Source organism: Anastrepha obliqua, chromosome 6 (assembly GCF_027943255.1).
Source record: "Anastrepha obliqua isolate idAnaObli1 chromosome 6, idAnaObli1_1.0, whole genome shotgun sequence".
Taxonomy (NCBI): Eukaryota; Metazoa; Arthropoda; class Insecta; order Diptera; family Tephritidae; genus Anastrepha; species Anastrepha obliqua.
The window spans coordinates 60,990,287-61,062,375 of NC_072897.1; the positions used below are offsets into that span (position 1 = coordinate 60,990,287).

Sequence of the window (72,089 nt, forward strand, 5' to 3'; positions counted from 1 at the left end):
ACCATTTGCTTGGAAGTGCTTCGTGCGCGAACAACTTTTGTTGGATTTGGCTCATCTTGAAACACCCATACAGTCGAATGCTGTTTACTTTCGGTCTCATACGCGTAAATCCATGATTCATCACTTGTCACGATGTCATAGACGTGTTTCGAAGCCCCGCGATCGTATTTTTTGAGCATTTCCTTCGACCAATCGACACGATCCTTTTTTTGAGCGATTGACAAATTGTGTGGGATCCAACGCGAACAAATTTTTTTGACAGTCAAATGTTTATGCAATATTGAATGTATGCTGGTCCCACTAATGCCTAAGATTGTCTCAATCTCACGATAGGTCACATGACGATCTTGCAATATCAGTTCGCGTACAGCATCAAATGGTTTTCGGAACAACAACTGATTTTGGACGACCTTAACGAAATTCGTCTTGGAGTGAACTACGACCACGATTGAATTCACCATACCATCGATAAACACTGGTCCTCGATGGAGCTTCATCGCCAAAAAATGAATTAAGTTCATCCATACAATGTTCCTGAGTTAATCCACCTCGAAAGTTGTAAAAAATAATGGCACGAAAATGTTCACGATTTAATTCCATTTTTGGACCGAGATGAATCTTTTAAGTTACTGTAAATACCACAAATAGCGCTGGTATTTCAAAACGTTCTGAGAACGTAAAAGCCAAAAAATGTCAAACTTTGCGATACAGCTGTCAGTTGCCAGATTGCAACACCAGGGTTGCCAAATCCCGAAACATAAAAGGCACCCCTCGTATTATATTTGGTAGGGTGTTGAAACGTTAATTCCGGGTAAAATGGTCCGTTATAATTTTGCGTGTTCAAGTTACGCGTTGAAGGAAGTGGTGGTTGTTGACGATGTTTGTGGTTTTGGTGTTTATCCGCGTATTCTGACCTATAATGTTGGTTTTCTAACTTCAAGCAAAGATGTAGAGCTTGTAGAAGATCTGAAGGTTCACGAATGCCTAGAAGTCTCGGTAGGTCTCTGTTTAAGCCTCTTATAAAAGTATCGAGAGCTTTGTCTCGATATGTTTGAGTCAAAAGTCGCAAAGACTCTTGTCCCATTTCCATGCAACCAATTTTGTTTAGGATCAAGGATAGATGCGAGTAGACTTGTTGATAAAAAATTTCAATACTATTTCTTCCCTGGATAAGTGAGGTCCAGTGTGCCTAAGTCACGTTTATCGGCGTAATGTAGGGTCAAACATCTTACTATACTATTCCAGTCCAGAGGTGTATTGTACGACTCTAATGCAATATCTGCATTCCCTACTATTTTGTTTCTAATTACGCTTAGGATTCCATAGAATTTTGGAGTTCCCCTAATTGAGTTGTAGATTTGTAATACCCTATCGACACTTTTCTTCCAGGAGTTAAATCGGATGGGTTTCCAGAAAATTCTCTCAAACTTCTTACTATGTCTGGAATTTTGTCCAAGTCGTTTAAGTTTTCCCTATATCTTTCCTCTATGGTTTGGTCATTTCCGCAATTTATGTCCGCGTTGGGGTTTATTATAGCCTGCACAATACTCCTACACTGTTGTGCACAAATGCAAGCTATCCTATTTTCTAATTCGGCATTTATTTGAAAATTTTGTGGCCGTACTGATGGGTTTGGTATTGGGTCGGGGCTAGGATTATTAAGGATAGGTGGTCTTATTATGTTGTTTTTTACTAAGGTAAGATTATTTTTCCTTATAATATTTCTTAAAAATATAAATTAATATATTTTAACTTAACCAATAATTAGAACTGCCGATGACATTATTGATGTTGTGCTGCTGCTGGTTGTTGGTGTTGTTGGTTTTGTTGTCCTTGGTGTTGTTGTTGGTATTGTTTTTTTTTTTTTTAAGTTGATTTTTCAATTGTTTATTTAGATCTTCTGTCACATACACTCCTACGGTAGTCTTTTTTCAGTTTTTCATTTATAAGCACGCACTGCGTTTATATTGAATAGTTCTATTCTTCACACCAAATAACGCGTTTTATTTAAAAGGTTATGATTTTTTTTTTATTTTTTATTATCACTAAATTTACTTGGTTTAAAACCGTTCCGACTGCATGAATTTTTTCCGTTTTGTTTGGTACTACTAAGGATTCATTTGCAATACACTAAACGAACGGGTGCCTGCGGACGGACGGTACAGGCTTAGGTTCCATGGTATTTTTTTTATACCAGGCTGCTCGGGCGCCATTTAATAAAATACTTGTTTTATTTTTGTTTATTTTAAAAAGAGAGAACTATGTCCTCTATATCTTTATTTATCTTAAAAAGAGTGGACTATGTCCACTATATCTTTTATTAATAATTTATTGAATTATTTGCCGGAAGACTACGTCTTCTTAATCGGAATTTTTCATTAATACTAATTTTCATCTGTTTGCCGGAAGACTATGTCTTCTTAGTCAGACTGTTGATTTATTAATAAATTATTGAATTATTTGTCGGAAGACTACGTCTTCTTAATCGGACTTTTTCATTAATACTAATTATTACATTGTTATTTACTATCTACTTTATATTAACTTATTGAGCAGCAATCATCACGTTGAATGCAACGTGAGCTTATTTGAGGTCGTCAGCACTTTGAGTTAATAAAATAATTAAATTTGGAGCGAGCGGAACTGTGTCAGCAATTGTTGTGTCAGCAATTGAATTGCGACCAGGGGTATTGAACTTTATTAAAGTGAATATTTTAATTATTAATTTTATATTATATATATGGTTGTTATTTTGGTGTCTCGTTCCCTGGTTTAGACGGTGTAATGTTTTCTCCGATGTGTCTTTTAATTTTTTTACTATGTCTTCTTTGCTGTGTGTTATTAGCTTAAAATGTACTATATCCTTTGGTTTTTTTCTGTGACGGCATGGGTTGTGTTGTTCAATTCCTTTATAGCTACAAATAGCTCCTATATGTATATATATTTATATATTGGTGTCTGCACTTCGTTGATATTGTATTTTATACAGATTTGTTTTAATATTGGTGTATTCAAACAACTTTCGTTATCTGTCATGAGTCGTTTTAAGTTCGGAAAATTGTTGGTAAGAATTTCTTCTACTCTTGTGTCCATTTCTGTTTTTGAGTCTAATTGTCTGATAGTTATGTATTCTGAGAATTTATCTACTACTACTAAATATGTTTTGTGTTCATTAAAATAAATATCTAAATGTATGTATTCCCCTGGTTGTGTTGGTACGTATGATTCTTTTAATGGTTCTCTTGTGGGATTCCGTTCGTATTTGCCGTAAAGACAAGCTGTGCACATTTTGTTGTATGCCTTACATTATTGTTTTATGTTCGGCCAATAGTATTGTTCTAATAGTTCTTTTACACTATTTTTGTATCCCCTGTGTGCTCGCTCGTGCGTGTTTAACTAGTTCTAACTGTCCATATAGTTGTGTTAGTCTTCGAGTTTATTTAGTGTATATACGAATTTCATATCTGTGAACGAGGATGGTTCCATATGTAGAAGTCCACGCAAGTGGGGAAAGTTACTGATCGCCATTCACCTGGGAGTGGCCAGGACGATTCTTTTGCATATGGTTTAAAATCTTCGTTAAAATATAAACGTTACTTTTAATTATGTTATTAAATTATTTATTAAAATATACGCATTTATGTAGATCAAATACAAATACATATGTACGTGCATATACAGGGTGGGCCAAATAAGACCTACTAATGTTAAGCACAAATAACTTTTTTATTTTTTGACATATTTATTTCTCTCTTTTTGTAGGTTATAATTGAATTGTTGGAAATTTATTATGGAACCCTACAGTTCAACACAACTCGTTAAAATTATCGAGTTTTTCTATTCTTGTCAACGATCAATTGTTTTAACGCAGCGTAAATATTGGCATCATTTTAATCCAAGATCAGCTCCCACAGCCTTCATGATTAGGAGTTTGGTCGGTCGTTTTGAGGAACTGGTTTCAGTGGCCGACCGTCCTGGACCAGGTGCCCATCGAAATATTCGCACTGAGGACAACATCGTCTCAACTTGCCGTCGTTTCAGCCAATTGGGCATTTCCAGAGCGACATTGCGTAGAATTTTAAAGTTGGATCTTAAGGTGTACCCATACGAAATTCAAATTGTGCAAGCACTGCTACCGCAAGACCACCAACAACGACTACAATACGCTATTCGTTTTACACAATTAGCCACACAAATTGATTTTTTAAATAATGTTTTGATGTCGGATTTTTTTTTTTTATTATTGCAACTAGTTCATAAATATTTACAAATGACTAACAAGCAACTTAATTATGATAACATTACACAATTTTCACTCTACATGACATAAAGCATTTCTATGGAGGTATGAGATCGCTAGGTTTAGTGCGTCTGAGCCTTCGTATTAATCCGTAGGTTTCAATTAAATTAACTGCTTCTTCATTGATGTGGTTTAATGGTCTTTCTTTGTGGGCAACTGCAATCTTTGCGATTTCAGTGTTAACGGAGTTTATTTTAAGGTCGCGCTCAATGTCGGAACTTCTGCAGTACCATGGTGCTTTGACAATGCACCTAAGGACCTTATTTTGGAAGTGTTGGATTTCGTTTTTCGTACTTTGACTGGCGCACCCCCATAGCTGCGCACCATAACTCCATACTGGCCTTAGTATCTGCTTGTAAATTAACAGCTTGTTTTCTATCGTGAGAACTGATCTGCTACCCATGAGCCATTGCATGTTTTTGAGTTTGATGTCCAATTCTTGCCTCTTTTTCTTGACATGCTCTTTCCATCGAAGTTTGCAGTCAAGTGTCATACCTAGGTACTTCGCATAGTTTGAGTATGGGACTTGGTGATCATCTATGTATAGTGGTATATGTTGTATTTTAGTGTTTGTGAAAACTACGTGTACAGATTTTGTTTGGTTAAGTTTAATTTTCCATGTATTAGTCCACTGGCAGATTTTATTTAACGCGGTTTGTAATGTGGCTGTCGATTCGTTTACAGTTTTACCAACTGCAATCAAGGCGGTGTCATCTGCAAACGTTGCTGTGACGTAATTAGGATCAGACGGTAGGTCATGTGTAAAGATAAGGTACAGCAGAGGCCCAAGAACGCTGCCTTGAGGTACTCCTGCATTTATTTGTCGAAGACTTGAATAAGCATCATCTTGCTTGACTCGATCACTCATCATAGCGATCTGATAAGTACGACTCCAAGATTTCGTAGTATTGCTAAGGAAGTATTAATTTTAGTTTAAAAAGCAAACCTGTGTGACAAACTTTATCGAATGCCTTTGCCACATCGAGGAATACGCCAGAACATACTTTTTTATTTTCGAGTGCTTTTTCTATTTCGTGCGTGGTCCTGTGTACCTGGTCGATTGTAGAATGTTTACTTCGAAAACCAAACTGATGTGTTGGTGTATTTTTTTTCGTTCTATTATTTTATTGAGTCTTTTAATCAACAGCTTTTCAAACAGCTTTGAGATCACTGGTAGGAGTGATATAGGTCTATACGATGAAACTTCGTGTCCAGGTTTGCCTGGTTTTTGGAGCATAATAACCTCCGCAGTTTTCCAGAGAATAGGAACGTAATGAAACTTAAAAGATGCATTCATTATGCTAGTGAGAATTTGGATGCTTTTAGGGGGAAGCTGCTTGAGTATTTCTGCAGTGATTATATCGAAACCAGGGGATTTTTTATTTTTAGCATTTTAATTTCTCTTTTTAGTTCGGCGCTCGTGACTCGTGGAATTTCTTCAAACTCTTGGAGCACGGATGTAGACAGGCTTTCGGATGCTGCCTCATGAGGTGTAAAAATATCAGCTAGATAATCTGCATGTAGTTCTGCTTTCTGGAAATTGTTATTAGCCCATTTTCCTTCTTTTATCTTGAGTGGAGGACAGTGCATTTGTGGCCTTTTTAAGTACTTTGTGCATTTCCATAAAGAGTAATCCACACGACGATCGTTGGACAATGAATGCAAGTAACGAGAAAACCCATCATTTTTAAACTTCTTTATTTTCCGACTGAGGTCTTTCGTCATTTTGTTTAGCCTAGTTTTATCTATTGGTGCTCGTGTTTGATGCCACTTACTGCGAAGTTTTCTCTTTAGTGAAATCTGATGTCCTTTGGGTATTGAGTAATGACTGCGGTTTTTTTTAATAGTTGGAGTACTTTTCCATGCGGCAAGTTGCACGTTGGACGTAAAATTTTGAACTTCACTATCTAATCGTTCCTCATTAACTATTTGTGCTGCATTATTTTATCAATTTTGTAGAATTTTCTTGAAGTAATGCCAATCTGTGAATCGGTTACTCAATTTGTCCATATGTTCTTTAAAAATAATATGCTCGCTGAGAGAGAAAAATATTGATGAGTGATCCGAGTTTAGATAATCACTATCGTCAATTTCTAGAAAGTTTCGAGATATTTTGTTAAATATGAAGAAATCGATTAGGTCAGGCATTTTTTTGGAATCAGTTGGCCAGTACGTTGGTTTGCATGTTGTGACAGCATCACATCCAGCAAGTTGCACTGCCTTATGTAATTCTCTTCCTTTCGTTGTAGTTAGTCTTGAACCCCAGTATACGTTTTTAGCGTTAACGTCTCCACCCATGATGAATCTATTTTTATATCTTTTTAATAGTTTATAATATTGTTCACATTTGATCTGGTATCTTCGGGGGCTGTATAGTGCGATAAGCGAAAGGGGGTTTTGATCTTCATTAATGGTTACTGCTGTAACTTGGAACTCATCATCAGAAACTTTTTCTTCTTCGAAGTGCTTGATGCAGCTTTTTATTATTATTGCACTACCACCTCGGGCACAATTGCTTGGATGAATCACATGATAGGTTTCATAGTTTTTAATTTTTATGTATGATTGCGTTTCAGATATCATACAGACATCAACATTTTCCGAATTGAGTACAATCTCCAATTCATTTTTGTGCTTTAGTAGTCCATTCGAGTTCCATAAAAGTATTTTTAGGGTTTTAGACATGGTTAGATTCGGATAAGAATATCTCAAGTTTAGATAAGCGTATTTCCAGTGCTTTATTGAAATCCATTTGCTCATTTAGTTTCTATAGTATCTGTGCTAGTGCATCTCCAGAGCAAGCAGTATTAATAGCGTTTTGTTTTAGAACATGTGCGTAAGTAAGTTGTTGTGGGGTCCGTTTTTTTAACGTATATTTGCAAGCCATTGATTTCTCAGAATTTTCTTCATTAATTTGGTTGGATTTCGTTGTATAGGGAGCTGAAAGTTCTTTTGTTTTTTCCTGTCCAACTTTTTAACTGCGTATTTTTTGTAGTTTTTCCAACTTTTTGACTGCGCATTTTTTGTAGTCGGATGAAGCGCAATTCTATTTAAATGGTTATGTCAACAAACAAAACTGTAGATTGAGGGGCTCTGAAATTCAACACACCACACCAACACCAGTTGCACCCATCTAAATGTACTGTTTGGTGCGGTGTTATGGCCACTAGAGTTATCGGCCCATATTTCTTCGAAAATGAGGATGAAACGTCGGAATCGATTTCAGGAGCTTCTTACAGAACATTGATTGAAATCTAATTGCGGCCAATGGCGAAGCAGTATCCTAATGTGTGGTTTCAACAAGATGGAGCAACTGCGTATACTGCTAGGCAAACTATGGACCTGCTGCGTGAAATTTTTGGCGAACGTCTGAATTCCAAAAATTCAGATTTCCCTTGGCCACCACGTTCGCCGGATTTGACTGCGCCCGACTTCTTTCTATGGAGATATTTAAAAGACAAAATGTATCTTAATAAACCTTAATAAAAAGAGCCAATCTTTGTATCGAGAAAAATGGTGGACATTTGTCTGATGTTATATTTCATACATAATTTCCATAAAGTATATTCAATGTGTAAAAACAATTAACCAAAATAAATAATTATTGCAGAAGTTATTTGTGTTTAACATTATTAGGTCTTATTTGTATATATTGCTTACTTCGCAATATAGAATTGTTCCGAGTGCGTGCAGCTGCATATTTGTATATGTATGCCGACTTATGTACGTACATATGTATAGATTAGGGTTAGGGAAATATTGTCGCAGGGAATCGTGAATAAGAATGATGATATTTCGCATGCACGTACATATGTATGTACATGCAGGCATATCTATTTATAAGGACCAAAATGCGAAATGTGGAAAACGATGAGATTGGTGTAAATCTGAATCAGAAGAACTTGGAATTAACAGACTGACAATTGATAAATGTGTTGGTTTATTGATGAGTGTAGAGAACATAGGATTCAATTATTAGACTTTTTCGACCTAGTGCTTCTGCGAAAGCACTGCTCCTGTGCCGTTGAAAAACTTCGATGGGCCAAGTAATGTTTTCCTATTAGATCGTGTTTAATCCGAATTTCAAAGCGTGTTGGTTCGAGTCCTTGTTAATAATATTACTTACTAAATGCATAGAGATACGCGAGTAATAAAGGCGACCAGTGCTGGATTTGCTCGTAAACACAAAGATTAAAGGTACAATATAAACAGTGGACAAATATTAATTAATTTTGATAAAAATTGTTTTATTAGTGAGCTAGACTACGCTGAATCATTGATATTCGGGTTTGTTTATTTGGTTTATTAAAGCTCCTATATTTTTGATGAAATTAAGTCTGAAATGAAGGTTAAAAATGTTTTTTCTAAAGCATTTCAACAATCCAAAATACGCCTGACAATAATATATTTTATTTGCGCCCGCGAAGAAGACACTGTACGACGCAGCCAAGCAAGTTCTTACGTATTTATCTTCTATAAGAGAACAAAAACGAATGGATTTTAAATTTTCATTAGTACGAAATTTCGAAGACGTCAACTTGTTTTAAGCTAACGGTGGTTTTTCATGAAATCTTTCCTTAACTCTCCCCTTCCTAAATTAAATCGTCCCGATTTATACCGAAATAATGTTTGTTCCTTGTTCTTGCCTAAGTAATTTTTACAGTTATTCACTCTAGTGTAAATATTGTTGCAAAGGACAATTTCCTTATCGCTGAAAATTTTTACATGCTTGGTTCTAAGTGGTGTGAATTTAAATAATATAGTTTACAATGATTATTTATGATAGGATATTTGTAAATAGCAATGATCGGATTTTTAGTTCTTATTAAATATTTGTTCATATGATGTAGTAATTTTTTGTCAATTAGTTACGTAGAATAAAAATGTGAATTCGTCATATAAATATGCATCGTCGGTTCTAGTTAGAATATATTTCCTGTTAGTTATGGTTGTTATTTTATTTTTTAATAGCGGTCGCCCCTCGGCAGACAATGGCAAACCTCCGAGTGTATTTCTGCCATGAAAAAGCTCCTCCTAAAAATATCTGCCGTTCGGAGTCGGCTTAAAACTGTAGGTCCTCCATTTGTGAAACAACATCAAGACGCACACCACAAATAGGAGGAGGAGCTCGGCCAAACAACCAAAAAGGGTGTACGCGCCAATTATATATATATATATATATATATATGGTTGTTATTTTGGTGTCTCGTTGCCTGGTTTAGACGGTGTAATGTTTTCTCCGATGTGTCTTTTAATTTTTTTACTATGTCTTCTTTGCTGTGTGTTATTAGGTTAAAATGTACTATATCCTTTGGTTTTTTTTCTGTGACGGCATGGGTTATGTTGTTCAATTCCTTTATAGCTACAAATAGCTCCTATATATATATTTATATATTGGTGTCTGCACTTTGTTGATATTGTATTTTATACAGATTTGTTTTAACATTGGTGTATTCAAACAACTTTCGGTATCTGTCATGAGTCGTTTACAGTTCGGAAAATTGTTGATAAGAATTTCTTCTACTCTTTTGTCCATTTCTGTTTTTGAGTCTAATTGTCTGATAGTTATGTATTCTGAGAATTTATCTACTACTACTAAATATGTTTTGTGTTCATTAAAATAAATATCTAAATGTATGTATTCCCCTGGTTGTGTTGGTACGTATGATTCTTTTAATGGTTCTCTTGTGGGATTCCGTTCCTATTTGCCGTAAAGACAAGCTGTGCACATTTTGTTGTATGCCTTACATTATTGTTTTATGTTCGGCCAATAGTATTGTTCTAATAGTTCTTTTACATTATTTTTGTATCCCCTGTGTGCTCACTCGTGCGTGTTTAACTAGTTCTAACTGTCCATATGGTTGTGTTAGTCTTCGAGTTTATATGTGTATATACGAATTTCATATCTGTGAACGAGGATGGTTCCATATGTAGAAGTCCACGCAAGTGGGGAAAGTTACTGATCGCCATTCACCTGGGAGTGGTCAGGACGATTCTTTTGCATATGGTTTAAAATCTTCGTTAAAATATAAACGTTACTTTTAATTATGTTATTAAATTATTTATTAAAATATACGCATTTATGTAGATCAAATACAAATACATATGTACGTGCATATACAGGGTGGACCAAATAAGACCTACTAATGTTAAGCACAAATAACTTTTTTATTTTTTGACATATTTATTTTTCTCTTTTTGCAGGTTATAATTGAATTGTTGGAAATTTATTATGGAACCCTACAGTTCAACACAACTCGTTAAAATTATCGAGTTTTTCTTTTCTTGTCAACGATCAATTGTTTTAACGCAGCGTAAATATTGGCATCATTTTAATCCCAGATCAGCTCCCACAGCCTTCATGATTAGGACTTTGGTCGGTCGTCTTGAGGAACTGGTTTCAGTGGCCGCCCGTCCTGGGCCAGGTGCCCATCGAAATATTCGCATTGGGGACAACATGGAAACTGTGCGGCAGAGTGTTGCAGATGATCCATCTGTCTCAACTTGCCGTCGTTTCAGCCAATTGGGCATTTCCAGAGCGACACTGCGTAGAATTTTAAAGTTGGATCTTAAGGTGTACCCATACGAAATTCAAATTGTGCAAGCACTTCTACCGCAAGACCACCAACAACGACTACAATACGCTATTCGTTTTACACAATTAGCCACACAAATTGATTTTTTAAATAATGTTTTGATGTCGGATGAAGCGCAATTCCATTTAAATGGTTATGTCAACAAACAAAACTGTAGATTGAGGGGCTCTGAAATTCCACACACCACACCAACATCAGTTGCACCCATCTAAATGTACTGTTTGGTGCGTTTTTATGGCCACTAGAGTTATCGGCCCATATTTCTTCGAAAATGAGGATGAAACGTCGGAATCGATTTCAGGAGCTTCTTACAGAACATTGATTGAAATCTAATTGCGGCCAATGGCGAAGCAGTATCCTAATGTGTGGTTTCAACAAGATGGAGCAACTGCGTATACTGCTAGGCAAACTATGGACCTGCTGCGTGAAATTTTTGGCGAACGTCTGAATTCCAAAAACTCAGATTTCCCTTGGCCACCACGTTCGCCGGATTTGACTGCGCCCGACTTCTTTCTATGGGGATATTTAAAAGACAAAATGTATATTATCTTAATAAACCAGAAACTATTAGACAGCTGAAGCAAAATATTCGAGACGAAATACTGAGCCTTCAACCAGAAACATTATGTGGTGTAATTGAAAACGCGTTAAAAAGAGCCAATCTTTGTATCAAGAAAAATGGTGGACATTTTTCTGATGTTATAATATATTTCATACATAATTTCCATAAAGTATATTCAATGTGTAAAAACAATTAACCAAAATAAATAATTATTGCAAAAGTTATTTGTGTTTAACATGAGAAGGTCTTATTTGTATATAATATATTGCGTACTTCGCAATATAGAATTGTTCCGAATTTGGCAAATGGTGATATTTTTTGCTGTGGGGAGTGCGTGCAGCTGCATATATGTATATGTATGCCGACTTATGTACGTACATATGTATAGATTAGGGTTAGGGAAATATTGTCGCAGGGAATCGTGAATAAGAATGATGATATTACGCATGCACGTACATATGTATGTACATGCAGGCATATCTATTTATAAGGACCAAAATACGAAATGTGGAGAATGATGAGAACTTGGAATTAACAGACTGACAATTGATAAATGTGTTGGTTTATTGATGAGTGTAGAGAACATAGGATTCAATTATTAGACTTTTTCGACCTAGTGCTTCTGCGAAAGCACTGCTCCTGTGCCGTTGAAAAACTTCGATGGGCCAAGTAATGTTTTCCTATTAGATCGTGTTTAATCCGAATTTCAAAGCGTGGTGGTTCGAGTCCTTGGTAATAATATTACTTACTAAATGCATAGAGATACGCAAATCATCGTCGCGAGTAATAAAGGCGACCAGTGCTGGCTTTGCTCGTAAACACAAAGATTAAAGGTACAATATAAACAGTGGACAAATATTAATTAATTTTGATAAAAATTGTTTTATTAGTGAGCTAGACTACGCTGAATCATTGATATTCGGGTTTGTTTATTTGGTTTATTAAAGCTCCTATATTTTTGATGAAATTAAGTCTGAAATGAAGGTTAAAAATGTTTTTTCTAAAGCATTTCAACAATCCAAAATACGCCTGACAATAATATATTTTATTTGCGCCTGCGAAGAAGACACTGTATGACGCAGGCAAGCAAGTTCTTACGTATTTATATTATCTTCTATAAGAGAACAAAAAAGAATGGATTTTAAATTTTCATTAGTACGAAATTTCGAAGACGTCAACTCGTTTGGTGGTTTTTCATGAAATCATTCCTTAACTCTCCCCTTCCTAAATTAAATCGTCCCGATTTATACCGAATTAATGTTTGTTCCTTGTTCTTGCCTAAGTAATTTTTACAGTTATTCACTCTAGTGTAAATATTGTTGCAAAGGACAATTTCCTTATCGGTGAAAATTTTTACATGCTTGGTTCTAAGTGCTGTGAATTTAAATAGTTTACAATGATTATTTATGATAGGATATCTGCCGTTCGGAGTCGGCTTAAAACTGTAGGTCCTCCATTTGTGAAACAACATCAAGACGCACACCACAAATAGGAGGAGGAGCTCGGCCAAACACCCAAAAAGGGTGTACGCGCCAATTATATATATATGTATGTATAAATTAATAAAATACTTCTTTTATTTTTGTTTATTTTAAAAAGAGAGAACTATGTCCTCTATATCTTTATTTATTTTAAAAAGAGTGGACTATGTCCACTATATCTTTTATTACGTCTTCTTAATCGGACTTTTTCATTAATACTAATTTTCATCTTTTTGCCGGAAGACTAGGTATGTCTTCTTAGTCGGACTGTTGATTTATTAATAAATTATTGAATTATTTGCCGGAAGATTACGTCTTCTTAATCGGACTTTTCCATTAATACTAATTATTATATTGTTATTTACTATCTACTTTATATTAACTTATTGAGCAGCAATCATCACGTTGAATGCAACGTGAGCTTATTTGAGGTCGTCAGCACTTTGAGTTAATAAAATAATTAAATTTGGAGCGAGCGGAACTGTGTCAGCAATTGTTGTGTCAGCAATTGAATTGCGACAAGAGGTATTGAATTTTATTAAAATGAAAAACTTGTGTCAGCAATTGAATTGCGACCAGGGGTATTGAACTTTATTAAAGTGAATATTTTAATTATTAACTCCTCCCTTCTTAAATTGATTGTCCTCAATCATTTAAAAAAACGGAATATTGATAGGAGCTTCTAATGCTATTGGTTTATGGGATTCAGCACAATGTTGCACACTCATTGTCACATGACGCTCGTTATTAGGGTGTGGAATTTCAGGTTCCCAAACAATTATTTTTTTTGTATTTTTAAAGACAAATCGTAAGCATGCTATGGAAATGATAATTAGACTGAGAATAACAGAGATTGACCATCCTCCAATTTTCAAATGTTTCCGAATAGTTGAAATTACTTCCGTATTATTAATCTGTAATTCATTAAGAGCTTCAAGTGATAGGAAATTAATTTGGTCGCTTTCAAAAGGAGCGGGCTGCATTAATGCGGGGATGATTTGTAAAGGTGGGGCTTCTATGTTACTAAAAGTCCTATTGTTAATTTTTATAGTGCTATTATGAAGTTTAATAAGAAGTGTTCCAGATATATTTCTCCGCGTTTTATCGACATAAATAGCCATGTTGCAATCATTTACTAGGATAACCCCTGACTCGATCTCTTCGATTAATGGGATATGATGATTATTGCTCGTTACACATGTAGAATTTTGACTGCTTATAAGATTAGGAATACATTTAGTATTTGAAATATTCGTTATTTGGTTTTCTTTACAAATTATTATTTTATTATATTTTTCACAATCATTTATTATACCATATATAGTGTTATCATTTTTTAAAATTTGCTTAAATTCTAAATTAATTACAGAGTTTTTTCTTTTTACCGGTCTTAAGATTACGTTTTCATAGGTTTCCTTTTTCGTTAAGGGAATCTTAACCAAATAAAATATTTTTTTATTAGTACTGTATAAGACAGACATTTTGGCAAATTGGAGTGCCTCTTCGGGGCTCACAAAAACAATATTTTCTTGTCTAATTTTACTTGTAGCAATTTAAATTTCTTTTTTATCTAACATTAATGGGTTGACGATTCCAAGCTTCGCCCATTCGATTCCATTTTGAATATTTATTAACTCGTCCTTAACTAGTCTTACTCTATTTTGTAGATTTATAACTATTTCGTTTTCTAATAATAAATTAGAAATTTGATTTACTATATCTGTTTGATTTTTTAATCTTTTATTAAAAACTTCATTTACGTACACTTGTTTATTATTATTTTTGTTTAGATCATTTATATTACTAGCTATTATTTCAAGGTCGTCGTGACCTGGAGATCCTGCGACATATTTCCAAATAGTACCTATGGCATTTATTGCTCTCTTATTTTTTATAGTGGGTGTTATATTTTCTAAAATATTTTCGGTAAGGCTTAATTCGTGGATAAGGATGGGATACAGGTTATGGTGATTTGGGATGTTTTGTTGGATAAATTTGTGGGTATTGGATATTGCGTACCGTGCCAGATCTATTGAATGTAAAATAGTAAAAGTTCCTTGCTGGATTTTCGCTGTACCTCTATTAATTGTCACGACATACGAAGAAGTGTAATCCAAAATTTGAACTTCAGTTTTTACAAAGGTTGAACACAATCTGTAAAGGTAATTTATTTTCTTTTAATATTATTTTTATAGACAATTCTGCTTATCATTGTTAAAACAGTTAAGTTTCTATCTTCTTTGACTATTTCCTTTTTATACCTTGGAGTTAGTTTTGATCCTAGTCTCTTGTTAACTTTGACAAAAATTTCTTCTCCTGGTAAATACATTTTTATTTCGTGCCTGTTCTGATTACGGTAGTTTAAGTCCTGTTTCTGTTTTTCTGTTAAACGATTGATGATTTCTTGTTTGTCCAAAATTGCTTTTTTTGGATCATTACTTGAATTTCTGTTAAAAAATATATCTATCGGTTTTCTGCCGGTGGTGGAGTGAATCGACCTGTTATACTCGTATATTGCTCTGGTAAGTAAATCGTGAAAAGTAGTGTGAAGTTTGTCTGGTTTTAAGCGTCTCATAATCTCTGAAAGGGTTGAGTGAAATCTTTCTATTTGACCATTAACAGAGCTAGAGTATGGTGGTGTAGTGTAGATTTCGATGCCAAATTGATCTTTAAGGAGAAAATTTATTGATACGGAATTTAGGGACTTTTCTTTATCTATGACTATGGACCTAGGGATGCCAAAAGCTAAAACGATTTCTTTTAAGCGTATTTCGAAAATTTGTCTATTGCTGTTAATACGAGATTTCCTTCGGTGGAGTAAATATCAATGTGGACGATTTCTCCAGGATTTTGTGGAATTGGTGTGGGTTGGAATTGTGGTTTATTAGGACGACGATCGTATTTTTGTTCTCTGCAAATTCGACAATTTTCAACAATTCTATTAGATTTTTCCGTCATATTTGGGAAATAGACATTTTTTTTATTTGCTCTCTATTTTCCTTAGCATCTCTGTGGGCTCTTCTGTGTTCCTTGATTAAGACCTCTTCTTGTTCTACATCCTTAGTTATTTCTTTGACCTGTGACTGTGTGAATCTAATTTTGTAATTTATGAAATATTCAGAATTCTTGAATTATTCCCATGATTGGCTCAGTAGTAAGTAGTCCATTAATTACGCTAGGATTAAGATATTTTTTTAGAATTGAAATTAATATATTTCTGGTATATTGCGGTTTTTTTTATTATATGCCTGTGATAAGTTGGAAAGGGAATTTCAAATTTGTAGTTATCATGGTTGTCTACAGGATATTCCACTGCTGGTATTTTATTGTCTGATGAACTTTCGTCGCTATGTTGGGTCGCTGTCATTGAGTTTATCTGTGATGGCCTAGATAGTACATCTGCTACCACGTTTGTTTTACCGGGTTGATATCTGAGTTCATAATCGTATTCTTCTAAGATGGCTTTCCATCTCTTCATTTTGCTGTTAGTGCTTTTACTACTAAGAGCATATGTTAAAGGTTGGTGGTCTGTGAATATGATTACCTATCGGGATCCGTACAGATAGTTTCTCAGTGAATTTAATGCCCAAATTATAGCCAACATTTCCTTTTCATTTGTGGCATAATTTTCTTCGGTTTTACTCAGTGTTCGGGAAAGGAATGTTATGGGCTTTTTGTTTTGAGATAAAACTGCGCCTATTGCGTAGTCGTAAGCATCTGTCGTTAACTCGAAACATTTTTCAAAGTCGGGATGAGAGAGAACTAAAGCGTTTTTCAGTAAGAGCGCTTCAACTTTTTTTTTTAATAAATTACAAACGGTTTGCCTTTTTAAACTAATTTTTTTTTTATTATCGAGTTTGAACATATACATTTAAGTATGGAATTCGATTTCTTTAGCATGACCACCGCGTGCACGTTTTACGAAGTCCAATCGTTGAACCCAATTTTCGACCACTCATTTGCATAAATCGGCCGAAATTCCAGCAATTTCGCGTTCAATATTGGCTCTGAGCTCACAAATCGTCGCCGGCTTGTTACTATAGACTAATGACTTCACATAACCCCAAAACGGGACGGCTTGTTAAATGGACCGTAAAATGGCCGTAATGCTCTTAAAGTAGCAGGAACAGAACGATTATTTTCATAAAAAATTTGCACGATTTGCAATCGTTGCTCAAGTGTGTAGCGTTTCATGATGAAATGTATACTAATGAAGTTTACAAGCGACAAGCGAAAAATAAATAAAAAATAGTTTAAAAAAACTAAAAAACACGCTTTTATTGCTAATCGAACTAAAAAGTAGAAAATAAATTTTAATGACTAAGGGACCTATAATGAAGTAATAGCAAATCGAACGATCAGTCATAGTCAACTACCTCAGAACAGAATTATAACAAAAATTAAGATACAAATAGAATAATTCAAATTAGAGTTCAAAGCGTGGGATGCTTGATATAGTAAATTTACAATCATTCTATTGGCAACTACCTATGTACAGAGGGTTATGAAAGTGAAGCAAAATGCATCCCACGCTTTTAACTCTAATTTGAATTACTCTATTTATATCTTAATTTTTGTTATGATTCTGTTCTCAGGTAGTTGACTATGACTGATCGTTCGATTTGCTATTACTTCATTATAGGTCCCTTTGTCATTAAAATTTATTTTCTACTTTTTAGTTCGATTAGCAATAAAAGCGTGTTTTTTAGTTTTTTTAAACTATTTTTTATTTTATACTTTTTAGTTCGATTAGCAAAAAAGCGTGTTTTTTAGTTTCGTTAAACTATTTTTTTTTATTATATTATGAATGAAAATTATTGTTATCATTGCAGTCAGTGAATAAATGATTCGATATATTCGTGTTATATTTAATTCCTTTCTTATCGACTGTGAGTCTAAAGCTATGCAGTTATCGGCTGTGATAAAGAAGTAATCGGGATGAACAACTTATTTCGTGGAGGGAGCCTGAGAAACTGATTTACAAGAATAAATAGAGATTTTTCATTTTACAACCAAAATCACCTTACTTTTTGCCCACAGTAAAAAAAAGATAGTATTAATCCTGGCAACCCTAATAAGGATAATGGAAAACTTTTATCAAATTATTGCATTGTCATCGGTCCTTGATAGGGGTGCAAAATTTCAAGTCGATCAGATTTTTAGAAGCCAGTGAAAATTAAGCTCAAAGATTCCGTTACATACGTACATACATACAACCCGACCTAATAAAAGTGTTTTAACCCTCTAGTGCATAGAAAAGATTTTTTATAATAAAATTATGTTTTGTACTAATTAGAGGCCATAAAACACAAATATAATATTATTTTTATTTGTACGACCCGAATTCGCTCTGTGGCCCTGGAAATTAGCACCCCGCCTCTGGACGGTCTTATGCAGGTAGCTTAAAAAAAATTACTAAAAATACAATACCACTTAAACAAGTAAACAGAAAACGTTTATTTATAAAAATTTAAGTAATATAATATATAAAATAGTATACAAATTGTTAAGTTTGGTTCAAAGTCTAAAAAGAACGAATATATGTACATACATATATTATACATTTACTTAGAAATAGCTTCCCACCATATCTTCAAAAATGTCCTTTATTCAGCATGAAATTCCTTAAAACATGATTTTTTGACAGCCATGCAAAGTGGTATGTTGCATTTTTCGCAATAAACTTGAGTCTCCGATTTACATGGCTTGTTACGACATTGACGTTTACTACTTTTATCGCAGAAATTTGGCCAATGATTGAGACAATCATACCTTATATTGGGTGGTGGTAGGTACAGTAACTTGCTTCCCTTTGGTACTTCTTCGGCTTGTTTTTCTGCAGTAGTGGGGCGACCTAATTTTTTCGTTTCCGATAAGAGTAGGAGAGTTTCGGCGATTTCTTCCCGAAATCGTGGAAGCTCGACACGTTGATGTTTTTCACTATTGATGCGATGGTATAAAACGAAAGCATTCACTATTGCCAAGTCGATAACATGGTGAAATATACGAGATGGGCATTTACCAGTCTTCATGCGAATTTTGTAGCGACCAATTAGACTGTCCATCAAGTCCACTCCGCCCATGTGCCGGTTGTATTCTTTGACAATGTTTGGACAGCTCACATATTCATACTGTTTTCTACCATATTGCGGTTATAGCGACGGGACAATGTGTTTCGGTCGCTCGGATTATTCGAGTTAAATGGCTGCACACCTGCATACGTTGACGCTAAACGAACTGGTTTGCTGTCCTTCCAAACAACAGTAGAAATATCTACTCCAAATGCGGTGGCAACGAACTCCTCCGAATATCCACGAGGAGCTTTTTTCACCACTAGCTGTTCATCAGTAGATAGTTTACAGTTTTTCACACGGTTGGCTCGAAAAGTTCCAAGCGAATAAATTCCACGACTTCGAAGGTAAACCAATAGTGCAAGCGACGTAAAGTAATTATCGAAATACACTATGTGGTTTGAAAAGTCTGGTATGTTTCTTGACAAACGGACAACAATATTTGAAGCGGCTCCCAAATCAGGCATTCCTTCTTCACGGACGTTATCGGCAGCGCCTGTAAACAATTCAAAGCTATAAGAAAAACCTTTGGTGTCACAAATGGAGAATATTTTGAAACCCCATTTATGAGGCTTTTTCGGCATATACTGTTTGATATTTGTTTTAGACATTTTCGTGCCGCACATTTGTTCGTCGACGCTCAAACGCTGGGACATTGGCACAGAGGAAAATCGAACATTCATATGTTTGATAAAAGTTGAACAAGGTACAAGATATCATAGTCAGCGTGGTCTCTAGATGGTCGTTTCGATCCATCAGCGAAATGTATGTAGCTCCGAATTTCTTCAATATGATCGCACATTCGGAAAACGATATATAGACATAAATATCTGTATACCAATATATTTTCGTATTTCTTGCACTGTGCAGATGAAAGTTGAATTTATTTTCTTCTGACGAGCATAGAGATTGGTTTCGTCACAAATCAGTTCCAATAACTCTGTATTAAAAAAGTATGCGAAGCAGTCATAGGGTGTTTTTAAGTGAAAAAACTCTTCAAGATTCGGGTTATGAAACGTCAACTCTTCAACATTTATTTGAAGACGATTTTTACGCCACCGTAGGTTTTGAAACTCTTTCATATTGTTTCGAAGATTAGCAACATCGCATTCAAAGTGCGCTGAAGAAGTTGGTATACCCCTTCCCGAAAATTCGTCTGTTCCTGTAATTTCAATTTCTCCTTGTGAAACCGGTACAGACATGCTTTTTAGATTTTCTTGTGGACCAGTTGGTACAGCAAGGGAAAGAGAAAGATCAGATACAGAAATGTTGTTTGCTGTTTCTTGTAGAAAGGAATCATTTTGATTGGGGACCACAAAAACTGGGTCATTCACGTCGTTGTCACTATCGAAATCATCGTCTTCAATTTCCTCATCACTGTTTTCGCAAAAGTCCATAAAGTCGTTGAACTCCTCATCTGACATCTTCGACAAGTCGTATTTGCGTTTGCGTCCCCACCGCGACATTTTTCTAGTGATAAAAAATATAAATCAGCACAATATGTGAACTTGAAGTTCAAAATAACTGAACATTTTTTTTGAACGCACTGCATACAGCCTCCTGTAGACGGTTGCAGCGTGAAGCACACAGTGGCACAATATACATAAAAAAAAAACTTGGAGAGCACTTTATCTCACTCTACACTTCTTAATCTACTTACCAAATATTTTTTTAACTCAATATTCCAATAGGGCACTTCTTAGGAAGTCTCAAAAAAACACCTTCTCAGAAAAATACTTTTTTCGGTTATTTGATCACTTTTTTTAATTCCACTTGCAACATTTTTGTAATATGAGCACATGAAGCTTTCACGATCAAGGGTAAACTGAAGAATATGAATCGTGTAAGCTGTATGACAAACAAAAAAGCACTTCGTGTTTTTAGTTTTTTTTTTTTTTGCTTTTAAGTGTTGCCCGCCTGTGGGCGGTTATATGCACTAGAGGGTTAAAAATATTGCGTCGTTCGCCCTCCCTATAGGAAAAAAGTTGAAGCGCACCTATTGAAAAACGCTATATAACACTTGAGACTAATGAATTTTTTAATTTTTGAAATGTATCCAGAGCATTCTGGTCTAAAGATATTTTTGTATTCTTGAAGGCATTTTTTGAGATGCGTCCTTCCTCCCCTATTAAAAGGGATGTCAGGGGTTTAGTAAGTTTCGCGTAATCTTGTACGAAGTGCCTATAATAACCTGACATGCCTAGAAAGCTTCTCAAATCTTTTAGAGTTTTTGGGGGTTGTAGTTGGGCTATTGCTTCTACTTTTTGTTTGTTAGCTTTTATTCCTTCAGTTCCTACAATAAAACCTAGAAATTCAATTTCTGTTTTTAAAAATTCACACTTGTCTAGTTGTATTTTGAAGTTTGCGGATTCTAATGTTTCAAATATTTTATATAGATTTTCGAAGTGTTCTCTTTCGGGTTTGGAAAATATAATTATGTCATCTATGTAGACATAACATATTTTACCTATGTGATGCCTTAAAACATCATCCAAAGTACGTTGGAAAATTGATGGCTAGTTTTTTAATCCGAATGGAAGTCGGACGAATTCAAATTTTCCGTTATTGACTGAGAATGCGGTTTTTTCTATGTCGCATTCTTTTAGAGGAATTTGGTGAAAACCACTTTTAAGGTCTACCACTGAAAAGTACTTATTTTTCCCTAAATTTGCGAGAACTTCATTAATTTCCGGGATAGGGTATCTATCGGCTACGGTGACCGTGTTCAGCTTTCTGTAATCGACGACCATTCTGAATTTTTTTTCACCGGATGCATCCATTTTTTTCGGGACAATCCAGACGGGTGCATTATAAGGTGATCTAGAAGGCCTGATTATACCATCGCTTAAAAGTTAATTTATTTGTTTTCCAACTTCGTCTTTAAGTGCCATGGGATAAGGATATGATTTGCAATATATCGGTGAGTCAGATGTGGTTCGAATTTCTCCTTTCTCAACGTAGTTTTCAATATCTTCGTTTTCCAGTTGCTGGTAGTAGTTGTCTTCGGAATTTTTGGGTTGAAATTCTTCAGATTCTATTAAATTGTCAAAATTTTGCTGTTTAGTTTGTACGTGAAAATTTCGTTGTTGTTTAAATGGTGGTGGGACGTGATTCATTGATGCAGGTCTTTTACCTTGGAGTTGCATCATTTGACGGGGACTGTTTTGGTAGTTAATGTTTCTCGTTTGTATCGACTGATCAACATCCATTGGTTCAGATCGTTGGGGTTTAGGTGCTGTCGGTCTTGTCGGTTGAAACTGGAATTGTTGTCGCATTTGGTGATGCGGTTGGAACGCAGGTTGGGGGTTATGGTAAGGGAAAAGCGGTTGATTTTTAAATGTATTTTGTTGCATACTGTTCATAGGGGTACGAGGGGTGCCTTTTATATATCGGGATTAGAGAACAAAAACAAATATTAATCATCGAAAATCACTTTATTGTTTTTCAAAATATTCTCCATGAAGATCTATACACTTTTGCATGCGTTTGAACCAATTGTCGAAGCACTTTTGCCACTCTGAATGAGATACCTCCAAAACATGCATTCTGAATGCCGCAACCGCTTCTTCGGGTGTCGAAAAACGTTGACCTCTCAGTTTGCTTTTTACGTACGGGAATAAAAAGAAATCATTCGGTGCCAAGTCAGGACAATACGGCGGATGACCCATTAAATCGATGTTTTGGGTGCTCAAAAATGCAGTTGTTTGAGCCGATGTGTGAGAGCTCGCATTGTTCTGGTGAAGAGTGATCCGTCTTTGGCGATTGGTTTTCCTAATTTCTTGGAAGACAACTAGCAAACAAATGGTTGTGTACCACTCAAAATTTACTCTTCTGCGTTGTTCTAGTGGTACGGTTGCGACATGTCCAGTTTTTCCGAAAAAACAGGCGACCATTTGCTTGGAAGTGCTTCGTGCGCGAACAACTTTTGTTGGATTTGGCTCATCTTGAAACACCCATACAGTCGAATGCTGTTTACTTTCGGTCTCATACGCGTAAATCCATGATTCATCACTTGTCACGATGTCATAGACGTGTTTCGAAGCCCCGCGATCGTATTTTTTGAGCATTTCCTTCGACCAATCGACACGATCCTTTTTTTGAGCGATTGACAAATTGTGTGGGATCCAACGCGAACAAATTTTTTTGACAGTCAAATGTTTATGCAATATTGAATGTATGCTGGTCCCACTAATGCCTAAGATTGTCTCAATCTCACGATAGGTCACATGACGATCTTGCAATATCAGTTCGCGTACAGCATCAAATGGTTTTCGGAACAACAACTGATTTTGGACGACCTTAACGAAATTCGTCTTGGAGTGAACTACGACCACGATTGAATTCACCATACCATCGATAAACACTGGTCCTCGATGGAGCTTCATCGCCAAAAAATGAATTAAGTTCATCCATACAATGTTCCTGAGTTAATCCACCTCGAAAGTTGTAAAAAATAATCGCACGAAAATGTTCACGATTTAATTCCATTTTTGGACCGAGATGAATCTTTTAAGTTACTGTAAATACCACAAATAGCGCTGGTATTTCAAAACGTTCTGAGAACGTAAAAGCCAAAAAATGTCAAACTTTGCGATACAGCTGTCAGTTGCCAGATTGCAACACCAGGGTTGCCAAATCCCGAAATATAAAAGGCACCCCTCGTATTATATTTGGTAGGGTGTTGAAACGTTAATTCCGGGTAAAATGATCCGTTATAATTTTGCGTGTTCAAGTTACGCGTTGAAGGAAGTGGTGGTTGTTGACGATGTTTGTGGTTTTGGTGTTTATCCGCGTATTCTGACCTATAATGTTGGTTTTCTAACTTCAAGCAAAGATGTAGAGCTTGTAGAAGATCTGAAGGTTCACGAATGCCTAGAAGTCTCGGTAGGTCTCTGTTTAAGCCTCTTATAAAAGTATCGAGAGCTTTGTCTCGATATGTTTGAGTCAAAAGTCGCAAAGACTCTTGTCCCATTTCCATGCAACCAATTTTGTTTAGGATCAAGGATAGATGCGAGTAGACTTGTTGATAAAAAATTTCAATACTATTTCTTCCCTGGATAAGTGAGGTCCAGTGTGCCTAAGTCACGTTTATCGGCGTAATGTAGGGTCAAACATCTTACTATACTATTCCAGTCCAGAGGTGTATTGTACGACTCTAATGCAATATCTGCATTCCCTACTATTTTGTTTCTAATTACGCTTAGGATTCCATAGAATTTTGGAGTTCCCCTAATTGAGTTGTAGATTTGTAATACCCTATCGACACTTTTCTTCCAGGAGTTAAATCGGATGGGTTTCCAGAAAATTCTCTCAAACTTCTTACTATGTCTGGAATTTTGTCCAAGTCGTTTAAGTTTTCCCTATATCTTTCCTCTATGGTTTGGTCATTTCCGCAATTTATGTCCGCGTTGGGGTTTATTATAGCCTGCACAATACTCCTACACTGTTGTGCACAAATGCAAGCTATCCTATTTTCTAATTCGGCATTTATTTGAAAATTTTGTGGCCGTACTGATGGGTTTGGTATTGGGTCGGGGCTAGGATTATTAAGGATAGGTGGTCTTATTATGTTGTTTTTTACTAAGGTAAGATTATTTTTCCTTATAATATTTCTTAAAAATATAAATTAATATATTTTAACTTACACAATAATTAGAACTGCCGATGACATTATTGATGTTGTGCTGCTGCTGGTTGTTGGTGTTGTTGGTTTTGTTGTCCTTGGTGTTGTTGTTGGTATTGTTTTTTTTTTTTTAAGTTGATTTTTCAATTGTTTATTTAGATCTTCTGTCACATACACTCCTACGGTAGTCTTTTTTCAGTTTTTCATTTATAAGCACGCACTGCGTTTATATTGAATAGTTCTATTCTTCACACCAAATAACGCGTTTTATTTAAAAGGTTATGATTTTTTTTTTATTTTTTATTATCACTAAATTTACTTGGTTTAAAACCGTTCCGACTGCATGAATTTTTTCCGTTTTGTTTGGTACTACTAAGGATTCATTTGCAATACACTAAACGAACGGGTGCCTGCGGACGGACGGTACAGGCTTAGGTTCCATGGTATTTTTTTTATACCAGGCTGCTCGGGCGCCATTTAATAAAATACTTGTTTTATTTTTGTTTATTTTAAAAAGAGAGAACTATGTCCTCTATATCTTTATTTATCTTAAAAAGAGTGGACTATGTCCACTATATCTTTTATTAATAATTTATTGAATTATTTGCCGGAAGACTACGTCTTCTTAATCGGAATTTTTCATTAATACTAATTTTCATCTGTTTGCCGGAAGACTATGTCTTCTTAGTCAGACTGTTGATTTATTAATAAATTATTGAATTATTTGTCGGAAGACTACGTCTTCTTAATCGGACTTTTTCATTAATACTAATTATTACATTGTTATTTACTATCTACTTTATATTAACTTATTGAGCAGCAATCATCACGTTGAATGCAACGTGAGCTTATTTGAGGTCGTCAGCACTTTGAGTTAATAAAATAATTAAATTTGGAGCGAGCGGAACTGTGTCAGCAATTGTTGTGTCAGCAATTGAATTGCGACCAGGGGTATTGAACTTTATTAAAGTGAATATTTTAATTATTAATTTTATATTATATATATGGTTGTTATTTTGGTGTCTCGTTCCCTGGTTTAGACGGTGTAATGTTTTCTCCGATGTGTCTTTTAATTTTTTTACTATGTCTTCTTTGCTGTGTGTTATTAGCTTAAAATGTACTATATCCTTTGGTTTTTTTCTGTGACGGCATGGGTTGTGTTGTTCAATTCCTTTATAGCTACAAATAGCTCCTATATGTATATATATTTATATATTGGTGTCTGCACTTCGTTGATATTGTATTTTATACAGATTTGTTTTAATATTGGTGTATTCAAACAACTTTCGTTATCTGTCATGAGTCGTTTTAAGTTCGGAAAATTGTTGGTAAGAATTTCTTCTACTCTTGTGTCCATTTCTGTTTTTGAGTCTAATTGTCTGATAGTTATGTATTCTGAGAATTTATCTACTACTACTAAATATGTTTTGTGTTCATTAAAATAAATATCTAAATGTATGTATTCCCCTGGTTGTGTTGGTACGTATGATTCTTTTAATGGTTCTCTTGTGGGATTCCGTTCGTATTTGCCGTAAAGACAAGCTGTGCACATTTTGTTGTATGCCTTACATTATTGTTTTATGTTCGGCCAATAGTATTGTTCTAATAGTTCTTTTACACTATTTTTGTATCCCCTGTGTGCTCGCTCGTGCGTGTTTAACTAGTTCTAACTGTCCATATAGTTGTGTTAGTCTTCGAGTTTATTTAGTGTATATACGAATTTCATATCTGTGAACGAGGATGGTTCCATATGTAGAAGTCCACGCAAGTGGGGAAAGTTACTGATCGCCATTCACCTGGGAGTGGCCAGGACGATTCTTTTGCATATGGTTTAAAATCTTCGTTAAAATATAAACGTTACTTTTAATTATGTTATTAAATTATTTATTAAAATATACGCATTTATGTAGATCAAATACAAATACATATGTACGTGCATATACAGGGTGGGCCAAATAAGACCTACTAATGTTAAGCACAAATAACTTTTTAATTTTTTGACATATTTATTTTTCTCTTTTTGTAGGTTATAATTGAATTGTTGGAAATTTATTATGGAACCCTACAGTTCAACACAACTCGTTAAAATTATCGAGTTTTTCTATTCTTGTCAACGATCAATTGTTTTAACGCAGCGTAAATATTGGCATCATTTTAATCCCAGATCAGCTCCCACAGCCTTCATGATTAGAAGTTTGGTCGGTCGTTTTGAGGAACTGGTTTCAGTGGCCGACCGTCCTGGACCAGGTGCCCATCGAAATATCCGCACTGAGGACAACATGGAAACTGTGCGGCAGAGTGTTGCAGATGATCCATCTGTCTCAACTTGCCGTCGTTTCAGCCAATTGGGCATTTCCAGAGCGACATTGCGTAGAATTTTAAAGTTGGATCTTAAGGTGTACCCATACGAAATTCAAATTGTGCAAGCACTGCTACCGCAAGACCACCAACGACGACTACAATACGCTATTCGTTTTACACAATTAGCCACACAAATTGATTTTTTAAATAATGTTTTGATGTCGGATGAAGCGCAATTCCATTTAAATGGTTATCTATATATATAAAAATTAAGCCGAAAAAAAGTGTGCATTCGTCCGGGGTAATCTCAGCAACGTGTGTAAGGAAAACAATGAAGGTTTCACACGTTGTTGGTGCTGCTTTGGCAAAGGTTTCTGTGAAGTTAGGTTGAAATCCGATAACGCATGTGTGTGCGGTGCGTCGGTTAAATGAGTGTGTTTTTGCTATTTGCCGCATGTATTTTTTGTACCGCACATAGCATTCATTAGAATTAAATACATTTTGGTCGTGTGTGTCTGGGCCGATTATTATGAAATTTGGTATATATATATTTTTTCCACGGTGAAGGTTAGTATAATATGCTTATTGATTCCACTCGCCACCAGGTGGCGCTGCCGAAGGCCAAAACGAGGACCCGGGTACCCCCAGGATGTGTTTTTACATTGTGGGTATCAAATCAAAGCTACTGATGAGTGCTTTAATACAGAATATTTTTTAGATCTCTGAGTGACCAGGGTCTCGAGATGTAGCCGAAAAGGTGGACCAATATACCCTTGGATGTGTTTGTACAATATGGGTATCAGATGGAAGCTGTTGATGAAAGCTTTTAAGTGAGGTAATTTTTACTGCCCGTTTCCGGGATAAAGAAAGGAGATGGAACTGGAGATGGAAGAGGAAAAGGAATAGCTACAGGAAGAGGAAGAGGAGGAGGAAGGGAAAGAGAAAGAGGAAGACCACTTATTATTAAAAGTTAAAAAAAAATTCTAAAAAAATTTTAAAATGTTACATATACGCTTATAATATAAACGTTAATCTGAAGTCAGTTATAGTGAAAAATTCATTGTATCATTGCCGGTGTGATTGGTGATCTTTTCCTTAATTTTTTGCAGAAAGGTTATGCTAATATGAGATATTACCTATATCATTCATATATTTACGTATTACCTGTGTACTCACAAATATACGGTTGAAGCAAATATATGTCAGTTTTTTTATTTCGCCTGGAAAAGTTTATATAAATTTAAGAAGAGTAATTAGAACTTATTTTATATCAGACTTCACGCAAAAAAGTCATTTGCACCTGAACACATAGCTGGGTTAAAGCGGAGGGGAATAGAACAGTTATCTTCTCCTTCTCCGCTTTTTCGCACACGTAATTGTATGGGATGAGTGCACGATGGCACATAAAAAGTCACTGGAAGCGCTTGATAGGACATTACGAGATTTACGTAGTAAAAATGAAATGTTTGGTCGTGCCTTAGTGCTGCTGGCAGGTGATTTTAGACAAACACTGCCTGTTATTCCTCGAGCAACTGTAGCAGATGAATTGGCTGCATGTTTGAAATCATCATATTTGTGGAGACATGTTCAAACACTCAAACTAACTACAAATGTACGTGTTCTAATGCAAAATGATCCATCAGCCGCTGAATTTTCACAGCAATTATTGGATATTGGAAATGGCAAAGTTCCTGTCGATAATTTAACTGGCTTAATAACTTTACAACCAAACTTTTGTCAAATAAGTCAAACGAAAGAACAGTTAATTCAAAGTATTTTCCCAAATTTGCCTCAAAATTACATAAATCATGATTGGCTTAGTGAACGAGCCATCATGGCTGGCAAAAATAAAGATGTGAATGAAATGAATGCGGCTATTTTGGCTAACATACCAAGTCCAGAACAAACATATCGATCCGTTGACACTGTTACAAATCAAGATGATATTGTAAATTATCCCACTGAATTTTTGAATTCCTTTGATTTACCTGGATTACCGCCACACATGCTAAACTTTAAAATAGGAGCACCGATTATTATGTTGAGAAACATACATAAATCAACCACGACTATGTAATGGCACTCGATTAACAGTTAAGAGATTGATGAATAACGTCATTGAAGCAACGCTTTTGAATGGAAAATACTCCGGTGAAGACGTTTTAATACCGCGAATACCAATGATACCATCGGATATGCCGTTTGAATTCAAACGTCTTCAATTTCCTGTTCGCCTTGCATTCGCGATTACTATTAATAAGTCACAAGGCCAAACTTTATCAATTTGTGGTATTGATTTAGAATACCCATATTTTTCTCATAGCCAACTTTATGTTTCATGCTCAAGAGTTGGTAAGCCATCGGTATTGTTCATTTACTCAACAACGCATGGAAAGACGAAGAATATTGTACGTTTACCAAAGAGCATTACAATAAAAAAAGTAATAAAGTAAATCACATCAAACGTTTTTTAATTGCTACTACTATTTAAAACTTCTCTCATTACTATTCATGCGCAAGAATTTTTATAAAAAAAATCTAGATTTTTTAAAGACGACCGGCGGAACGGGCGGGTTTTCGGTAGTGTATGTATAGATTAGGGTTAGAGAAATATTGTCGCAGGGAATCGTGAATAAGAATGATGATATTTCGCATGCACGTACATATGTATGTACATGCAGACATATCTATTAATAAGGACCAAAATGCGAAATGGAGAAAATGATGAGATTGGTGTAAATCTGAATCAGAAGAACTTGGAATTAACAGACTGACAATTGATAAATGTGTTGGTTTATTGATGAGTGTAGAGAACATAGGATTCAATGATTAGACTTTTTCGACCTAGTGCTTCTGCGAAAGCACTGCTCCGGTGCCGTTGAAAAAGTTCGATGGGCCAAGTAATGTTTTCATATTAGATCGTGTTTAATCCGAATTTCAAAGCGTGTTGGTTCGAGTCCTTGTTAATAATATCACTTACTAAATGCATAGAGATACGCGAGTAATAAAGGCGACCAGTGCTGAATTTGCTCGTAAACACAAAGCTTAAAGGCTCAATATAAACAGTGGACAAATATTAATTAATTTTGATAAAAATTGTTTTATTAGTGAGCTAGACTACGCTGAATCATTGATATTCCGGTTTGTTTATTTGGTTTATTATAGCTCTTATATTTTTGATGAAATTAAGTCTGAAATGAAGGTTAAAAATGTTTTTTCTAAAACATTTCAACAATCCAAAATACGCCTGATAATAATATATTTTATTTGCGCCCGCGAAGAAGACACTGTACGACGCAGCCAAGCAAGTTCTTACGTATTTATGTTCTATAAGAGTACAAAAACGAATGGATTTTAAATTTTCATTAGTACGAAATTTCGAAGACGTCAACTTGTTTGGTGGTTTTTCATGAAATCATTCCTTAACTCTCCCCTTCCTAAATTAAATCGTCCCGATTTATACCGAAATAATGTTTGTTCCTTGTTCTTGCCTAAGTAATTTTTACAGTTATTCACTCTAGTGTAAATATTGTTGCAAAGGACAATTTCCTTATCGGTGAAAATTTTTACATGCTTAGTCCTAAGTGGTGTGAATTTAAATAGTTTACAATGATTATTTATGATAGGATATTTGTAAATAGCAATGATCGGATTTTTAGTTCTTATTAAATATTTGTTCGTATGATTTAGTAATTTTTTGTCAATTAGTTACGTAGAATAAAAATGTGAATTCGTCAAATAAATATGCATCGTCGGTTCTAGTTAGAATATATTTCCTGTTAGTTATGGTTGTTATTTTAGTTTTTAATAGCGGTGACCCCTCGGCAGGCAATGGCAAACCTCCGAGTGTATTTCTGCCATGAAAAAGCTCCTCAGAAAAATATCTGCCGTTCGGAGTAGGCTTAAAACTGTAGGTCCTCCATTTGTGAAACAACATCAAGACGCACACCACAAATAGGAAGAGGAGCTCGGCCAAACAACCAAAAAGGGTGTACGCGCCAATTATATATACATACATATATTTATATGTGGTTGTTATTTGGGTGCCTCGTTCCCTGGTTTAGACGGTGTAATGTTTTCTCCGATGTGTCTTTTAATTTTTTTACTATGTCTTCTTTGCTGTGTGTTATTAGGTTAAAATGTACTATATCCTTTGGTTTTTTTCTGTGACGGCATGGGTTATGTTGTTCAAGTCCTTTATAGCTACAAATAGCTCCTATGTATATATTTATATATTGGTGTCTGCACTTTGTTGATAATGTATTTTATACACATTTGTTTTAACATTGGTGTATTCAAACAACTTTCGTTATCTGTCATGAGTCGTTTACAGTTCGGAAAATTGTTGATAAGAATTTCTTCTACTCTTTTGTCCATTTCTGTTTTTGAGTCTAATTGTCTGATAGTTATGTATTCTGAGAATTTATTTACTACTACTAAATATGTTTTGTGTTCATTAAAATAAATATCTAAATGTATGTATTCCCCTGGTTGTGTTGGTACGTATGATTCTTTTAATGGTTCTCTTGTGGGATTCCGTTCGTATTTGCCGTAAAGACAAGCTGTGCACATTTTGTTGTATGCCTTACATTATTGTTTTATGTTCGGCCAATAGTATTGTTCTAATAGTTCTTTTACATTATTTTTGTATCCCCTGTGTGCTCGCTCGTGCGTGTTTAACTAGTTCTAACTGTCCATATGGTTGTGTTAGTCTTCGAGTTTATTTGGTGTATATACGAATTTCATATCTGTGAACGAGGATGGTTCCATATGTAGAAGTCCACGCAAGTGGGGAAAGTTACTGATCGCCATTCACCTGGGAGTGGTCAGGACGATTCTTTTGCATATGGTTTAAAATCTTCGTTAAAATATAAACGTTACTTTTAATTATGTTATTGAATTATTTATTAAAATATACGCATTTATGTAGATCAAATACAAATACATATGTACGTGCATATACAGGGTGGGCCAAATAAGACCTACTAATGTTAAGCACAAATAACTTTTTAATTTTTTGACATATTTATTTTTCTCTTTTTGTAGGTTATAATTGAATTGTTGGAAATTTATTATGGAACTCTACAGTTCAACACAACTCGTTAAAATTATCGAGTTTTTCTATTCTTGTCAACGATCAATTGTTTTAACGCAGCGTAAATATTGGCATCATTTTAATCCCAGATCAGCTCCCACAGCCTTCATGATTAGAAGTTTGGTCGGTCGTTTTGAGGAACTGGTTTCAGTGGCCGACCGTCCTGGACCAGGTGCCCATCGAAATATCCGCACTGAGGACAACATGGAAACTGTGCGGCAGAGTGTTGCAGATGATCCATCTGTCTCAACTTGCCGTCGTTTCAGCCAATTGGGCATTTCCAGAGCGACATTGCGTAGAATTTTAAAGTTGGATCTTAAGGTGTACCCATACGAAATTCAAATTGTGCAAGCACTGCTACCGCAAGACCACCAACGACGACTACAATACGCTATTCGTTTTACACAATTAGCCACACAAATTGATTTTTTAAATAATGTTTTGATGTCGGATGAAGCGCACTTCCATTTAAATGGTTATGTCAACAAACAAAACTGTAGATTGAGGGGCTCTGAAATTCCACACACCACACCAACATCAGTTGCACCCATCTAAATGTACTGTTTGGTGCGGTGTTATGGCCACTAGAGTTATCTTTGAGCGCATTGCTGCGGAAGCGTCGCGTTTAGCTCACTATAACAAACGTTCAACCATCACCAGTCGCGAAATTCAAACTGCTGTACGTTTACTCTTGCCCGGTGAATTGGCCAAACATGCCGTCAGTGAAGGTACCAAAGCTGTTACCAAATATACCAGTTCCAAATAATTTTTCCAACTGAACTAATGGTATATAAATATATTAACAAAACAAGGCCCTTTTCAGGGCCATAAAATATAAATTAACAAAGAGAATGAAAAAATGTCTTCATATGTATGTATGTATGCACATTGAAATTAATTTTAAAATTCCTTAATATTGAAGAATATGTTCATATGGTTTCATTAGTCTATTAAATATGATTTTGTTGTTGAGTTTGTTGAACTACTTGGTTTTTATTTTTTTAATGTTTTCTACACACTGTAAGGAATAAATTCACTTTTGATCTTTTTGTTAAGAGATTTTGTAGCCCTGAAAAGGGCTTATTATTAATTTACCATGAAGGTTCCGTTTATAACTCACTTACAAACACCGTAAATTATTTACTTTTTACCTGCTGCAGTAGGTTTTTTTGCGGCTGGCTTTTTATTAGATGCAGACTTCTTGGTTTTAGCAGCAGTTGCTTTTGCTTTAGTTGCTTTTGGCTTAGCAGTTGCAGATTTGGCTTTAGTTGGTTTCACTTTTAATGCACCACCCTTTTTTGCATCTTTCGCCTTAGCCTTTTCAGTTTTCTTCTTTTCAGCTGTTTTCTTACTGGCAACAGATTTTTTTACCTTTTTCTCACCACTTGCCGCCTTTTTGACTTTACTCAATGATTTTTTCTTTGATGCACCACTATCTGCTGCCTTCTTTTTAGCCTTAACCTTCTCTGCTGATTTTACGGCTTTTGATTTCAATTTTCCCTCGCTTGATTTACTGGCTGCAACTGATAGTTTGAATGAACCGGACGCACCTTTTCCTTTGGTTTGAATTAATTTGCCACTCGTAACAGCCGATTTCAAATAGCGCTTAATGAATGGTGCCAATTTTTGGGCATCACATTTGTATGTCGCACTAATATATTTCTTAATCGCCAAAAGTGATGAACCGCCACGTTCCTTTAAATTCTTAATTGATGCGTCGACCATTTGTTGTGTTGGTGGATGGGTAGGGGCAACCGACGGCTTTTTGGGTTTAGCTGCCTTAACCTTTTTGGCAACCACTTTTTTTTCAGCAATAGTAGCAGCAGTAGCTACTGGGGAGCTTACATTCACAACAGCAACTGAATCAGACATCTTTATTTATATATTGTAGATTAAAACCTCCCGAGGACCCAACATTGACTCGGATCACTACCTTGTTGCAGCCAAACTGCGCACCCGCATCTGTGCAGCAAAAAACGTGCATCTACCTACGCAAAGAATGTTCGACATCGAAAAGCTGCAATCACAACAGACAGCCAGAAGATTCGCCACTCGACTCTCACTCCTGCTCTCGGAGAGCACTGCCCAACAAACCGGCATCCACGAACAATGGAGCAACATTTCTCGTTCTCTACGTACCGCCGCCGAAGAAGAAATCGGATTCCGGCGAGCCCGAAAAAACAATTGGTACGACGAGGAATGTCATGCTGCCGCAGAAAGAAAGGATGCCGCCTATAGAGCCACGCTGCGATCGGGCGCAACGCGAGCCATGTGGGATCGCTACAGAGAGCTGAAAAAGGAAGAGAGACGTACTATCCGAAAGAAGAAACGAGAGGCCGAAATACGTGAGTGCGAAGAGCTTGAGATGCTGGCCAACAGGAACAACGCCCGAAAATTCTACCAGAAAGTTCGGCGGCTTACAGAAGGTTTCAAGACCGGGGCGTTTTCCTGTAAGAACAAAGACGGCGAACTGGTGACTGACGTACAGAGCAATCTTAGATTATGGAGGGAACACTTCTCGAACCTATTGAACAGTGACAGCTGCGCATGTCACCGAGAAAGTGAAGATCCCGATACCCCAATCGTTGACGACGGAATTGTCGTTCCGCTACCCGATCATGACGAGGTGAGAATAGCGATAATGCGGCTAAAAAACAACAAAGCCGCGGGCGCCGACGGACTACCGGGTGAGCTATTCAAACATGGCGGCGAGGAGCTGGTAAGGTGCATGCATCAGCTTCTATGCAAAATATGGTCGGATGAAAGCATGCCTGCCGATTGGAATTTAAGTGTGCTCTGCCCAATCCATAAGAAGGGCGATCCTGCAATTTGTGCCAATTACCGCGGGATTAGTCTTCTAAATATCGCCTATAAGGTTCTAGCGAGCGTATTGTGTGAAAGGCTGAAGCCCACCGTCAACCAACTGATTGGACCTTATCAGTGTGGCTTCAGACCTGGAAAGTCTACCATCGACCAAATATTCTCAATACGCCAAATCTTGGAAAAGACCCATGAAAGGAGAATCGACACACACCACCTTTTCGTCGATTTCAAAGCTGCATTCGACAGTACGGAAAGGAGTTACCTGTATGCCGCGATGTCTGAATTTGGTATCCCCGCAAAACTAATACGGCTATGTAAGATGACGTTGCTCAATACCAGTAGCGCCGTCAGAATTGGGAAGGACCTCTCCGAGCCGTTTGATACCAAACGAGGTTTCAGACAGGGTGACTCGCTGTCGTGTGACTTCTTTAACCTGATGTTGGAGAGCATCGTACGAGCCGCAGAACTTAATCGCTCAGGCACAATTTTTTATAAGAGCGTACAATTGCTAGCGTATGCCGATGATATTGACATTATCGGCCTTAACAACCGCGCTGTTAGTTCTGCCTTCTCCAAACTGGATAAAGAGGCAAAGCGAATGGGTTTGGTGGTGAACGAGGACAAAACGAAGTACCTCCTGTCTTCAAACAAACAGTCGGCGCACTCGCGTATCGGCACCCACGTCACTGTAGACAGTTATAATTTCGAGGTTGTAAAAGACTTCGTCTATTTAGGAACCAGCATTAACACCGATAACAATGTCAGCCTTGAAATCCAACGTAGAATCTCTCTTGCCAACAAGTGCTACTTTGGACTAAGTAGGCAACTGAGTAGTAAAGTCCTCTCTCGACGAACAAAACTAACACTCTACAAGACTCTCATCATGCCCGTCCTAACGTATGGCGCAGAAGCTTGGACGATGACAACATCCGATGAAGCGACGCTTGGAGTGTTCGAGAGAAAGATTCTGCGTAAGATTTTTGGACCTTTGCACGTTGGCAACGGCGAATATCGCAGACGATGGAACGATGAGCTGTATGAGCTTTACAACGACATAGACATAGCGCAGCGAATAAAGATCCAGCGGCTACGTTGGCTGGGTCATGTCGTCCGAATGGATACAAACGCTCCGGCTTTGAAAGTATTCGATGCGGTACCAGCTGGTGGTAGCAGAGGAAGAGGGCGGCCTCCACTGCGTTGGAAAGATCAGGTGGAGAAGGACTTGGCTTCACTTGGTGTGTCCAACTGGCGCCGGTTAGCACGAGAAAGAAACGACTGGCGCGCTTTGTTAAACTCGGCCAAAATCGCGTAAGCGGTTATAGCGCCAATTAAGAAGAAGAAGAAGAAGGAGATTAAAACCTCAATTCAAATTCCACGTATGTATGTATTATACACTTTAAACACTTCACTCACTTTATGCACTGTACGCACTACACCAATAGAGTACTGGTAAATAAAGATAATTTCTGGAATTCAATATGTGTTTAACTCTGTTTAAAATTTGAGAAGCAGAGCGAAAAGATGATAATCAAATTTTCACGTTCCAGTGCTATTTAGTGCTGCTATATGACAAACTTTAAGATTTATTTAATTCACTAAAATTCACTGAATTTACTAATTCAACAAATGAATATGTAAAACGATAGTATGCATGTGTCACTTTCATATCAATATACTTAAATTGGAATAAAATCAATATTTTTCTTGTAACGAGCGTTTTAGTCGAAACTTTTTACTCAAAATATTAAATTTTCGCTAGTTTTAGTCGATTTTCTTAAAACTCCTTAATATAAATCAATTATTACTATTGAAAATATAAAATATATCAAATTATCAATCATCTAAACATTTTATTTTATATATTACTTAAAATAATATGTTTGAAAAAATAAAATTAAATATCTCCATGGTATCACCAGAGCAATTCTCAGTGGCGTTAGTTGGATGCATGAAATAATCCAATAGTTTGATGAATATTGAAAACTTTAATTTTGGTTGAAATGAATGATGGTAATGAAATAAATAAATCTCACTAATGTGAATTATGTAAATTTTATTTTAATATAATACTTAATTTTTTGATATTAATGCAAATATTCACTAATCAATCGCGTTTTTAAATATATATATATATAGAGTTATCGTTATAGAGTTATCTTCGAAAATGATAATGAAACGTCGGAATCGATTTCAGGAGCTTCTTACAGAACATTGATTGAAATCTAATTGCGGCCAATGGCGAAGCAGTATCCTAATGTGTGGTTTCAACAAGATGGAGCAACTGCGTATACTGCTAGGCAAACTATGGACCTGCTGCGTGAAATTTTTGGCGAACGTCTGATTTCCAAAAATTCAGATTTCCCTTGGCCACCTCGGTCGCCGGGGATATGGGGATATTTAAAAGACAAAATGTATCTTAATAAACCAGAAACTATTAGACAGCTGAAGCAAAATATTCGAGACGAAATACTGAGCCTTTAACCAGAAACAGTATGTGGTGTAATGGAAAACGCGTTAAAAAGAGCCAATCTTTGTTTCGAGAAAAATGGTGGATATTTGTCTGATGTTATATTTCATACATAATTTCCATAAAATATATTCAATGTGTAAAAACAATTAACCAAAATAAATAATTATTGCAAAAGTTATTTGTGTTTAACATGAGAAGGTCTTATTTGTATATATTGCTTACTTCGCAATATAGAATTGTTCCGAATTTGCAAAAGGTGATATTTTTCAGAGAACGTTAAATATAGAGAATTCTCACGAGCTACGAATAGTGTGAATTGTCAAAAATGAAGTGAAACCGCGAACACTATTTCACCTCGCTTAACTCGACAGCGGGGAAGTTCTTAACAGAGCTGATTACACTGAATTATGTACAAGTACATTGGCTCTGCTCAGTTTTTGGTTTCTGTATGAAATCAAATTGACGAATGCTGACGGCATTTTGCAAAGCATTTGCTTGTGCATTTTTATGTTCCCTTGGTAAACGAAAATTGATTCAATTTGTATTTTCAAACAAAGGTGATGAAGAAAAAATGATTGAATTTATTATATGCGCCAACATTTCAAATCAAAGTAACTTTAATATTTTGATTTAATTTACCTCTCACATTTTGGTATGTGCGTTTCAGTAAATTTAAAACTAAATTGGTGAAAATTTTTACTAATATTTTGAGTCGAAATTAATTCATAGCATACAAGTGTTTTGGTATATCGACATACATATGTATTTACATTTGAATATGCATTTATTTGTTCCTTTGGCAAACCAAATTTTTTTTCAATTTACATTTTATTACAGGGAATAATAATATACATACATTTGTATGTATGCATTTTCTAGATAGTATAAAACTTTAAAATAAATAAAAGAAAACTTCAAAGAAACGTATTTGCATATATGGGACAACTAAGTTCAATTGCATCTTTATTAAATATAGTGTTGTACGCATATGTGCGCACTGAAGCAACATGACCTACCTCACGAGCATACCTTATCATATTTCATGCAATAATTAGGGAGTAAATTTTCGAATGATCGAATTCCTGCAAATGCTAAAACAACTTCTTCTGCATATGCATCGACGTACATATGTGCATGTGCGTATATGCACACTTGATGCCCTAACTATATCTATCTATGTACGTTCAATTGATCAAATCAATAAATTCTGTATACAAAACGCTTCCTGGTAATGAACACAGGAAGATGGCATATGCAAATATAAATATGTGAATTGAATTCAAGCAAAACAATGCTTATTAATATACACATATGCATGTACATACAACCGCACACACAGGGCACTCACTTTATTCCTCAAAATGCGTATGTCGTTCAAAGCTAAAATTCTATGCCTAGCGACTACAAGAACAAAATGCAGTCATAGACGCAGGCGTAGCGGCCATCATTCTAGTTGCCATAGCGCTGAACAGTCGCGGCGGCGCCGAACAGTTTCAACTATTGTACTGTGCAACAAAAACTCATCATCAAAAAATTCATTGATAAATTCGAGTTCATAGTTCTAAGAGCAAGAACTTTACTTCATAAAACGAGCCGCCCATATGCCAATTTTCTCGACAATCCGAAAATAGTCAATATTGGAATATTTCGCGTAGAATTATTTGCCAATATTTGATAAATCTTCAACTTTTGTCAAGTCGAGTGCCCGCGGCTTCGTACATATGTATGCATCAATATATGTACGTAAACATGTGTATATGTACAATGCTGTGCCTATGAATGTGCGCTGCGCCTATGATGCGCGCTGGATTTCTTGAGAAGTTTTACCGTTTTATCTTGAGCTGTGGCTAGTGAGCATATATATACACAGCATATACATATGCGCAAATGTATATAAATTCACAAATTTACATTTGCATACGCCATCTTCCTGTGCGCCTGGTAATGAAGCGTTTTCTATAGAGGATTTTGATTCAGTTGAAGGGATTCAACAAAGTTTTACAGACACCAGACAGACAGACATAACATATGTAAGTTAACGCCACCCATACCACACACTACTTACCCAGTATGTAAACAATTAACCATAAGTTAATACCACACACCAATTCCCAATAAATAAAGAATTAATAGAAGCACTTATGTACCATTAGCGAAAGTGTCAAATATGTCATTGACACTTTGCTAATAGAGGAAGCGGCCGTCACCTAACACTTATGGTCCGCTTTCCATAGAATTAAGATATACATAGAATCCTAAGCTTCACACATATTAAGAATTAAGCTAGTGTTATGAATGTAGTAGTAAGTAAATAAGTTATAAATAAGAAAAGATGAATAAAGAGAGGGAGATTTATTATTGAAACACCAAGCAAGGTAGTTTAATTTTTAAAAACCTTCCGCGCTTCGTGCAAAAGTTAAGTTGTATATAATTTTGGATGATTTGAAAAAATTCAAATATATAGGTCATATTAAAAAGCTACCTAACATTCTTTGCTTCTAATCACCAAGAAATTCTTATCGACTGCTGCTAAATTTACATAATTCAGCCCCTTACTGTTAATTTTTGTTGAAAAATGTGTCTGTGGTGAAATTGTCTTCGCGAGACGAGTACCCCTCGAAATTCCATACGTTCCTGTCGTTGAGACTTCTCTATTCATCAATGTTCTCTGATATATGGATATGTATGCCGACTTATGTACGTACATATATATAGATTAGGGTTAGGGTAATATTGTCGCAGGGAATCGTGAATAAGAATGATGATATTACGCATGCAAGTACATATGTAAGTTAACAGCCAAGTCATCGAACTTCCCTCGCAATGAAGTCACCGAGCGACCCGCGCGCAAACAATGTCGTTGAACCCGACCACATATGCAACATAAACAAAGTAATGTGGGTCAAAGCAACGGCCAGTCGTTTCCGTTATGTCGCAAGCGTTGGAGTTCTGACCGAAATGTGCTGAGTCGGTCTTACTGACCACACACAAACCCATGGCATAATCTTTGTATATTTATTATGTATTTAAGTTTAGATCCATGTTTTGTGTTTATGTACTTAGCTTTAGTCTTTTATACTCTACTTACTTATAATCAGTTTTGCCAAGACAATGGCGTAATAAAGAACTCATCACTGCTCCATAGAAGAAAGCTGAACCACTATATAACTTCCATAGAGGAAAGCTGAACCACAATATAACCATTGTGTAATAAAGAACTCATCACTGCTCCATAGAAGAAAGCTGAACCACTATATAACTTCCATAGAAGAAAGCTGAAAAACAAAATAACTGGCGCCCAACAGAGTTAACTGGAATTAGATAATCTTACGATATCTATTAAGCTAGGAACACCATGGCCCTAAACAAGAACATGTAAGTGACTGTTCGGTAAAAATTAGAAAAAGTATTTACGAAAAACTATTTTAAATAAAAAAAATTGTGAATAAATTGGCAATGCGAAAGTGACCATTACGGTATAGTCGCGAAATTATTGACGTGCAAGTGCAGTTTTTTTGTTGAAAAAAAAAAGAGAAACAAGTTGATATTTTCGCTTCATTGGCTGCTCATGACTTGGGCTTATAGAAATATAAAGATAGAGTACGACAGTGAGGAAGAAACGGTCAATTAGGAATGGAGCCGGCATTACTAAAAGCGTTAGTAGAAGGTGCGGTAAACAGTGCGCTCCTCGAACAAGAGAGGAGACTAAAAGACGAGTTCCGAGCGGAACTTGAAACAGTTAGAGGTCAGGTTAATGCATTAAGAATAGAGACCCCACAAGTTGAAACATACCAGAGAGTAACAATTGACCCTAGTGTGGGATGTGAGGTGAAGTTAGACATTGTAAAATCAGTGCCTAACTTCAATGGAAATCATGAGGAATACGTGTCGTGGCGACAGGCGGCTATAGACGCATACGAGATTTTCAAAAGATACGTAGGCAGCGAGGCGCATTACGAGGCTGTGGCCATTTTAAAAAACAAAGTAACTGGTCCAGCTCGTGCCATCCTTACGTCGCACAATACAGTGCTTAATTTTGACGCCATTATCGCTAGGCTCGACTGCTCGTACGCAGACAAAACATCCTTGCGCGTACTTAGGCAGCAACTAGAACTGGTTAGGCAGGGTGACCTAAACTTAATGGAATATTACGATGAGGTAGAAAAGAAGCTCACTCTGGTCACAAATAAAATAGTAATGACTCATGACGAGCAAGCTGCGTCCATTCTTTGTGCAGAAATTAGAGACGATGCACTACACGCTTTCATGGCAGGACTTAGGAGGCCCCTAAAATCTTTAGTAATGCCAGCGAAGCCCAAGGATTTGCCATCTGCATTAGCAGTGGCCCGTGAGGCTGAAAATAGCATCGAAAGAAGCGCATTTGCTGCATCTTATGCTAAAGTAATTGAAGAAAGAAACCATAGCGGCGATAATACTAGATTTGGCAATCGTAACCAAACTAGACAAGGCAGGGGCCAGGAAAGAAATCCACATTTTGTGGGAAATCAAGGCCAAAGCAGGGCACAGCAAGCTGACCCTAAAACGCTAGCGAATGACAAAGAGCCACAATCAAAGCATCAGGCTCAACCCATGGACGTTGATCCTTCGATGTCCAAGTTAAGACAACAGACCAATTGGGGAAAGCCACAGGGCTATTCTACACAAGACGGGGCTCGCAAAAGGCATAACACTTCAGAACACACGTCAGGCTATAGGCGCCAAAAGATTAACAATATTACGCAACGAGCGCCTACCCAAGACGAGAAAGAATACGAAGAAATGGCCGAAACTGCGCGTGCTGAAATAGATGACGAAAGTGGCGAACCCGAGGACAACGATTTATTGTATTTTTTAAGAGGTCGTTCCCGATTGCCGTTCGTTGAGCGTCAATTGGCTGGCAAAACATTAAAGATTCTTATCGACACCGGGGCGGCAAAAAGTTACATTAAACCCGTAAAGGAGTTAAAAAACGTAACACCAGTCGACACCCCTTTTACTGTGAACTCCATTCACGGGTCCAGTAAAATTCAAAAAAAATGTTCAATAGTAATTTTTGGGAAAGTTGCCACGTTTTTCATATTAGATACCCTTGACACCTTTGATGCTATAATAGGCTTCGATCTGCTCACGCAGGCGGGGGTAACTATTGACCTGATGGAAAACAGCATAAACTACGGTAATACTTCGGAAATACTCAATCACCATCCGTGCGATAACGTGAACTTTACACGTGTCGATGATATCGTAGTCCCAAATTCCGTAAAAGGCGAATTCAAGAAAATGATACTGAAGAGAATTAGTGCATTCGCGACCTCTAACGAGGCACTGCCTTACAATACTTCAGTCGTCGCCAGGATCCGGACTGTAGACAATAAGGAGGTATATTCAAAGCCCTATCCATACCCAGTAGGCGTGTCAGATTTTGTAAACAACGAAGTCGCACAGCTGTTGAAAGATGGCATCATAAGGCCATCAAGATCTGCGTATAATAGCTGGGTTGTTGATAAGAAAGGAATAGATTCCAACGGAAATAAGAATAAACGGCTGGTCATTGACAAAGATCGACTAATAAAAGCTCAGCAAGATCAATTAGCTAGATGCAAACCGAACAGACAGAACAGGATGTTTGATGTAGGAGAAAAAGTTTACCTCAAAAATAACAAAAGATTAGGTAACAAACTATCTCCCTTGTGCACAGAGGGCGCCGTACAAGCAGACCTGGGAACGTCTATACTTGTTAAGGGGAGGGTGGTCCATAAGGACAATGTGAGGTAAACATAGGTCATAACGCATAAGATTTCATACAAGTTCATCGGAGTGACCCTCATACTCTTATCCACAACTCACGCACGCAAGCTACATTCCGATATAGGACGGAAACGTTTTTGTATGGGAACAACATAGTTACGTGAGACATTCTACAAATTTATCTAATTTCGTGAGCATTATAGATGATACAATTAAATTATCAAAACTTTTCCCTCAGTCACACATGCGAAAATTGTTAGATGTAGATATCGACCATATTCAGAATATTTTATCTAGCTTAACGATACACCATAGAATGGCCAGAAGTTTAGACTTTCTAGGAACAGCTTTAAAAATCGTTGCAGGTACGCCTGATGCATCAGACTTAGAAAAGATTAAACTTACCGAAGCCGAGCTCATAGAATCAAACAACAGACAAGTAATAGTAATCACTGAAGCACAGAAACAAATTAACCTTTTAACTGATGCAGTAAATAAATTAATTAAAGAAAAAAAAGGCGAGTTCGTAGACTCTCCTCATTTGTATGAAACTTTACTTGCACGAAATAGAATGTTAACCACTGAAATCCAAAACCTTATGCTCACTATAACGCTCGCCAAATCTAACATCATAAACCCCGCAATTCTCGACCACGAAGATTTAAAATCAATTTTTACCGAACAGCTCGCAGAGGTCCCAATAGTTAGTTTAATGGCAGTATCAAATATAAAAATATTTCAATCAAATAGAGTAATCCACATAATAATTGAATATCCTAATGTTAAGACTATTTGTAAGAAAGTTATGATATATCCTGTTGCCCACAATAACACCATTCTGCAAGTACATGATAACATAGTAGCTGAATGCGACGATGGAGTCCTAGCTGTGACAGAATGCGCTACAACCAACTTTGCGACGTTCTGCAAGAAATCTGCTTACGACACATGCGCCAGCGGACTACATTCCGGAGGCTCAGCGTTATGCCACACACAGCCAAGCCACTTGGAACCGATTACCCTATTAGACGAAGGAATAATCGTTGTCAACGAAGTATCAGCAAGAGTAAGAGTAGATGACGGCCCAGTGATGACAATTGAAGGCACGCATCTCATCACATTTGAACGTATTGCGACTATAAACGAGACCACATACATTAACTACAATGGTGTTGTAAACAAGAGTCCAGGCATCGTGGCGTCACCATTGCTGAATATTACAGGACACGACCAAGTGCTCAGCCTACCAATGTTACAAAGGATGAATGAGCACAATCTGCATATAATTCAGAAGTTAAGAGACGATATGTTTTCCGGAGGGACTCCCAGAGTCTGGTTCATGGTTGGTGTAACACTCAGCCTTGCCTTTGGCTGTATTGGCATCATCTATCAATGTTGGTACCGGAGAAGATCTTCCATCAAATTGCAAGAAATGGTAAAGGAGTTAAGTGTCACCGAGGACGGCAACAATCTTAAAGGGGGGCTAGTTAACAGCCAAGTCATCGAACTTCCCTCGCAATGAAGTCACCGAGCGACCCGCGCGCAAACAATGTCGTTGAACCCGACCACATATGCAACATAAACAAAGTAATGTGGGTCAAAGCAACGGCCAGTCGTTTCCGTTATGTCGCAAGCGTTGGAGTTCTGACCGAAATGTGCTGAGTCGGTCTTACTGACCACACACAAACCCATGGCATAATCTTTGTATATTTATTATGTATTTAAGTTTAGATCCATGTTTTGTGTTTATGTACTTAGCTTTAGTCTTTTATACTCTACTTACTTATAATCAGTTTTGCCAAGACAATGGCGTAATAAAGAACTCATCACTGCTCCATAGAAGAAAGCTGAACCACTATATAACTTCCATAGAGGAAAGCTGAACCACAATATAACCATTGTGTAATAAAGAACTCATCACTGCTCCATAGAAGAAAGCTGAACCACTATATAACTTCCATAGAAGAAAGCTGAAAAACAAAATAACTTGTATGTACATGCAGGCATATCTATTTATAAGGACCAAAATACGAAATGTGGAAAATGATGAGAACTTGGAATTAACAGACTGACAATTGATAAATGTGTTGGTTTATTGATGAGTGTAGAGAACATAGGATTCAATTATTAGACTTTTTCGACCTAGTGCTTCTGCGAAAGCACTGCTCCGGTGCCGTTGAAAAAGTTCGATGGGCCAAGTAATGTTTTCATATTAGATCGTGTTTAATCCGAATTTCAAAGCGTGTTGGTTCGAGTCCTTGTTAATAATATCACTTACTAAATGCATAGAGATACGCGAGTAATAAAGGCGACCAGTGCTGGATTTGCTCGTAAACACAAAGCTTAAAGGCTCAATATAAACAGTGGACAAATATTAATTAATTTTGATAAAAATTGTTTTATTAGTGAGCTAGACTACGCTGAATCATTGATATTCCGGTTTGTTTATTTGGTTTATTATAGCTCTTATATTTTTGATGAAATTAAGTCTGAAATGAAGGTTAAAAATGTTTTTTCTAAAACATTTCAACAATCCAAAATACGCCTGATAATAATATATTTTATTTGCGCCCGCGAAGAAGACACTGTACGACGCAGCCAAGCGAGTTCTTACGTATTTATGTTCTATAAGAGAACAAAAACGAATGGATTTTAAATTTTCATTAGTACGAAATTTCGAAGACGTCAATTTGTTTGGTGGTTTTTCATGAAATCATTCCTTAACTCTCCCCTTCCTAAATTAAATCGTCCCGATTTATACCGAAATAATGTTTGTTCCTTGTACTTGCCTAAGTAATTTTTACAGTTATTCACTCTAGTGTAAATATTGTTGCAAAGGGCAATTTCCTTATCGGTGAAAATTTTTACATGCTTAGTTCTAAGTGGTGTGAATTTAAATAGTTTACAATGATTATTTATGATAGGATATTTGTAAATAGCAATGATCGGATTTTTAGTTCTTATTAAATATTTGTTCGTATGATTTAGTAATTTTTTGTCAATTAGTTACGTAGAATAAAAATGTGAATTCGTCAAATAAATATGCATCGTCGGTTCTAGTTAGAATATATTTCCTGTTAGTTATGGTTGTTATTTTATTTTTTAATAGCGGTCGCCCCTCGGCAGGCAATGGCAAACCTCCGAGTGTATTTCTGCCATGAAAAAGCTCCTCATAAAAATATCTGCCGTTCGGAGTAGGCTTAAAACTGTAGGTCCTCCATTTGTGAAACAATATCAAGACGCACACCACAAATAGAAGGAGGAGCTCGGCCAAACACCCAAAAAGATCAAAGCAATGCTAACTGCTGGGTCAAATATTAGGGCAGGCATGATATGATAACTCCTCCCTCTTTTAAATTCGGGTCGTCCCTGATCCGACGAGCTTTTAAAAACTAACATAAAATGCGAATTCAATTTTGCGTAACATATAATTAACAAATTTTAACGATAAATATGTATGCATTATTTTTAATAAAGTTTTAATATGGAATAGCCTGAACTCGACATTGAAATTTGGTATCGCTTTGAGAAAGATTAGCACCATTTTTTAATCTCCAATGGGATTCTAACTTGGACTGAGTTCTCTAATCATTCTCGTGTCGATAATTACACTCGTTATCTAACGTGTTCACGAAAATTTCTCTTGAGTTAGAAACAATGTTTGCTAATTGCTGTTTTTCGTATGCCTTTCTACGTTTACAAAATAAGTGAGTGTATCGCGTTTCTTTTTTTTTTTTTGAATATACATATATGATATTCTATAAATAACAAAAATGTTTTTTGATAAAATGATTGAAGTTTTGCACAACAGCGATGATAAATTGTATTTAACAAATTCATATGCGTATTTTTATTAAATGAAAATTCGTATTTACATACGTATGTTAGCTGTGGTCTTAATATAAATCTTGGACATGAGTTAGGTTTTAACCAAACAATTTGTTTTAGGAATTCTTAGTTTTTACAAAAATGTGAAAAATTAAATTTTTCCGGTTATGTGAAGGATTAATTTTTTATAAATTCATAAATTCTTAAACTTATAACACGAATATAAATAATTATTTTTTTTTTAATTTTTATAAAAATGTGAAGAATTTAAGTTTTTTACAATGAATTTTTCAATATACATATGAATGTACGTTTGTACTGAATTATTATTGCATGTTCAATTTGTAGCATGGCGTTGGAAGCTTAACCAATTACTAACCAATTAATTAAGTAATTAACAAGAAAATTTATTTACAACTCAGAAAAGTAAAATTAAAAAAAATGTGCAATTATTTACTCGAATTTTACGCAAATTATTGGTTTTAACATTTCCTTATAGAAGATCCCATTTTTTCTGATTGGAGTATCTTCATATAGCGTATTTTATATAGCGAAATTGGTTTTTGGAATTAATTAATAATACTGTTATTTCCGTAATACAAAATGAAGTGTTGTTGGAAGAAGCAGCTAGAGTGTAATAATAAAAAAGCTATTAACAAAAATTCCAAACTATTCCAAAATATTTCCGCAAACGTGTATTTTGGTTCATTGTCGTTACATTAGTATGTAGTTGTGAAAAATCACCTATATTGTCCTTGGGGACTTTTTTGCCATTTATTAGCACGGTCGTTTTGTACTACATTTTCAACATATACTTTATTTAGTTTATTACCTAGGCGCTTATTCCGGCGAACATACACCTTTTCTCCTTTCTTGAATGTCCTTGGGGTAGCTTTAGATATTTTAACGATTTTTTCTTGTGCAGTAATTAGGGTAGCTTTAATTGAACTTATGTGGTCTTTTGAAAAATTATTTAATATATCAATCGGTTTTGCATTCACCGTCGAGTGGATTGAATTATTGTATTTATAAGTTGCAAGTAAGATCAGTTCTGTGGTATCGGTTAAATTTTGCTCTGCTTTAATGCAACGTGCGATTTCTGTCAAAGTTGAATGCACCCTCTCTATTTGACCATTACTATTACTATGTAAAGCAGGTATGAAAAATTGATTGATGTCAAGCTGATCCTTCAATAAATTGGCTACGGCATGGGATTGAAAGAATTTTTCATTGTCAGAAATTATTAAATTAGTTTTTCTGAACTGGTTAAGTACGATTAAAAGTGCATTTTTGATGTCAATTATTGATCTAGACTCTATCGGAATTGTGACTGTAAATTTGGAAAATTTATCAATACATGTGAGGAAATGGGATTTATCCACAGAAAATATATCTATATGCAGAATCTGACCTGGATATTCCGGTATGGGTGTTTTGCCTATCTCTGTTTTTGTAGGATGCCTATTATATTTGTTCTCCAAGCATATTCTACAATTCTTGGCTATTGTAGTTAAGGTCTTCTTAATTTCTGGAAAAAAATACTCTGACACCAATTGTTTATAATTCTCTTGAATGGAGCGGTGAGCTCTATTATGTTCCATTGTGGCTGCCCCGATTTGATCCTCTTTTTTTACCAGGTCTATTACTAATTTTTCGGTATGTATGAATTTTACACCCGAAAAATTTGACAAAAGTAAAGACTGGATTCTGGCTAGGGTTTCGAGGTCGCAACAGATTCCATTGAAAACGTTTGGGTTTATCTTTTCACGGATGGTTTGCAAAAGGTATTCCGCGCTTTTGAAGAGTGTGCATATTTTGAATTCCTAGATTTTTCTAATATCTTGGTCAGAGTGCACAATTTAAACATGTTAACGATTGAAAACTATTTTCGTTTCAGGTACAGAGGAAAGAAATCTCCAGATGCGATACTCGCTGAAATTTGTTGGTGGTATAAAAACACCTTTGAAGAAGAGGAAGACGAGGAAACAGAGGAAGAAGGGGAAGACACAGATGAAAATCCAGAATATCTGTTGGACGAAATAATCGATCTCTCTGATGATGATGACGATGACCAAGACATTAGAGAGAGCAGTGATGTTGATCCACAGCCGCCTGCTAAACGGCAGCTGGCCAAATTATTAATTTAATTTATTTTATTTTTCTACTTAAAACTTTTCATTATTAACATTTCAAAATTATATTTTTTTCCATATTTTTATATTTTCTTTTTCTATGTTTCTTCAAAACCAACACTGAACAAAATTGGTAAATAAAAAATGAGAAATAAATTAATATTAAGCTCAAAAAACGCAAGTTTTGTATTATGACTGTATGCCTAAAGCGCAAATTGTCGACTAAGACAATTTTTTTTCAAATTACATTTATTTAAGAAACTGAGAAGCATATTATAGACCACACAAAATGTAAAAAAGACTTAGTTTTGTTGAAAATATTTTCAAAAAACATGAAAAAAAATAATTTTTCCAACATTTTGCCTCATAAGTACCATAAAAATTTTCGAAATCAATTTTTTCAAAAATTGTAATTATTGCACAGGTCTCTAGCAATAATTTGGCTTTTACAGATTGAAAAAATATCAATTAGTCGACGAGTTATAGCCAAAAAACCATATAAACAATATACTGAAAATCGGCATTTGACTGCAAACTTCGAAGGCCGATTAAAAAAAAATTCGAACTAACATAAACAAACGCCGCGATACGGGTCTTCTAATTTCGCCTCTATTTTCACCCGCCACTCTCAGAATGGACCTAACTTTTGCTAACCTGAATTTGTTCCACAGTGTAATCTGGGTATTGGAGAAGGACATCTTCCGAAGCCAAAATACTCTTAAGCTTGTTAAAGGCAGCGATAGCATCTTCGTCAAGTGCGTTATTGATTTTTTTTGAATGTCGGCTGTTAACGTGCCCGTTTTCGCCTCTTAGGTATTTTCTGAGGGGTTTGGATATGTGAGCGTAGTCTTTAATAAATCTGCGGTAGTAACCGGAAAGACCTAAGAAGGAACGTAAGGATCTCGGGCATGTTCGAATACCCCTGTATGATATGGTAAAACCTAAAAACTCGACTTCTTCCTGAAAAAATTTGGATGTCTCTATAGACACTCGCATTCCAGCGCATTTTTTTAATATAGCATCGACGTCTTTATAGTGTGAATTCTCATCCGGCGAAAAAATAATGATGTCATCGACATAAACATGACATATTTTTCCGATATCCTCCCGCAGGATGCCGTCTATGGCTCTCTGAAAATGCTTGGTGCATTTCGGGTAATCGACAAAACTCGTACTTGCCATTGTTAACACTAAATGCTGTCTTGCATCTGTCTTTTTCCAGGAGGAAAATTTGGTGGAAACCCGACTTGAGGTCGAGCGTGGTAAACAACTTAGATTTTCCTAAATTTGAAAGAATTACGCTTGTATCCGGAATAGGATATTTATCGGAAGTAGTTTGTTCGTTGAGTTTTCGAAAATCTATTACCATTCTCAATTTCTGATTACCTTCGTCGTCCAGCTCTTTTTTTGAAACGACATGTACAGGTGAATTATAAGGTGAGTATGACTTCCTTATGATACCATCTCTCAATAAAGATTCGATTTCTTTGTTAATAAAGTTTGCTGCTGAAATTGGATATGGATAACTTTTTGAATAGATGGGTGTGTCGGTTTGGGTATCTATTCTCGCAATTACTTTAGTGTTATATGGTAGGGCTCTATTGGGGTTTGCAAATGCATTTTGATTTTTCTTTATCAGTAGCTCAATACCTGCGGGTACATTCGTTTTACCCATTGTTGTACCTATATTGACCTCCTGACAATAAAAGTGGTTGAGTTTCTCTCCTCCAGTTTTATGGAAGATGATATCAGCTTGTGTATCAATTTTTGCTTGGATACCTTTCAATAAATCATACCCTATGATTCCATCAAAGGTATCTACCTTGGGTAAAATGTAAAATGTGGAAATTGGCCCCAATATATCGATTCTGCATTTTTCTGTGTGTTGAGTCCGTCTATGCATTTAATTTAAGTTTTAATTTTTATAATATTACTTAAGGGTTAATGTCAGCAATGTAAACACTTAATCGCTTTTGTTATATTCTATTTTATGCTATATCCTTTGTTCTTACATGTATGTACGTGCGTAGGTACATATTGCTGTTTAATTAGGTCTTTGAACTTAGATTTTATTTACTGCTTTGTTATTCATCCCGCAATTACCGCATATCCTTTTCTTACACGTATGTACATGCGTAGGTACATATTGCTGTTTAATTAGGTCTTTGAACTTAGATTTTATTTACTGCTTTTGTTATTCATCCCGCAATTACTGCATACTTTACCGCTTATGTTTTTACCGCATAACTTACCGCTTTAGAGAATGCATATAAATGCAACCGCGCTAATTGTTAAATTATAATATAAGAATCTATTTGAAACGAAACTGTGTGTTTTTCTTTAAGCGATCCGCGTCAACATTTTTGGTCCTTCGAGCCGGATAAGTCAAACCCGCGAACATTTAAAGTTTAGCCAATAGATTTTGGCTAAGGTGCATGTAGTACATATCGCAAATATTATAATTAGCATTTTTTGAGTCCTTCTACCAATCGATTTCGGCTAATTAAATGAAAGTGTATTATCGCGATTAATTAGTGTTAAATAATAAGTAACCAGTGAACAAGTTAAAAAAAAGGGAGCTCTAGTGCGTTGATTTGTGCGTGATACCAGTGCGAATATCGTCCTTCAAATCTACAAGGACAAGAAAAATGTCGAGCTCGGTAAAAACACGCGACTCTGCACTTAACGCCATTAAGCGGTATATGGCTAAGAGTACGGACGATGCTTTTACAATGGATGCAGAAAGCATAAAAAGTTATATGCAACTGCTCAGTGAACAGTGGACTCGCTTTAATAGCGCTCAAGATGCGGTCGAAATTTCGTGTGGAAGTGACAATGTAGACATTGAAGAAAGTGTGCGAATTCAAGCTGAGACGTGGTACTCTACGGCTTTAGCAAATTTTAATCGCATACAGAAGTGTCGTGCCGAAGCGCAACCCGCGTCCGTGACAACGCCTGTGTCTGCAGCAATACGGCTGCCAAAGATGGAGCTGCCTAAATTCTCTGGGGACTCCACGGAGTGGATCGGTTTTTTTGACGCATTTTCTACCTTGGTCGACTGTAATGCCGCATTGTCAAATGGTCAAAAACTTCACTATCTTCGTAGTTGTTTAAGGGGTGACGCGTTAAAAATCATAAGTGGGTTTAAGATATGTGATGTTAACTATGAAGAAGCTTGGGACCTACTAAAATCGCGGTATAAGGTCATGCGCGTTATAGTTGAAGGACATTTTAGAGCTATGGCTAACGTAAAGAGGGCAGCTAGTGATACCGCCGACGCAATTAAAAGAGTGATCGACGCCTTCCAGCAACACATACGCGAGCTTAAAGCTTTGGGACGCCCAGTGGAATTTTGGGACGATAAGCTATTGTACGAACTAGTCAATAAAATAGACTTCGAGACACGAAAGCAATGGGAGCTATCACTCGTTACTGATGAGCCTCCGTCATTCGAACAGCTGTCCACGTTTTTAGAAGTTAGATGTCGTTCTCTATCAATGCTATCATCGTCAACGGTATTAGTGTCAGCTAAGGGTAAAACCGCGTCGGTGTGTAAGTCTACGAATGTGTTTCACGCAGTGCAAGATCAGAACAGCACGGGCTGTACATTTTGTAACGGGCCACACAAAATATACAGTTGTGAAAAATTTCGGGACCTTGACGCAAACGGTAAATCGAAATTTGTGAGAGAATCGCGCCTGTGTATGAACTGCTTGAGTTCAGGCCATTATAAGGCAAAGTGTAACAGCAAATCTGCATGCAGGATTTGCCATCAACGCCATCACACGCTGTTGCATAATACTGCCGCTACAACTAACGCTACAACCGTTGCTCATTTCGTCAACAGCGCCTCTCTTAGGCCTTTCTCCCCCGCCGCAGACGTCATGCATCAAACGAACGCAACCGTTTCATCCGCTAACGGTCCTTCCACAGACATCGCTGCTGCCTGTACGTCTTCATATTTGAATGCCAATCCCAGCCAGCCTCATCCAAGAGAAAGAACTGTGCTGTTGGCAACCGCCTTGGTCAAGGTACGCGATTTCTCTGGTCATTGGCAACTCGCTCGCTTGCTGTTTGATTCTGGTTCGCATGCTTCCTTCGTAACCGAGTCATGTGTACAACGCTTGGGATTACCGCGAAGAGGGTCCGCAATATTGATTTCTGGAATTGGTTCCTCCCAAGGGATACGCTCTAGAGGTGAAGTATTACTTTCATTATCATCTCATTTTTCAGCCCAATGCTTTACTGTTGACGCATTGATTCTGCCTAAAATCACAAGTGATTTGCCAACACAGCCCATGAAGGTGTCGGCGTGGCCGCACATACAAGATCTACTTTTAGCCGATCAGCACTTCATGAAACCCGGGCGTATCGAGATCTTGGTCGGAATGGACGTCATGGGACAGCTCCTTTGCTCGGAGATTCGTAAGGGGCCACCCGGTACGCCCATGGCTCAACGAACGGTTTTCGGTTGGAGGCTGTTTGGAAATGTCGATGGATCCGAATCCACTTCGCTCGGCTTACAGTCTCTGCATTGTGAAGTTCATTTAGATCGAGCGCTCACTAGACTTTGGGAGTTAGAAGAAGCACCGAAAAAGGCCCACCTCACCTACGAAGAACGCTATTGTGAAGAGCTTTTCGAAAAAACGCACAGAAGGTCACCTGACGGTCGATTTATAGTAGAGCTGCCGCTGAAATCTGACGTACCCTTGGGAGCATCACGAAGTTATGCTGTTCGAAGTCTCGAAAAAAGACTTGCGCGAGATGACGACCTACGCCAACGCTACAATGAGTTCATGCAAGAACTCATCGACATGAAGCACATGGAACTTGCACCACCGCCAACGGATCAAACGTCCTATATGCCGCATCACCCCGTTGTAAAAGAGTCAAGCGTCACGACTAAATTGAGAGTCGTGTTCAATGCGTCCGCCAAAACCACCACCGGGAATTCGTTGAACGATGCATTATTTGTTGGTCCCCAATTGCAACCTGATTTATATTCAATTTTAACCCGTTTCAGAACACATCGCTACGCAGTAACCGCGGACATCGCGAAAATGTACCGCCAAATATGCATGTCCATGGGGGTGAAGTGTACGTTGCTTCTTGGGGGAATGCACACAGAGGCGTATGGCAGTTGTGCCAGAAGCCTAAAGACCGACCATTGTGGCAGAATGCCCCTCCTGCACGAGGTGCCCCTGCTTTTAACCAAAAATGGCGGATCTAGAGAAGCATAACTCGAAAAAACCCGTAATCCTAGGTGTAATTCGAACCGTGCCTATAGGATGAATGGCACTACGTAAGTGTGTCTTATAACGGTGACCTCCAGATATCGGGCGCCCTCTGGTTGTAATTAGCCTTACCGCGACACCGGGGCACTGTCGTGGCTCGACCTTCCCTTCCCCTTCACTCGTGGGACCACATGGCAGAGTTAAACAACTTATTAAAAAAGGCAGAAGTGCCTAATATAAACCAGGTCGATAACGACCTTTCGGCAAACAGTGCCGAATTACCAACAACATCGCAGGCAGCTAAGGACAAACAATGCCCTCCAACTGTCAGCGAAAGCACCGATATGGAAGTTGACGACATGGCCCTGGGGCCAGATGGCAAAACTTCTATCATATCACCAGAGGAAGAGGAGAAACTATTATCTTCTCCCACTCGTGACTCAGGAAGAAAGGACGAAGACAAGGTGCGGCTTTGCGGTGCCGCCAGAAAGCGCCTAAAGTACTTCCTGAAAAAAGGTCACAGCATTGACGAGGCAAGAGAGTTGGCTCAAAAACCAGCTGATCTGAAGCGACAACGCTCCAGCAGCACCACGCCAAAGCAAAGCTCCCCTAAACGTGCCAATTTACAAGGGAGCTCCAGCGTTGGAAAAAAGGCAGGAGAGACTACCGAAACGGAAGGACCAAGGGCAGCAGTGCCTAATCCAGAAGTCAAGGTAGACTCAAGAAAAATGTCTTACAAAGACGCGGCGTGTAGCACGAAGTTGGGAATAATTCCTCCCGACTATCCCACTACAGTATGGTCGACGGAAAGACTAACGGCCATACAACATGCTATCCTGGAGGCGATAAGGAAAAAGCAGACTGGCGCTGCAAATCCCAAATTTAATAGCTGCACCTTTCGCCCAGGATATATAGTTATATCATGCGGCTGCGATGACACGGCTAATAGGCTAAAGGAAGTAGTTCCTAAGCTGAAGCCGTGGAAAGATGCACAGCTGAAGATTGTGCAGGAGGCGGACATACCGCGCCCACAAATCTTCGTTGGTCACTTTCCAGAATTGGACAGCCCCTCAACTGAGGATATTATTAGCCTCCTTGACGGCCAAAACGAGGGCCTCAACACCAATGACTGGCGGGTGCTCAACAGAGTGCGCAAGGGTACGGTGGTAGAAATTACCATTGCTATTGACCCAATCTCCGCAGGAGTCATAAAGACTTCCAACAACTGGTTGAACTACGGCTTCGGTAAAATCCAACTTCGGCCAAAATCTAAAGGCCCGATTGATCCGCCTAAGGTTACCGAACAGGACCCTGACCCCTCGGCGAAACAAAGCTCTGAGGAAGCGGGAACTTTGACTCCAACGGCTTCAATAGCCCAAGACGATAAGGCCAGCTGCTCCAGACACGAGCCAGAAAAGCCAACAACATCCGGCACATGGCGCCATAACGTGGCCGAGGGTATCCGCATGCGACCCCCGTTGCAGGCTGACAAAAAAGCCCACAGCCACAAAAAGGATCGAAGGGGGGATCAGATGTCCGCCGAGGAAGCAGTCCTGCTGAAAAGCAACCGAGGCAAAAAAAAGGCAGCCATTGCCAAACGAAGGATCACTAGATGACCTGGCCTAAGCGTAAACCCTACAACACCAGAAGGCAACTCGGATGCCTTCAAATAAATCTCCATCACGCAAAAGCAGCCTCGGACGTGCTTACGAGGAGATTTAACCAAGAACTCTTGGATGTAGCTTTCATTCAAGAACCATGGGTACGTAAAGGAGTCATTCAGGGACTCCAGAGCGCAAACGGTAAGTTGATATATGCTGCCAACAAAGACCGACCCAGAGCGGCGTTGTTAATAAATAATCAACTAACCTTTATCCCAATATCACAGTTCATTACAGAAGACCTGGTGGCGATTTGGGTAAAAGTGCCAACGAGCAAAGGTGAGCATGAGGTAGTACTTGCCTCCGCCTACCTTCCAGGAGATGAGGTCACTGCTCCAACAAGGGAGGTTATAGCCCTGGTGGAATATTGTCAGCAAAAACGTCTCCGATGGATCCTCTGCTGTGACGCAAATGCGCACCACACAGCGTGGGGAAGCACAGACATCAATCCAAGAGGTGAGTACCTTATTGAATTTCTACTTAGGTATAATATATCTATCCTAAACCGAGGCAACGAACCTACATTCATTAATGCAATCAGAGGTGAAGTCCTTGACATCACTCTCTCTAGCCATAATGTTTTGTCCGAAGTTTCAAATTGGCATGTGTCAGAGGAAACATCTATGTCGGATCACAGACATATTAGATTCGATATAGGTGCAACCAAACCACAAATGACAATTTACAGAAACCCCAGAAAAACTAACTGGGACTACTTTCACTTCTATTTAGAACAAAGTGTTAACTGCTCTAAGCGTCACATTCAGCTTATATCTGAGCTTTAGTTCGAATCGAACGAACTACATTCAAACATAATATCTGCGTTTCACGAAAGTTGCCCAGTAAAAGTGAAAAAGCCACAAAGAAATGTTCCTTGGTGGAATAGTACACTTTCCAACCTGCGTAGAGCTAAAGCAATGGGGGACTGGTCCTCCTACTCAACAGCCCTAACCAACTACAACAAAGAGGAAATCTAAAAGGGCTACTTGGAGGAATCACTGTGAAAAGATCTGTAGTCTTCCGGATGCTATTCGTATCCAAAAAGCCCTACTAAAAGATCACTCAAACGGCATTAGTACCCTGAAAAAGCCAGACGGAAGCTACACAAGGAATCCAGAGGAAACCAGTCAACTTCTGCTGGACACTCACTTCCCTGGATCACTTGTGCTAGACGAGATCTCTGTACCGGCAGAAACTACTACATCTGCGGGTGCTGAGAACTTAAAACTAGCAAACAAGTTATTCCATGAAAAGCGGGTACAATGGGCGATATCAACATTCAGCCCATACAAATCTCCTGGTCCTGATGGGATATTCCCCTGTCTTTTACAGCAGGGTGCACACCATATTATCCCTAATTTGACCAGACTATACAAAGCAAGCTTACTGCTAGGACATTTGCCTACAAAATGGGCTGAGGTTAAGGTTGTATTTATTCCAAAGGTAGGGAAAAAACTCGAACAATTGCCTAAATCATACAGACCAATTAGTCTCAGCTCATTTTTCCTTAAAACAATGGAAAAGATAGTTGATCAGTATATTAGGGAATACAATCTAGCTAAATTCCCACTGCATCGACTTCAATTTGCCTATCAACAGGGAAAATCCACTGAGACTGCAATACACAGCCTGGTAACAGTTATTGAAAAGGCTATTGAGTCCAAACAGATAGCTCTATGTGCATTTATTGACATATCAGGAGCTTTTGATAACACCTCCTATGAGGCAATCTATAATGCTCTATATCTAAAGGAGGTACCTGAACCCATCACTAGATGGATAATATTCATGCTGAAATCTAGGACGATCAGCACCGAACTAGGAGGAACAATCAAATCTATCAAAGCCACAAGAGGTTGCCCTCAAGGTGGCGTACTCTCTCCTCTTCTGTGGACTCTAGTTATAGATGAACTTCTCCACAAACTGAATAACCTAGGATTTCACACTCAGGGTTACGCTGATGACCTAGTAGTTTACGTATTAGGGTGGCATGAGGAAACCATTTCGGATCGCATGCAGCAAGCCCTTACAATAATAAACAAATGGTGCACGGAAAAAGGGCTCTCCATCAACCTATCCAAAACAATACTTGTACCGTTTACTAGGAGAAGGAACATAAATCTCAAATGTCCGATCCTTAATAGAACAACACTTGAACTCTCGACAGAAGCGAACTATCTTGGCGTTAGTCTTGACAAAACGCTTACGTGGAACTCCCATATTGAGAGAGTTACTTCAAAAGCCACAAGGGCATTCTTTGCCTGTACAAGGCTTTTTGGTAAGACATGGGGACTAAGCCCTAGAATGACCTTCTGGACATTCACCACAGTTGTAAAACCCATAGTCACTTATGCATCCTTAGCATGGTGGCCCAAGGTCAAGCAAAGAAAGGCGGCAAACGAATTAAGCAAACTGCTTCGCCTGGTATGTGTTGGGATTACAGGGGCTATGAAAACGTGCCCCACGGATGCATTGAGTGTGCTCCTGAACATACCACCGCTTCCAATTCTAATTGAAAGGGAAGCTCGATCGAGTGCCTTAAGACTAAAAGGTATATCTGAACTCAAAAGTGGGGATATGAAAGGACATTTAAAGATCTTAGAAGACTTCCTACATAGTCCCATTCTTCATAGGGATGATATACTATCACCCAAACCAATACTCTTCAGGAACTTCCAAGTTATAATCAATGGACGAACAGACTGGAGAACTAACTCTATCACCTTCAAACCTGGCTCCCAGCTATGGTTTACTGATGGGTCCAAATTGGAAAATGGTAGAACAGGGGCAGGAATCAATGGGCCCAAATTCAAAAAATCGATTCCGATGGGATCCTTCCCAACAATATTCCAGGCAGAAATACATGCCATTGAAATATGTGTGAGAGAATGCCTTAGAAGGAAAATGAGAGGTACTCACATCTACATACTTTCGGATAGCCAAGCGGCTTTAAAAGCCCTTCTATCTACAACCATCACCTCTAAATTGGTAAACGATTGCCTAAACCTCTTAAACACGTTAGGAAACCTCAACACAGTAACACTATGTTGGATTCCGGGACATGAAGGACATGAGGGAAATGAAATGGCTGACGACCTTGCAAAACAAGGAGCAAATATGCAACTTACTGGTCCTGAGCCTTTCTGTGGACTGACAAAAGGCCACATTAATGAATTCCTTAGGAAATGGGAGGAAAGAAAACTTGCCGCACACTGGCTAAACTGTGCCGGTCAGCGTCAAGCCAAACTATTCCTAAGTCCCAACAAAGGAATATCTGACAAACTTCTCTCACTAAACAGAGTAGATCTGCGTCTTTTAACTGGATACCTTACAGGTCACTGCAGCCTGAGGTATCATCTAAACAATATTGGTCTATCTGAGACCAATGTCTGCCTCTTTTGCGAAATGGACATAGAAAGCTCAGAACATGTACTTTGTGAGTGTCCTGCGTTGGGCAGACAAAGACTTCACCACCTTGGTGGTATCGTAGTATCTCCATGCAATCTTTGGAACAACAAACCCAAAACTGTGCTAAAATTTCTAAAAAGCCTAAAACTCTAGGGTTACAAAATAGGCCTTTCACAATAGATCAGCTCTGGTCGCAGTGCGTAATGGCCTTCTAATAATAATAATAATGCATGTCCACGAAAAACCTCGATCTACAACGCTTTGTCTGGCGTCGTGACCCGGCGTTCCCCATAAAGGATTATCGCATGTTGCGCGTTACTTATGGTGTTGCCGCTGCGTCCTACTTAGCCGTTAAATCGCTGCAACAAACCGCAAAATATTCGTCACACATTTGTGAGAAGGCTGCTGCCGTCATCCATAAGGACTTCTACATGGATGATCTCGTCACTGGTGCGTCTTCTAAAGAAGAGCTGCTATGTTTACAACGAAACGTCTCCGAAATACTGAAGGAAGGGGGCTTCGAACTTCGAAAATGGGCGTCTAATTGTGCGGAACTTTCTGAAAATGTTTCGAATGCATCGGAAAATATATCACACTACCTAGTCGATAGTAAAGATGTCCATGCCTTGGGCCTGATATGGAATACAGAGGAGGACTACTTCACGTTCTCAGTTAATCTGAATCAACCACCCACTATTTTAACGAAGAGAACATTCTTGTCTGATGCTAGCACGCTTTTCGACCCACTGGGTCTGCTCGCTCCAGCGACCATAAGGTCAAAGATGTGGTTTCAGGAGATCTGGCGTATGAGTGTCGGTTGGGATGACGTTGTTCCAGACTGCATCGCAGCACAGTGGCGACAACATCGCTCGGAATTACTACTGATATCCAGTTTGAAGATAAGTCGCTGGTTTGGCTCAGGAGCAGGTGAGTCGTTCACAGAGCTACATATTTTCGCTGACGCTTCCGAACGCGCTTACGCTGCCGTAATGTACGCGCGCACATTACACAACGACGGCAGTATTACTGTTGTGCTGATCTCGTCGAAGACTAAGGTAGCACCACTTAAAACAACAACCCTGCCACGCTTAGAATTGTGCGCTGCACATCTTGCTGCTAAATTGGCGCGAAGCGTGTTGCATAGCTGGGGTGATCTCCGCTATCCGATCTATGCTTGGACTGACTCAACTATTACATTGGCATGGCTTCAGGCGCATCCTAATAAGTGGATAACCTTCGTTGCCAATCGCGTTGCTGACATCCAAGAAGTTTAACCGCCTGAATGTTGGAACCATATCCGCTCTGAACTGAATCCAGCAGATTGCGCTTCTAGAGGTGTAGCTCCGTCTGAACTACTGCATCAAAAACTATGGTGGTCTGGTCCTGAATTCTTAAAAGGTCCTGACCATTTCTGGAAGCTATCACCTTCGCAACACACAACTCAGTTGGGCGTTCGTAGCAAGGTCGTCGCCCATGCTACGAGCTCAGATGACCACTGGCCGGTATTGATGAGATATTCATCGTATTCCAAGCTGCGCCGCATCATTGCTTACGTGTTAAGGTTTTTCGTCAACGCTCGTGTTAAGACACGAATCAACGCTGCTAAACGGGTCGGTCCTCCCTGCTGTCAAGAGCTATCCGAAGCTGAACTGCGCTTGATAAGGTATACACAATCACTGTATTTTTCTAATAAAATTTCTCTTTGTAACAGAAGAAAGCCGATTCCGCTTCGGAGTAGTATTTTGACATTGCAGCCATATCTCGATGGGAAAAACGTCTTGCGAGTAGGAGGTAGGATCAAGAACGCTGAAGTAGCTGCTGATGTAAGACATCCGATTATCCTGCCAAAAAACTGCCCACTTGCGAAACTGATCATTCGCGATATTCACGAAATTACATTACACGCTGGACCCCGCATCATGCAAACCATCCTGCAACGTCGATATTGGGTTATTGGCGCCCGCAGCCTAATTCGTAGCACATATCGCAAATGCGTAAAGTGCACCTGTCTCAACCGCAATCTCGCCGCACAATCAATGGGGGATTTACCTGCGATCCGCACCACCTATGCACGCTGTTTCATCCACGCTGCTGTCGATTTTGCTGGACCATACTCTTACAAGTTCACTCATGGGAGAGGAGCGAAAGCCACCAAGGGTTATATTTGCGCTTTTATTTGCATGTGCACCGGGGCGATGCATTTAGAGTTTGTCGGAGATCTATCAACATCGAGTTTCCTCAATGCCTTTAAAAGATTTGTAAGCCGCAGAGGTTTTTGCAAGGTCATTTCTTCTGACAATGGGACGAATTTCGTCGGGGCCGAGAAGGAGCTTCGAATTGCGTTTGAAAGGTGTATGGCTGATACCAAACTCCGTTCGTTTTTTGCAGACTCTAACATCGAATGGCGTTTCAACCCTCCGTCCGCGCCTCATATGAGGGGGTATTGGGAGATTGGCATAGAAAGAGTCAAATATCATCTGAAACGTGTTATGAGCGAAATTCTTCTGTCCTACGAAGAGTTCAACACACTGCTAACAGAAGTAGAAGCCTGCGTGAACTCCCGCCCACTCTGTGACAATTCTGCAGCCGCTGGTGATGTAGAGGTACTTACACCTGGCCACTTCATTGTCGGTGAACCGCTTAAATCTATCCCGGAGCCTGAGGGTCAAGGGCTCCGTGGAAATCTGCGTCAGCGGTGGCAAGCGATCTCTGCCATGAGACAGCATTTCTGGCGCCGTTGGAGAGACGAATATCTCGTCAACTTGCAACGTCGTACCAAGTGGCTTCGCCCTTCACGCAACATCGAAGAAGGTGATGTAGTTGCAGTCTTCAACGAGCCTACCCCTCCGACGAAGTGGACGCTGGCACGTGTTATTAAATGCCACCCTGGCGCCGATGGACGCGTGAGAGTGGTTACGCTGAAAACTCCGCATGGCGAATTAGTTCGGCCCATAGTAAAGCTCTGCCCTTTACCAACGAAAGGAGACTTATTTCACGAAGAAACTACTAATTCATCATAAATGTTATTAAGCTTTTCATATTTTTCTTTCCTATAATTTGTAATTTTCTATATTTTGAACTTATTGAGATAGTTCGAGGGCGGCGGTATGTTGAGTCCGTCTATGCATTTAATTTAAGTTTTAATTTTTATAATATTACTTAAGGGTTAATGTCAGCAATGTAAACACTTAATCGCTTTTGTTATATTCTATTTTATGCTATATCCTTTGTTCTTACATGTATGTACGTGCGTAGGTACATATTGCTGTTTAATTAGGTCTTTGAACTTAGATTTTATTTACTGCTTTGTTATTCATCCCGCAATTACCGCATATCCTTTTCTTACACGTATGTACATGCGTAGGTACATATTGCTGTTTAATTAGGTCTTTGAACTTAGATTTTATTTACTGCTTTTGTTATTCATCCCGCAATTACTGCATACTTTACCGCTTATGTTTTTACCGCATAACTTACCGCTTTAGAGAATGCATATAAATGCAACCGCGCTAATTGTTAAATTATAATATAAGAATCTATTTGAAACGAAACGGTGTGTTTTTCTTTAAGCGATCCGCGTCAACACTGTGATTTTATTGACTCCGTTAATGGATTTTAATTGAAAGGGGCTTTCTACCTGATTAATGCCTTTTAAAAATGAATATTTCCTCATATAATTTTTAGACGTTCCTGTATCTATTAGCAGGTTAAGGTCTTGTCCGCTCGGAAGGGTTCGCGTAATGAACGGCAAGTGGGATCTTATCATAGAAAATTGATTTCATCTAAGGAATTATCTGCGCATTCATATTCTTCTATTTCAGAAAAATATGATTCGTCTTTCATTGCATTAACTCGTTGCTGTTTATTTATGGGTGCTTGGGAGGACGTGTTGCTGCCGTGCCTCTTAAAAGTGCTGACATTCTGTTGTGGCTGGGCGCGATTACAGCTTTGTTGGCGTATCTGCCATTGAGACGAGTTCTGGAAGTTCGAATCACTTCTTTGCTTAAAAGTTTGTGGCTGAGGACTGTTATATAAATGACCAGAGGTATTATTTTTAAACTCAGCCTGCCGCCTGAAGCAGGAGCTTCCTGGATCCACATCCATCGGTGTAGGGCTAGGAGTTGAAACGTTTTGGGAGCTATTTGGTTTGGAAGTTGTGCTACTAAAGCGCTTTGAAAAGGGTCTTGTTTGGGTATTTTGTGGCATTCTTCCTGTGGCATAAGTCTGAGCGAACTCATATCTTTGCCGATTGTGATGTAGCTCTTGTGCGAGTGCAAGTGCGCTGATCAAGTCTGGAGGATTAGCTTCGAAAAGGGTGTCACATAATGGGCGTTTAAGGCCAGAAATAAATACTATTAACGCATTTTCCCTTGCCTTTTCATTAAAAGCATTGGGGAGCTCCTCATTGTTACTATGTGTCATTATTATTTTATTTAATATCAAAGTAAGCTGCCTATCAACCGCATCATAGTACTCGCTAATAGACATTTGTCCCTGTCTCAATGTGTTAAGCTTATTTTCTAATATATGAAGGGGGCGCGTATCCGCGTAGAGCTGATCTAATCTTGCAATAATAGCTTTGAAATTTAGTGGGGTATTAAAGGCGCTAAGATTTCCGAGTACCTTATTTTATTCCTGAGAATTCCCATCGCGATATAGTATGGCTCACAACCCTCACTGTAATAGCTTAACGCAAATTTTGCCGCGTCTCTCCATGCCGGATATTCCGACATTTTGCCTTTAAACTCTGGGAGTGACTTGATCAAACTAAAATCGGTATGAGTACTGTGCACTCCATCGACTATTGTTACCGGTTTATGTGGCTCTATTTTTTGAGGAAGTATATTTTGAATAGCTTGGGTTAGTTCTAAAATTTGTTGGTTAAAACTTTCTCGGACTACTTCTACCGCGGATTGCACTATTAACCATATTTTCATCCATTGTTCTGTATTTTTTTTTATTAGTTACGCCTTTTTCTAATAGAAATATAAGAACCTATTTGATAAGCTATTTTATACCATGCAACAATAGTGATCTTAGGGCTATTAGATGACTGAATATCTTACTTTAAATTTCCTACGATTTGGCTCACTGGTAAATAGATTACTGCTTCCAAGTTCCAGGCTGTTCCCCACGGTGGGTTTTCGTCACTTCTTGGCCGCAAAGTTTATGCAAATGCTCCTACGTCTGCTGGTTTAGTCTCGAGTGGTCGATATAAATATTTTTACTTTTTAGTTTAAATAAAGACGTTCACATTCATTTAGAAAATATTTTATGCAATATGTAAGTGTTTTCGCTCTTTTAGTTTTTACTGTTTTTTAACATTAATAACACTCTTACATTGGCTTTATTGATTACGAGGAGCTGAGCTCCGTTTTGTAGCACAGTGTAATTTTTGCTTAGCGTTTTTAATCTTTTTTGATGACTTTATATCAAGTCCACTTTATGCAATGCTCACTCGCAACTCTTATTTGATTTCAGTTTTTTACAACGATTTTGGATTTAGATCACTTAATTTATTGTTCATTATTAAGTTTTTTCTGAGCACGATTTTTTCTCGTTTTATAACGATTTTTGCTTTTGGAATTCGTTCCCGTAAGTTGGGCGCCAGTTAGGTTTTTCACTTTATATTAAAAAACCTTTTACTTTTTAGAAATAACCTTTATTCCAGGTACTCTTACATATATTTATTTAGTTCTTACGAGAGCTAAATTAATTGTCCCGACCACGACTTATCAATCACTGAAATAACTCTCTTCTTATTCTAAGCTGCCTTCTTAAATACCCTTTGTCTGTCTATGTTGTTGTTGTTGTCATATGCCTTGATCTTGTGTATTTGGTGATACTGTCATTGGGATGCATTGTTAGCGAACGCCACTGTTAAGTTGTTGCTGCAATGCATGACCGACCCAATTCTATTGTGGAGTTGCTATTAATGTTTATTGCAAACTCAAGCCCATTATCATGTTGTTGTCGTAATGCTTGACTGACCCGATCATATTGCTAAGCTGTTGTTAAGCAATGCTCTTAGTTGGGTGTCTGGGTACCGTAAAGGGATTTGCTGTTTTTCTTTGTTACTGAGCAAGTTACCGTTTAATTTGAAGAGGTTTTTTGCGAAGAAGATCCAAGTTTCATCTTCGTATGTTTGTTGTACTCTGAAATCAGTACAAAATTTCCGATCTCGTGTCCGATATTTTGGAAATTTTCGTTCCACAAACGGTAACCATGTATGCCGCTGTGAAGCCGCTGTCTAAATATCTGCAATTTAAATCAGTTCGAATATACGATGTGGTATTTACATTGCACTCCAAATGTACGGTGGTCATCTTGTTGACTTGCTCATTTCTGCTATCGGCCAAACAGTATTTCGGGGAGCCTATACAATGTATGGGTGATGATAAATACAGCGAATTCGTAAATTCCTTCTGTTGGACAATGGGCACCTATGTACTCAATGTGTACGATGTTCAAGATCAAATTCCACATGGAGATAAATTGTTAAGCACCCAGACTGGAGTCGAATCGCCTTATATAGCTGAGGGCATATCCACGGAGATACCAGGTGTTACTGAGAGAGTTTATTTGCGGTACTATCAATGGGTCATCATGTTACTCTTGCTGCAGTCGGTTATCTTCTACTTTCCATCTTTTCTTTGGAAGATGTGGGAAGGGCAACGCCTTAAGCAGTTGTGCTCTGAAGTCGGTGATGCTCTAGTACCGGAAAATACTTATTTGGAACGTCTTAAATTGCTAGTAAAGTACTTTACATCGGATTATAAGGACATACACTTTTGTTACATGGTAAAATGCTTATCATGTGAGGTACTAAATTTTTTTATCAGTGTAATAAATATACTGTTGCTTAACGTATTCTTAAACGACTATTGGACGAAATACATCAAAGCTTTGGCTACCATACCCCGTTATGATTGGGACACCTGGAATCGGATGACTTCGCGAATTTTTCCGAAAATCGCCAAATGTGACTACTATGCATTTGGTCCAAGTGGCTCTCAAAACAAACGTGATGTCTTATGCATTCTTCCGCTAAATATATTAAATGAGAAAATTTTTGCTTTTCTGTGGTGTTGGTTCATCATAATGGCTATAATTGCTGGTTTAAATTTACTCTATCGCTTATTTCTCATATCTAGTAGAACATTTCGAATGAAAATGATCAGTACGCAGTTGCGATCAATGCCTGCGTCACAGGTGCAGCGAGCTCTTGAGAATGTAAGCTTTGGCGATTGGTTTTTGCTCTTTAAAGTTAGCGTCAATATAAATCCAACGTTGTTTCGAGATCTCATACAAGAATTGTACAAACAACGTAAGTTGCAGAATAATTTGACATCAGTTTAATTGTAAAACGGACTTCAGTAGTTAACTGGAGACTAACTATTATCTATAAGATTTTGCATCGAATGCCATTTTGAACGATTTGCACACTAAAAATTGAATTTGATTTCGCTGATGACATACGAATGTTACAAAAATATTTAGTTACGCCTAAAGCCCACATAATACATAGAATATATGTACGTATTTGTGCTGTTGTCTTCAAATATTTTGGCAATTATTGAATTACTTATTGTTGTATTGAGCAAGCGAACAAAGTGAATATTACAATATGAATAATTATATTAGTAGAGTAAAATGTTTATGAATAAACATATAAGTTTTGTTTTCTGCCTCTGTTATAACTGTAACGTGTGAAATTTTAAAGACGATAAGTGAATTTCACAAAGAATAAAATAAACATAATTTTGGCTGTACCATTGCATTAGCTCTAAGCTTTGATTTTTTATGCTAGTTCTTATTGTTGCTGGGCAGGTGATGATCACGTTAGTATCCCATAACTGGACATATTATGGCGTGATGATTACTAGGCAGAATTTATAGACGGCGTATTTGTTTGTGAAAAACAAGATCAAAGCAATGCTAACTGCTGGGTCAAATATTACCGCAGGCATGATATGATAACTTATATATATATATGTATATATATATATATATATGTGGTTGTTATTTGGGTGTCTCGTTCCCTGGTTTAGACGGTGTAATGTTTTCTCCGATGTGTCTTTTAATTTTTTTACTATGTCTTCTTTGCTGTGTGTTATTAGGTTAAAATGTACTATATCCTTTGGTTTTTTTCTGTGACGGCATGGGTTATGTTGTTCAATTCCTGTATAGCTACAAATAGCTCCTATATATATATTTATATATTGGTGTCTGCACTTTGTTGATATTGTATTTTATACAGATTTGTTTTAACATTGGTGTACTCAAACAACTTTCGTTATCTGTCATGAGTCGTTTACAGTTCGGAAAATTGTTGATAAGAATTTCTTCTACTCTTTTGTCCATTTCTGTTTTTGAGTCTAATTGTCTGATAGTTATGTATTCTGAGAATTTATCTACTACTACTAAATATGTTTTGTGTTCATTCAAATAAATATCTAAATATATGTATTCCCCTGGTTGTGTTGGTACGTATGATTCTTTTAATGGTTCTCTTGTGGGATTCCGTTCGTATTTGCCGTAAAGACAAGCTGTGCACATTTTGTTGTATGCCTTACATTATTGTTTTATGTTCGGCCAATAGTATTGTTCTAATAGTTCTTTTACATTATTTTTGTATCCCCTGTGTGCTCGCTCACACGTGTTTAACTAGTTCTAACTGTCCATATGGTTGTGTTATGTCTTCGAGTTTATTTGGTGTATATACGAATTTCATATCTGTGAACGAGGATGGTTCCATATGTAGAAGTCCACGCAAGTGGGGAAAGTTACTGATCGCCATTCACCTGGGAGTGGCCAGGACGATTCTTTGGCATATGGTTTAAAATCTTCGTTAAAATATAAACGTTACTTTTAATTATGTTATAATATTAAATTATTTATTAAAATATACGCATTTATGTAGATCAAATACAAATACATATGTACGTGCATATACAGGGTGGGCCAAATAAGACCTACTAATGTTAAGCACAAATAACTTTTTAATTTTTTGACATATTTATTTTTCTCTTTTTGTAGGTTATAATTGAATTGTTGGAAATTTATTATGGAACCCTACAGTTCAACACAACTCGTTAAAATTATCGAGTTTTTCTATTCCTGTCAACGATCAATTGTTTTAACGCAGCGTAAATATTGACATCATTTTAATCCCAGATCAGCTCCCACAGCCTTCATGATTAGGACTTTGGTCGGTCGTTCTGAGGAACTGGTTTCAGTGGCCGACCGTCATGGACCAGGTGCCCATCGAAATATTCGCACTGAGGACAACATGGAAACTGTGCGGCAGAGTGTTGCAGATGATTCATCTGTCTCAACTTGCCGTCGTTTCAGCCAATTGGGCATTTCCAGAGCGACATTGCGTAGAATTTTAAAGTTGGATCTTAAGATGTACCCATACGAAATTCAAATTGTGCAAGCACTGCTACCGCAAGACCACCAACAACGACTACAATACGCTATTCGTTTTACACAATTAGCCACACAAATTGATTTTTTAAATAATGTTTTGATGTCGGATGAAGGGCAATTCCCTTTAAATGGTTATGTCAACAAACAAAACTGTAGATTGAGGGGCTCTGAAATTCAACACACCACACCAACACCAGTTGCACCCATCTAAATGTACTGTTTGGTGCGGTGTTATGGCCACTAGAGTTATCGGTCCATATTTCTTCGAAAATGAGGATGAAACGTCGGAATCGATTTCAGGAGCTTCTTACAGAACATTGATTGAAATCTAATTGCGGCCAATGGCGAAGCAGTATCCTAATGTGTGGTTTCAACAAGATGGAGCAACTGCGTATACTGCTAGGCAAACTATGGACCTGCTGCGTGACCGTCTGATTTCCAAAAATTCAGATTTCCCTTGGCCACCACGTTCGCCGGATTTGACTGCGCCCGACTTCTTTCTATGGGGATATTTAAAAGACAAAATGTATCTTAATAAACCAGAAACTATTAGACAGCTGAAGCAAAATATCCGAGACGAAATACTGAGCCTTTAACCAGAAACATTATGTGGTGTAATTGAAAACGCGTTAAAAAGAGCCAATCTTTGTATCGAGAAAAATGGTGGACATTTGTCTGATGTTATAATATATTTCATACATAATTTCCATAAAGTATATTCAATGTGTAAAAACAATTAACCAAAATAAATAATTATTGCAAAAGTTATTTGTGTTTAACATTAGTAGGTCTTATTTGTATATATTGCTTACTTCGCAATATAGAATTGTTCCGAATTTGGCAAATGGTGATATTTTTGCTGTGGGGAGTGCGTGCAGGTGCATATTTGTATATGTATGCCGACTTATGTACGTACATATGTATAGATTAGGGTTAGGGAAATATTGTCGTAGGGAATCATGATGGTTTTTTGTATGTGCGAGTTACTGTAACAGAAAACACACTACTGTACCGATGACATCATCCAATGTATGATACAGAATCAGTAGTTTATATAAAAATATTCCTATTTAAATATTATCAGCAAATAGCAAACAAAACATTCCTATTTAAATATTATCAGCAAATAGTAAACAAAATATTCCTATTTAAATATTATCAGCAAATAGTATATGTATTTCTATTTTAACGTTATCAGCAAATAGCAAATAAAAGATTCCTTTTGAACATTATCAGCAACCAATAAACAAAAGAAACCAGAGCCTATAAATAGACGATTAAGCATAGAAATAAGTTAGTCTTCTATTATACTGAAGCATATAAACTTCAGTTTAGAATTGATCTAAGTACATCTTGATACGAATAAAATATATTTTTTTATTAATACATCAAAAGTACCTATTTAACTGGGGGCTCAACCGGGATAAGTGAATAATAAAAGGAACTCCTAAAACATCAAATTCCACACGTCCTGAAAAAGAGGACAAGGAGAACCAAAAATAAAACTGGACCTCTTCCGCAAAAAGCGATTACAAGTGTTTGACCAAAGCAGAGGAATCATTATGGAAGCAAGGTTAGTAACCTTGGAACAAGGTTATACCACTGTAGAAGCACAATTAGCCCAGCTGCAGCAAGCGCAAGTACCTAATATCGAAGAATTCCAACCGATAAGTCCCAGGATAAACAATGCAAATGAAATAAATTTGAGATTATTCGAACGGCTACCAGTGTTCAACGGAGACACATCCTAATACAGGACATGGAGGGCAACCATTATATCAGCAATGAGTCCCATAGAGGCCTTTCGTGATACCAAATCATATTACGATGCATTATTTATAATACGTCACACGAAGATCGAAGGAGAACCAGCAACTCTTCTACTGAATCATGGCACAGTATTTCACTTACAAGCAATACTCAATCGCCTAGATTACAGCTACGCCGATACTAGAAGCTATAACGCCCTCATGGAGGAAATGAAAAGACAAATACAAGGAAGACAGACGCTATGCGAATTAAATAGCAAGATCTGTCAAATCTTTAATTTAGCAGTGACTAAATGTGAAATTGATTACCCAGGGAATGCTCACTCTCTACAGCAAGTCACAAAAGAAATGGCCATAGATTGCTTCCGCAATGGCATAAATGATGAATTTACTCAACACACATTATATGCAGCAAAACCAAGAGATTTAGAAAGTGCATACGCAATTGCCACGGAGATTCTTTATAAAAGGCAGAACAATCCGATACGATGAGAAGCATATAACTACCCCAAACACCCACAAAACGAAAGGAGGTATCAACCAGGAGTTTAACCGATTCCCCATATGGAAAGACCAAACCCGACACCAATGGACGTGGATACATCAATAGGAAGATTCCGGCAACCCACGAATAATCGTCATCAACAACAGCAATCATATCAACAGAATCCCTTCAGAAACAACTATGAACGACAAAGAGCAGGATACGCACCTTTTAATCCCAATAGAGGAGAACCATTTAAACGAAACCACCAACCAACGTCATCCAGATATAATATAGCACCGCAGAAACTACAAAGGATCAACCAAATAACGGATAATAATAGTGATCAGTCATTAAAGGTAAATATAGATGAAAGTGAATTTGAAAATAGAGCTACTTTTTTAAACGAGTAAATAATCTGCCGTGTCTTCAGATTATTTTACATGATAATAAAAAACTATTGGTTTTAATAGACACAGGTTCGACATTAAATTATATTAGGAAAAATATTCCAAATGGAAAGACCTTCCCAGTTAAACAATTTGTTAGTAGAACTCTGAATGGTTCAAACACAATAAACTCAGCCAAGAAGATAAGAATGCTAGGACAAGAATTAGTATTTTTTTGAAATCGAAGAATTAAAAGAATTCGATATGATATTAGGAGAACAATCCTTGAGAGAAATGAAAGCTAAGATAGATCTGTTCGAATATAAAATGATGTATGTCAGGAGAACAGAACAGAAGAAAAAAGAAATGGATGTCAGTCAAGTAAATTTCACAATAGATGAGAGCAAATATAAAAAAGAGGTTGAAGAAATTATGAGAATTAATGAGAAAACAAATCCTTTTTTACCATTTACACTAACAATTGAAGCGACGATCCGCACTAAAACTGAAGAGCCAATATGGACGAAACAGTACCCTTACCCCTTTTCAGACAATAATTTTATAAATAAAGAAATAAACAAAATGCTAGAGAATAATATAATTAAACCCAGTAAAAGTGCCTATAACTCACCCGTATGGACAGTACCAAAGAAAGGAACTGACGAGTTAGGAAACCCTAAGA

At 37.4% G+C, this 72,089-nt stretch overlaps 3 protein-coding genes across 3 annotated transcripts; 2 read left to right on the forward strand and 1 right to left on the reverse strand.

Annotated features, from left to right (window-relative positions):
* Positions 1 to 33,099: 33,099 nt before the first annotated feature.
* On the reverse strand, positions 33,100 to 36,248 carry LOC129249915 (histone H1-like). Its single transcript, XM_054889578.1, has 2 exons — positions 36,212 to 36,248; positions 33,100 to 33,928 (listed from the first exon to the last, which is right to left on the reverse strand). Exon 2 carries the CDS (start codon positions 33,899 to 33,901, stop codon positions 33,170 to 33,172), a length of 732 nt encoding a protein of 243 aa, XP_054745553.1. The 5' UTR covers positions 33,902 to 33,928; positions 36,212 to 36,248; the 3' UTR covers positions 33,100 to 33,169.
* Positions 36,249 to 59,563: 23,315 nt separating this feature from the next.
* LOC129250597 (uncharacterized) lies at positions 59,564 to 60,607 on the forward strand. Its single transcript, XM_054890205.1, has one exon. The coding sequence runs from the start codon at positions 59,564 to 59,566 to the stop codon at positions 60,605 to 60,607; it is 1,044 nt and encodes a 347-aa protein (XP_054746180.1).
* A 4,830-nt stretch (positions 60,608 to 65,437) lies between these two features.
* Positions 65,438 to 67,076, forward strand: LOC129250052 (innexin inx5-like). The gene has a single exon (XM_054889695.1). The coding sequence runs from the start codon at positions 65,559 to 65,561 to the stop codon at positions 66,690 to 66,692; it is 1,134 nt and encodes a 377-aa protein (XP_054745670.1). The 5' UTR covers positions 65,438 to 65,558; the 3' UTR covers positions 66,693 to 67,076.
* The last annotated feature ends 5,013 nt before the right edge of the window (positions 67,077 to 72,089 follow it).

Coding starts and splice junctions, on each gene's coding strand:
- LOC129249915 (XM_054889578.1), bottom strand. CDS start 33,901: ATGTCTGATTCAGTTGCTGTTGTGAATGTAAGCTCCCCAGTAGCTACT.
- LOC129250597 (XM_054890205.1), top strand. CDS start 59,564: ATGTCCACGAAAAACCTCGATCTACAACGCTTTGTCTGGCGTCGTGAC.
- LOC129250052 (XM_054889695.1), top strand. CDS start 65,559: ATGTATGCCGCTGTGAAGCCGCTGTCTAAATATCTGCAATTTAAATCA.